At 39.9% G+C, this 72,089-nt stretch overlaps 7 protein-coding genes and 1 pseudogene across 8 annotated transcripts in view; 5 read left to right on the forward strand and 3 right to left on the reverse strand.

The window, feature by feature from the left end:
• Positions 1-6,527: 6,527 nt before the first annotated feature.
• LOC309326943 (vomeronasal type-2 receptor 26-like) lies at positions 6,528-17,816 on the forward strand (the record flags this gene model as incomplete). The annotated part of the gene is made up of 7 exons (XM_081835971.1): positions 6,528-6,670; positions 7,488-7,779; positions 9,118-9,966; positions 12,082-12,096; positions 12,192-12,413; positions 16,317-16,443; positions 16,915-17,816. 7 exons carry the CDS (start codon positions 6,528-6,530, stop codon positions 17,814-17,816), a joined length of 2,550 nt encoding a protein of 849 aa, XP_081692097.1.
• A 3,336-nt stretch (positions 17,817-21,152) lies between these two features.
• Positions 21,153-22,121, reverse strand: LOC309326944 (olfactory receptor 6M1-like; the record flags this gene model as incomplete). The annotated part of the gene is made up of 1 exon (XM_081835972.1): positions 21,153-22,121. One exon carries the CDS (start codon positions 22,119-22,121, stop codon positions 21,153-21,155), a length of 969 nt encoding a protein of 322 aa, XP_081692098.1.
• A 5,073-nt stretch (positions 22,122-27,194) lies between these two features.
• On the reverse strand, positions 27,195-28,163 carry LOC309326945 (olfactory receptor 6M1-like; the record flags this gene model as incomplete). Its single annotated transcript, XM_081835973.1, has 1 exon — positions 27,195-28,163. The coding sequence occupies one exon, from the start codon at positions 28,161-28,163 to the stop codon at positions 27,195-27,197; it is 969 nt and encodes a 322-aa protein (XP_081692099.1).
• Positions 28,164-34,093: 5,930 nt separating this feature from the next.
• LOC309327510 (olfactory receptor 14J1-like) lies at positions 34,094-35,032 on the forward strand (the record flags this gene model as incomplete). Its single annotated transcript, XM_081836811.1, has 1 exon — positions 34,094-35,032. One exon carries the CDS (start codon positions 34,094-34,096, stop codon positions 35,030-35,032), a length of 939 nt encoding a protein of 312 aa, XP_081692937.1.
• Positions 35,033-40,618: 5,586 nt separating this feature from the next.
• On the forward strand, positions 40,619-41,560 carry LOC309326946 (olfactory receptor 14A16-like; the record flags this gene model as incomplete). The annotated part of the gene is made up of 1 exon (XM_081835974.1): positions 40,619-41,560. The coding sequence occupies one exon, from the start codon at positions 40,619-40,621 to the stop codon at positions 41,558-41,560; it is 942 nt and encodes a 313-aa protein (XP_081692100.1).
• A 4,508-nt stretch (positions 41,561-46,068) lies between these two features.
• Positions 46,069-72,089, forward strand: part of LOC309326947 (olfactory receptor 14A16-like) — a gene marked incomplete at both ends in the record, with an annotated part of 47,340 nt that continues 21,319 nt past the window's right edge. The window contains one exon of the mRNA XM_081835975.1: positions 46,069-46,159. Coding sequence (XP_081692101.1) covers positions 46,069-46,159 — 91 coding nt within the window. The remainder of the gene's footprint in view (positions 46,160-72,089) is intronic.
• Positions 61,583-62,518, forward strand: LOC309328450 (olfactory receptor 14I1-like; the record flags this gene model as incomplete). The annotated part of the gene is made up of 1 exon (XM_081838446.1): positions 61,583-62,518. The coding sequence occupies one exon, from the start codon at positions 61,583-61,585 to the stop codon at positions 62,516-62,518; it is 936 nt and encodes a 311-aa protein (XP_081694572.1).
• Positions 65,351-70,370, reverse strand: LOC309328451 (vomeronasal type-2 receptor 26-like; annotated as a pseudogene). Its single transcript has 6 exons — positions 70,225-70,370; positions 69,021-69,312; positions 67,562-68,423; positions 66,822-67,049; positions 66,550-66,676; positions 65,351-66,252 (listed from the first exon to the last, which is right to left on the reverse strand). The product of its transcript is annotated as a vomeronasal type-2 receptor 26-like (transcript).

Consider the following 72,089-nt stretch of genomic DNA (forward strand, 5'->3'; position numbering starts at 1 on the left):
GCTTGAATATGTTCTATCTTTTTTAACGTTACTGTTAGGCTAACTCTTAGATAGAAAATGTCAGATAGCAGTATTTTATATGATAATGAACAAAGAAAATTGAGTGAAGCATGAATTATTATTATTATTATTATTATTATTATTATTATTATTATTATTATTATTATTCCTCTTTGATTATAGCTTCATCCCTTCTTGAGGAGAATCACTTTCAACAACAGTGCTGGGGATCAGGTTTCTCTGGACGAGCGAGGTGAATTAGAAAGCAGATTTGATATTATAAACTGGGTTACTTTCCCAAATAGGTCTTTCTCGAGGGTGAAAATAGGAAGGATTGATTCATGGGCCTTACCAGAAAAAAAGTTTTCTCTTCATGAGGAGATCATCACATGGCACAAGATGTTTAACCAGGTAGTGTCTGACTTGTGGTTCTTTTGGTTCTTTTGGAAAAAACAAACAAACTTGTGAGTAATGACTGACCCAGGAGCAATCCTGGATTACTCATTTATTTATCCAATGTTTAGGTCTTTAAAGCTATTTACAAACATATTTGAATAGAGCTGCTACTGCTCTTGGAAGGGACAAGCATGCATATACTTCTCCAATGTAGAGCAAAGGAACATCCTCCCTCACAGTTCCTCCAACAAATATATGTGTGTGTGTGTGTGTGTGTGTGTGTGTGTGTGTGTGAGAGAGAGAGAGAGAGAGAGAGAGAGAGAGATTAATTGTATTGACACAATTAACATCACACCCAATTAGGACTTTTGGTTCTTTGAAGAAAAGGGAAAATCATTGATTCAAGCTATCATTGCTTTCAACAAAAATTATCTGATTACAAAAGGAACAAAGCATTTTCAATAATATAGTTTTAGTATATATTAATAGCTCATAATGGCCTCTATGCACAGATATTGATTTCTGTGGCTCTATACATTCCAAGGACATTCACTCGAATTGTTAAAGTGATTAACAGATAGAAAATGATTTGTAAACCTATTTTCTCTTAAAATGTACAGTTCTAAAGACTGTTTTGTTTTGTTTTGTTTTGAGCTGAGAGTGCATCAAAATATTCAGGGAGTGCAAAAGCTGTAGTTAAGTAAGTCCCCCTTCAAGTCTATTTGTCCATGTGCTAAGACGGAATTTCATGCCTCCCTAGTGCCACAGGGTGTTTCATTTCCAGTGCAAATAGTGTATTGGGAAGGGGTGACATTATGACCACATAGAGAAAAAAAATATGATTTTTCTCACCTCACTCAGCTCATACTCACTTGTGCCCATTTTTTTTTTTTACATTTATTAAGATATGCACATCAATCACATTCACCCAATTAATATACTTAGCTTGAGCTGTCATAAATTGTAAATCTTTTGCCTTTACAAGGCACCAATGGACACAGCACCAGACTAGTGGGTGTTTTCACTTTTGTGCACTTTCTGAGGCATGTATGAGAGCATGAAAATATGAACGTGCTTTCCTGATTCCATTAGATGTACATTATCCTGTCTTGCATTTATTGATAGATGCCTCCCTCTTCAGTGTGTAATGACAACTGTCGTCCAGGTTCTGTTAGAAAAAAGAAAGAGGGGGAGCAGTTCTGTTGCTATGATTGTGACCCATGTCCAGAAGGGAAGATTTCTCACAAAAATGGTAAGTGTCCACCATATTATCATATTAAAATGAGTATTCTTAGACTTTCCTTACCTTCTGTAAATATTAAATTAGGTTTGTGTGCATATATTAGCAACTTTACAATATACTCAGCAATGTTAACTATTGTATTAAAGGGTGGGTATGTTAACAGCACACATCATAATGAACTATTTCATTAGACACTGAACAATTAATTCTTTGTATGGGGGGGGTAAGTTGAGAGTGAAGTTGCACATACTGTCCTTCCTGTGTATGAATTTAGTTTAACAAAGGCCAAAGGGAGGAGTACTGTCTAGATCTTGAGACTCTTATCAGTTTGTGCTCTCTCCCCAAGCCATATTCCTCACCCCATATAATCACTGTCATCTGCTTACCTTCATGTCCTCCATGATTGCTTTGCCTGGCTAGAATGTGTCCTTCAATTGTGAAAATGCCTCTTGCTTGTCTAGATGGAGGATGGAGATGTGTGTATGTGTAGAAACCTTTGAACTTGGCACAGCTGGAATAAATATAAATGTAAGGGTTACATCTGTTTCTCCAGCTATTCTGACCTCCTAATGCAACTATGTTTGTCTCTGGCCTCACCTACCACTGGAATGGAGGCCAAAAAGATTACTCATGAGGGACCACGGCCCCCATACTGACAATACTGAAAATGTGTAAGAACCATTCTATAGAATTGTAAATATTGCTTTTCAATAGTACTTCAGAGAAACTTATGTACTTGTTTCAGAGATGGATGTATCATCATCTCCACAACATAATGCATTCTCTCTTTTCTAGTAATGGACAATTGTATTGAATGCCCAGAAGATCAGTATCCAAATGGAGACCAAGATGGATGTCTACCAAAGGCTTTAAATTTTTTAGCTTACAATGATGTTTTGAGCATCACTTTAGCTTTCATTGTATTTTCATTTTCTGTGATCTCAGCTTTGGTGCTAGTGATGTTCATTAAATACCACAACACTCCCATTGTCAAAGCCAACAACCGAGGGCTCAGCTACACTCTACTTATTGCCCTCCTGCTCTGCTTCCTCTGTTCTTTCCTGTTTATTGGGAAACCTCAAACAGTGACCTGCCTCCTAAGGCAAACAGCTTTTGGCATCATTTCCACTGTGGCTGTTTCTTCAGTGCTGGCAAAAACTATTACTGTAGTTTTAGCATTCATGGCTACAAGGCCAGGATCCAGGATAAGGAACTGGGTGGGGAAAAGACTGGCAGCTTCTATTGTTTTCTCCTGTTCCTTCATTCAAGGAGCTCTTTGTACTGTGTGGCTCTGTATTGACCCCCCATTCCCACATTTGAACATGGAATCTTTGCCTAAAGAAATTGTGGTTGAATGTAATGAAGGGTCTGCTCTTATGTTTTATTTTGTTCTTGGTTACATGGGACTTCTGGCTCTTGTTAGCTTTGTTGTGGCTTTTCTTGCTAGGGCATTGCCCAACACTTTTAATGAAGCCAAGTTCATCACTTTCAGCATGTTGGTGTTTTGCAGTGTGTGGCTCTCTTTTGTTCCTACTTATCTGAGCACAAAGGGGAAACACATGGTGGCTGTGGAGATCTTCTCCATCTTAGCTTCTAGTGCTGGATTATTAGCTTGCATCTTTTTCCCAAAATGCTATATAATTGTCATGAAGCCTGAGCTGAACAACAAGGAACACTTAACAAGAAGATGGAAGTAGAAGGAAGTAGTTTATGTCATACATTTCTTCTGAGATATTGATGAGTCCCTCATTACTGATTTTGAATTCTGAGGAAAAGATAAGTAAAAGTTAGAAACTAGGATATTGTTCTTCACTTCCTTGATATTTATTATACGATTGAATTGGTCACAACTGTTCCTGAGATATTTTCTTTTCCTTTCAGGATCATTGTGCTATGGAACTGTAACCAAAATACCCCACAAAAGTGTGATGTTACTAAGAATTGTATGTATGAGATTGAGGACAAGAAAACGAGTGTGTCAAGTATGAGAGTTCCCTTTTCCCTTCTGGTAGCTCAATGACAAGAATTAACGAGCATATGGTAGATTTATAGTCCTTTTATTACAGCATTGTGTTAGAAGCACAAACAGGAACCCTCTGCACGGATATCAGTTGCCTATTCTGACTCCTCCCCACTTTTGCAGCAAGAAGTGTGCCAACGGGAAGTTCCTCCTTTGTTCTCTGACATGCTCAGATCTCTGAGTTCAGGGGGGGAGGGGGTTCTCCCCCACTCTCTATTGATGTATCGCTCAGCTGATCCCTCCCTACTGGTTGCTTAGCTACTGTCTTGTAACTGGGTAGCTCTTCTCTCAACTGAGCATTATCTGTTCCTGCATGTCTCTCTGCTTCTGGAAATGCTGGAAGCAGGGTGGTGGCGGCGAATATTTCCCCTCCTCTTCTGTTGGGAGCTGATCTTCCTGCGATTGCATCCCCCAATCTTTCAATTCATATCAGCCCCTGACAGAGGATGGAGCAAGAAATTTGGGTCATGCATTTGTGATAGATTTTTTGGTAAAGTTTTGCTTTCAGAAAATGGAACATCTGAAAAGGAATCCTGCTTCAGTTTTTTTATATGTGAGAGCCACTGCACCCACCCACCAACTGACCAAAGACCTAGTATGTAGAGGCTGTTTTTTGTTTCTGTTTCCTAAGTGTGTTCAGGATCTTAGGAAAGCTTTTAATTGCAATTCAACAAAGAAATTAAAATTGAAGTACACACAAAATAATAATAATAAATATATTTTTATTTATATCCCGCCCTCCCCAGCTGAAGCAGGGCTCAGGGCGGCTAACAACAATAAAATAATACAACATTCTAAAGTACATATCTAAATATGTACTTTACATATCTAAATATGTACTTTACATACAAAATTCATATAATTTGAATTTAAACTTTTGTGGACACTTTCATAAAATGGAACAGGGCATACCTATGATTAAGTGCTAGCAAAACTTCAAAACCATAAACCTGAAGCTTTAAACTATGATGAGGTTTCCCACCATCACAATTTCCCTTGCAGAGTCTCAACTCTGTGATAAGAAAAAAACAACGAATTAATAAGTGAGAATTACAACATTATATACAGCAAAAGGAGGAAATATCCACATACCTGGTCTGAAACAGTAAACTGTCCATTAGTCATTCATTAGAGCAGCTTTTCAACTTAACTTACTGCTTACTGTAGCCTATTTTATTCTCAATGTGGATCATTAAAGCTAGGGTGATCACATGGGGATTTCTCTTACATCTCTTAAGATTCAGCTGTGTGAAAACTGTGATATTTGATTTCACTGCCATGACCAAGGATAGACTTGGCTTCCTGGAGCTTCAGGGCACCAGTGCTGTCCACTCACCAGCACAGAGGCAAATGTCTAAAGAGCATGTGGGCAACTCACAGCCCTGGTGGGTCTGGTGAATGTTACCCACAGCTGCTGATCTTCCTGCCTCTGCAAAATTTTGTGTTGTGATTCTAGTGGGGAGAACAGACACAGGAAGTGCCATCCTGCTCATTTATATCACACTAGCCCAAAAGCTGCTGGGGGGAAGTGGGAAGCATAATTTACATAAGCAGGAGGGGGTGCACGGAAGGGTCTAGTCACATGCTGCCTTGTATGTGCAAATTGCACTCTTACTAACCAGGTGTGTGTGTGTGTTGGAATCTAGACAATAGCATGGCATATAAAAGACAAACACACAGACAACAGTGAGGTGGGGAATGCAGGTGGACAGAAGGGATTTTCATGAACAGAAGGGATTTTGAGCACTGTAGAAAGGATCTGCATATATGTTAAGATGATTACAATGAAACAACCTAGTGCTATACTAGAGCTTAGCACAAGGAGCCCAACTTCAACCAGGTAGAGGTTAGAGGAGGAGAGCTTCAGTAATGATGGGATTTCACAGAAGAACTGATTGACAGCAATAGAGCAGAAGGTTCTCCCAATATGTAACATGGAACATAAAAGACAAATAATCCACACAATCACTACCATGCATATACAGGCTCCTTTGCACATAATTGACACATATTGAAATAAGTTGCAAATAGCAACCTAGTGATCATATGCCACTAGGAGGCCAAATATGAAGTTCCAAATAACACAAAATTGAAATTGTTTCAAGTTCCACGGTGGCATTTTTTGTGTAGCTGCTTTAGGTTATAACTGGTCATGTATTCCTCTTTTTTCTTCGGGAGCTCACCCCGTCGCGGGGATTCGAACCGCTGACCTTCTGATCAGCAAGTCCTAGGCTCTGTGGTTTAACCCACAGCGCCACCCACAACCCACTGACTGGTCATGTATTCCTTGGGTCATCTGAGAGTCTTCCAAATTCACCATTGTCCATGCTATCTGGGGATAATTCCACACCACATCCTAGTGTTGTACCTGACTCCATAAACAAAAATTATGAGATTACAACTAATAAATAAGTTTTCTTCAGCTGCTCTGCTCTCTATGAGCAGAACGCACTGGGGACCTAATTATGAACCCTGCAATTATCTAAAATTATCTAAAATTATGGCAATATTCTTCCTTGCCAAAGATGGCATGTATTTTCAGTGGCCACTCTCATAAAAAGCAATCATGATGAAAACAGGTATGAAACGTGCCTTTGTTTTTCAGACTGCAGGGTGGCAGACTGCTGGGAGTTTTATAGGATGCAAAGTGTCACCATTAACCAGTAGAATGTAGAGACATTGTGACTGTGTGCTCTAAATAGCAGAACATTGTATACTAAAGAAGTAGGTTGGAGCAGTGGATTTTGTTACAGAAGAAAGAGATTCACACCTACAGTTGTAATGCTGATCTTGTTGGTGTGCCTATTGATCGTATGGTTGGTGTTTCTTCCCCTAACTGATTGCAAGGCACTTCCCTTTACTTGCAACATGAGAGATGCCCTCCAGATCCCACATGAGTATTATCAGCAAGGTCACCTCATCATTGGCAGTATATTTTCACAATTCTTCTCCTTTTTTGACACTATATCCTTCGAGCGACACCCCAATTTAATGTTTATTGAAGATGTCCTGTAAGGAAATTATCATTTTACTCCCAAAAATGTTCATGGTCACACTCTAACAATCACAGGTAGATAACAGAAAGACAGTGTTATATCTAGGTTTGGTCATACTCAGATAAGAATCACTGGAATCAATGCATTTGAGAAACTTTAGTACATTAATTCCAGTGGGTCTACTGTGAATATAGGCAGTTGTTTAGGAGTCTGCCATTTCGCTATAGATTTCTAAATATCCACCTGACCTCCTTATCAGCAATACTCTGTTATATATCATATACTCTTCACCTTTTTGTTTTTGCTTCCAGGGATATTTCAAGAATATATGAAATGGCACAAAATTATTATTAGTTCTTTCCATTTCTGGATTTCCTACAACTCTTTATTTCAGGATTTATTTCATTGCCTTCTCTACATTCTGATTTTAAAATATGAACACGGAGGCAGAACTGATTGAAGGATGCTTTGACACAATTCCACCTTCACAAAAGGTTGACAAGCTCTGTCTTGCAGGGCATTGAACTACATAACCCTCTGAGTCCCTTCCGTCTCTACAATTCTATGAGTCTAACTGTGCTCCTTTTATCAGCCAAACAAAGCATCTTGCAATACTAAAAAATAATTTAAAACAATTAACTCACCACAATATTTTTGCTTACATTTTTCATGATTTTGAAGCTGTGTGTGTAGATTGATTCTAAAGCTTTATACTCTACTGATGTGCATGCCAGAAAGCAGATGCCTGTGGAAGAACAATGTGAACATGGCAAGCAGTTCATGATATCTGGAACATTATTGTGATGTGATGTGGCCTATGCTTTCTTTACAGTGTAGTGACAAAATATTACCAGCATGTCCTAGCCTTGGTGTTTGCAGTGAAGGAGATTAATGAGGATCCCAAGATCTTACCAAATGTTACATTAGGATTACACATCTATGACAGCTACTTCAATGAAAAGATGACCTACCAGACTACACTGAACCTTCTTTTCAAATTGAAAGAAATGGTACCCAACTACCAGTGTGATACAAAGAAGAATATAATAGCTGTCATTGGGGGACTTGACTCTGACACCTCCCTTTGCATGGCTACCATCTTAAGCCCCTATAAGATTCCTCAGGTATGTTTGTGAGGCATGGAGATGCTTGTAAAGGAACGCTGAGTGTGTGTGTGAGAGAATGTACTTATTGTTGTATATCTTGCCTGATAAGACGGTTCTTTGAATTTAAGGCCATTAAACTTGTTCCAGTGCTCTTTTTGTGGTAAACTGTAAGAGAAAGGGGCAGACACAAAGTAGGCTATATTAGAAATTTCTATCTCACCGACAAAGTCTCTCCTGAATCACTATTTAGAAGTTAGAAGTTAACAATCAGCATGATTTTCTCACTATGTAAGCTGCAGGAAAAATGCCGAAAGCACAGGTGCCTCTTTTACATCACCTTCATAAACCTAATGAAGGCCTTTGGCCTTGGCAGCCAAAAGGGACTCTGCACACTGCTCAACAAGATAGGCTTCCCATCTAAGCTTCACAAGAAGATTGGGTCCTTCCATCACCAGCAATTTCTTAATCGATTCTGAACTGAACAAGCATAGTGGCAAGTTAGCCACGACTCACCTCCCCAAAAGGGTATGGGAGAATGTGATTCTAACTACCAATATCAAGATGAAGGTCTACCAGGATTGTGTGTTGTTTTATAAAAGTGAGTTGTGGGCAATTTACAACTACCAGGAGCAATGCTTCAATGCCTTCTACATGTGCTGCATCAGGGACACTTTGGGCATCACATGGCAGGACAGAGTCTCAAACAAACAAACCAATGAAAACAGCTCTCCCAAACCTTGCAGAAGGAGTTGTTGTAAAGGTTTGACATGTTCTCAAGCCCTATCTGGGTAGGAACAGGCTTACTGTTCTAATTGATTTTAATACTGTATTTTCACAATGTTGTAATTTACCCGGGACCTTACAGTGAAGAGAGGATAAGAATACCAATCAGTGAATGATTGTCCTGTGTGCCTACCCACAAGGAGTCGCGAATCCTATATGTTTTTCACAGTGGTGTATTGACTTAGCTCAAGAAACGCCTTCTCATCATTTCTACTTTTCACATCCTAGAATTCGGACAGAGACATTGCTGCCTTTACAAAATACTTTGGGGACTGCTTGAAGGATGAGTTAGAGTGTCATGTCCAGTGTTTGCCCTAGAACTATGGAATGGAATGGAACCAATCATTTTCAGGATCCTCAGCACTGCAAGATGCAGAGTCTGCTATTAATAGTCATAATATTTTAGAATACCATGAAGCAATGTAGACAAATCAGTTTCAAAACCCTTAAAAATGAGAGAAATTGATGTGGGAGAGAAAAACAATAATATTTCTCCAGAAAGCAGCCTCTCAGAAAGCACACTACACTTCTAATCTGTTTTCAGCAATATGTTTTTCTTTTCTTTTCTTGTAGGTCTCTTATTTCTTATTTGGTCCTTCTCAGAGTATGAAAACCCAGTTCCCTTTCATCTACCGTGTGGTTCCCAATGAGGAGTATCAGTACCATTTGATTATCCAATTACTTCTGCATTTCCAGTGGACATGGGTTGGGATTGTTACATCGGACAATGATAAAGGAGAGAATTTTGTGCAGACCTTGGTTCCAAAGCTTTCCCAGAATGGCCTTTGTTTGGCTTTCACCGACATAATGCCATCTCCGACAGACTTTTCCAACTTGCTTAATGAGTACCATACATCAGGGGATATAGCCGGCTTTGTTAAAGATCACAAAGCAAAAGCAGTTATTGTATTTGCAGAAACTGCAGCTATATTTCGTTTTATATTCTTGCTGTATCAAATACAAACAGTAAATATGGTAGAGACATCTTTAGGAAGAGTATGGATCTTGACAGCTGAGTGGGACTTCCCAGCACTACAGTTTAACAGAAACTGGAGTATAGAAGTCTTTCAAGGAGCCTTGTCTTTTGCTGTTCACACCAATCAGATAGAGAAATTTCAATATTTCCTTCAGCCTTTAAATCCTTACTCACTCAGTGGAGACAGTTTTATCAAGGACTTTTGGCAGCAGGCTTTTGACTGCTTACTTCCAGATTCCCAGGAGTCTGAAGAGAGCAATGGAACTTGCACCGGTCAGGAAAAGCTGGAGAGCCTTCCAGGACCATTTTTTCAAATGAGCATGACTCCCCAAAGCTACAGTATATACAACGCTGCCTACGTGTTAGCCCATGCTTTACATGCAATGTATGTATTAAATCTCAAGCACAAAGCAGTGGCAGCACTTCCAAACTCACAACCATGGCAGGTAATTTTTAATTAAGCAAAGCATTTTGACAATCATGAGAAAATGTGTAATACATGGCTGGCCTGAGGCAGACAACTCTGGTGGTTGAATCCTATGGGGCCGCAGTTCTGCGAGCTCCACACCCACTTTTACCACTGCTGCAAGACCCCAGTAAGTGAGGCTTTGTTGGGCAATGGGGTTGGGTGCCACATGCTTGTTTTGCGTCAGATGGCAAAATGAGATGGGCTGACCCTAGCTAATATATATTTATTTCATCCAAAACACCATTACCTTGTGGCTTAGAGGGGGAAGTAGATTGCTGGGTTTCAATCTCTTCCATAGCAATACATTTATTTGAATTTTATATACCGCCCCTCAGTGTGCTTCTCAGAATAAAACACAAGATAAAAACAGAAGTAAATAAATAATACAAAAATAATGAAACAATAACCGCAGTCCTTCCCACAAATATATTTAAAAGCCTTTGGAGTATCCATCAGCCCAATGCCTAGTTGAATGGGAACGTTTTCGCCTGGCGTCTATATATAGAGAGAGAGAGAGAGAAAGAGAAGTCATTAGATGAACCTCCCTGGGAAGAGCATTTCACAAATAGGAAGCCACTACAGAAAAGGCCCATTTTCATGTTGTCTCCCTCCGGATCTCTCGTGGTGGAGAAGGCACATGAATAAGTGCCTCATATTATGAATGCATGTCCCAGGGTGGTTTATATGGGGAGAGGCAGTCCTCGAGGTAGTACAGTCCTGAGCCATTTAAGTCTTTATAAGTCAGCACTTTGACTTGGGCCTAGAAGACAAGTGGCAGCCAGCGAAGTCAGGTCAGGATTGGTGTCATATGCTCAAAGAGTCTTGCCCCTGTGAGCAAGCTGGTTGCTGAATTCTGCACCAGTGGAAGCTTCCACACCATCTTCAGAGGCAGCCCTATATTTAATGTGTTGCAGTAATCTAGCCTAGAGGTTACCAGAGCATAGACAACAAAAGTTAGGCTGGGCCACAAGCTGAAGCTGATGGAAGGCACTCTGCACCACCGAGGCCACCTGAGCCTCACTCAAGTGACAGCAGAGGATACAGAAATACCTCCAAGCTATGTACCTGATCCTTCAGAAGGAATATAACCCCATCAAGAGCAGGCAGCCTCCCAGCCAGCTGCCTTTATGTTTAAATACTGTGTTAACCACAGCACCAAACACCTAGCTTTTATTTCCCAGTTTTCCCCCAGATAGATATGTGGTTGGAATGGCTAAGTGTCAGAATTCCTTGTTGTGAAGCTGATCCCTACAGAAAGCAGGGTTAAGTTGCTACCTAGCCGCTACCTATCAGCTAAGTTGCTACCTATCAGCTTTGAGCATGTTGGATTGGTTGTGTGACTGAGTTCCTTGTGGGGAACTCAAACATACAGCCAATCTCTGCAGAAAGCAGGTTCAACATCACAGCTGATCAGCTGATAGACAATAACTGTAAACCTCAACTGATCAGCAGTGTTTTAAAGTACCACACGAGGCTCTTTGGAAGCCCTGAATGGTGCTTTGTAGTCCTAACAATCAATACCTGCTGTCAGTGTGATGTCGGCTGATTGACAGGTGTTCATTCCCAGCAACCTGCTAAAATTGGCCCACAACTGACAAAGGAGATAAGGATGAGGCTTTCTAATCAGATTCAGTTTCCTTCCTGCTCCAAGCTTACCTGATACCAGGGTGGGATGGTGGGGGAAGAAAGAGCAGATGGCAGAGTGGGGTTTCTCACTGGCAGGTCAAGCTTATAGTTAGACAGAACAATCTTACCCAGGAAAGTATGTCCCCTTTCTGTTCCTTCTACCCCAAAATCAGTGTAAGAGGTGCCTAGCACAAAGGTTGTGGATAAATTCATGTGCTGTTCAAATTACATCTATTTTTGTTAAAAGGAAAATAAATTCTATGTAGTGTTTTTTTTTATTTCCAAGAAGTGAATGGAGGACAGAAAAATGAGGCAGCTGCCCCCATTTCCTGAGTTAATGGAGAAGCCTCCAAATCAGTTCAGACTGAATCAAACTACATTGCAAAGCACTGATTCACGTCTCAACTAAATCTTCTCATTGGCACATACTTTTGATTGTAACTATTGTTAATTTGTCTTGTATTAGAAAAGTGGACTACAGGTATGACCCCCCAAAAATTGAATGATGTAAAAATATTTTTATGGTTGTCTCTTATTTATTTAGTTTTTTAAATGATTTTACCTCTTCAAATTTAGCTTCATCATTTCTTGAGGAGCATCTCTTTTAATAACAGCATTGGAGATCAGATGTCTCTGAATGAAAAAGGTGAATTAGAAAGTGGATTTGATATTATAAACTGGATTACTTTCCCAAATCGATCTTTCATGAAGGTGAAAGTAGGGAGGATGGGTCCATGGGGAGGCAGACAGTTCACCATTAACGAAGAGATCATCACATGGCACAAAGTGTTTAACCAGGTATGGTCTGACATTTGGTTTCAGGTACAAAATATCAGTGAATATTCTAGTATGAATCCTCAATGTATTTATTTATTTGCCAGATTTATATCCAATCATCTAGGTCTTTAAGGTGGTTTACAAATATATTTGAAAATACTAACTTATGGGAAATTTTCACTTTAAAACATATGGAAACACTCATTCACAGTTCATTCACCTGAGAGATTTCCAAATAATTAATTTTAACAATTTAAAGTAGATCTCTGTGGAGAGTACAGAGCACCTGTCTTCAACCCAGCATAGGAAATGTTGTGAACTATTGGTATGTAATAAAGTAATATTTTGCAAACTGTTATGTCCTTTATTCAAACACTGTGTTGAAGCCTAGTGGAGTAATGTAGGACATGGAATCAATGAAGTTTTGGCTTGTTCCTCTTAGAGAACATGCTTACCATATGAGGTTAGTGGGCCAAACTGAGTATGATGTTAATGGTTAGAATGCAATTAATGCACATATTCTTTAAAATGTAAATAGAGAACATACATGTCCTGAAGAGCAATGGGGCAGGAGGTTCAGCACAGAGTGAGGGTCATTATCAGTCCAGAGCACCACTCCTAGTTTGATCTGGCTATTTCTGATTAATTTGCAATGTTAAAAAGCCCAAGGAACACATTTAAACACATTTTCTCTTAAAATGAAAAAAAAGGAAAATGTATTTCTTTAAGCTATTCATTTATAACACATATTTTAGTCTTTAGGGATTTTTAAAGATGTGAACTGCATTGAAATATTTATTAAGCTAGAAATAACTAGAAGGGGAATATATAGAATAGTTCGTGTTTCATTTGTCCCTTGTCATATAAGTCACTAGCCTTCTATACGGCCTCAATGGAGCAAACATTAGGACAGTGAAACTTTGTGTAATGTGCAGAAGGACTTCCGGGTTGGCGCCTCTGGCAAAGGTGGAATTCCTCTGATCGGGAGGAATTTGCTCCGTGGAAATCAGGGTCTGGCTGCCACGGCGAAGGCGGAGACCCACTAAAAATCACAGGCGGGAGAAGCCTGTGAACGTGGGATTTGGCTGGCACCTTTTGCGCCTCCCCTACTCGCGGGGAGACCCAGTTTCGGGGATCCGGAGCGACGTGGGGTGAGCGGTGCGGTGCTTTGAATTGACTGCTTCTTTCACGGAGTGAAGCCGCACTGCTGTTGCCGGAGAGCACTGACTTTTTCCTGTGGACAATTTGATCCTAAACAACTACCCGTGAGTAGAAAGGAAAATTGGATTTTTAAACATCTTAATTTGGCACCGAAATGGGGAGGTTTCAAACAGGAAGTCCGCCTTCCCCTTTTGTAAATAGATTGAAGCAAAGAGCTTGCAAGCTAAAGTCTTGGAAAGTCCTCTGTAAAGGATTAAACTTCCATCGGCTAAAATCATTAAACCCCCCTTGGAAGCAGGAGAAGAGGGGGGGGGAATTTTGGATCGCGTAAGCCTGCAGGAGAGAGTGAAGAAAGTTAAATTACCACCGCTCTGAACCTGGAAATGGGCTGCTAGTAAGACTGACTGTGAATAAAACGTTTGTTGACAGCTAGTTAAATAAGAGAAATACATTGTTTCCATTGTCTCCTTCTGCGTTTAAAAAGGAGTAAAAGTAACTGAAAATTGAAACTAATTTTATTGCTTGAACTGTGCTTAAAAGGATTGATACAAATAGAAATTGTTTCCCTCTAGAGGGAGCCTTTGAAATTGTTACAAGTGATGAGCTGGTGGAATCTCCAGCTGCAAGATAAAAAACCGTGAGAACCAGGGATTGACCTTGGATCGGTTAAGAATGTCGACAGAAGAAGCCTTAGTGATTGCATTATGTAAGATAAGTGATTCATTGGAACAGCTCCACAAGAAGACGGATCTGATGACTATCAAAATTGATAACTTAGGACAAAAAGTGACTAATTTGGGACAAAAAGTGAACATCTATACAGAAACTATTCAGGAATCGATACAGGAATCTACTTTGACATGGCAAACTGGGGAGAAGACGAGGGAGAAAGTTGTTGTTGTTGAACCTAAAGTAATACAAGTGGAGAGGGAGAGAGCCCCAGCCTTACAGAGGCAATCTGATGACTATAAGTTGTTGCCTTCTATGATTGAATTCAGAGAAAGTCAGATTTTGAGGATTGGAGCCCTGCTTGGACTGGAGAAGGAAAGTTGGATAGATCACCTCATGCAGGCATTTACTGACCTTTGGGACCTGGACCTGGGTCAGGAGGAGATTGGAGCTGTGGGGACTTTCAGATTTGGAGGGATTTTGAAACACGTCCTGAAATATCTTTTGGATTTTAGTTTTAACTACGGAGATTTGGCTGACCTGTCAAGAAGGAATAAAAACATTGCTAGGTCGGAGCTTCCCCAAGATCTACTCTTCAGTATCAAAGGAATGAAATTAAGAACAAGATCAGCAGAAGACAAAGTAAAGTGCGTGTATAAACATAAAGAAGATCTGCAGAAGGGACTTGGAAAAGAGTTAAGCGCCTCGGACAGAAGATCACCAGGTTGATGGACTATATGGAATTGACGGAAATGACTGGCAGAATCCGAGACCAGGGAGAAGAGATGGTGGAAGAAGATTGGAAAAAAATTAAACTTTATTTATAGAAGTACTGTAAAATTAATGAGTGTCAGAAAAATGTTGGAATGAAATTATATGGCTTTAGTAGAAATGTTATAAGGAGTTAAGCATAAATAAGTATTATAGTATTAATGGAAAATAAGGCTAAAATAAGTTAAGATAATTATATGACAGAAAATAGAGAAAGATGGAAAGGAATTGCTGAAACAATTAATAGAAGTGGAATACAAAAAGGGAGGTGAGAGGAGGTCGATGAAACAAGGGAATGGAAGATAAGGCATTGAAATGGTATGATGTATGTTTTTAAATTGTTTTTGCTCTGTTTTGTTTAGTCTAATGTGTTAATGTTGCGTTGTGTATTGTTTATATATTGTATTGTATTGTTTTTTCTTTCTTTTGCTTCTTTTTTTCTTTTCTCTTTCTTCTTTTTTGTAAGGTTTAAAAGTAATAAATAATGTTTTTTTAAAAAAAGAAACTTTGTGTAATGTGCATTGTAGAAGAGCACATCTCTTGACCCAGAAATGATGAACTTATTTTGCATCGAACCTGTATCCTCTCTTATGCCATTACTTTCAATGTGATTGATCCATGGAGATAAGAATATACAACAGGTGTGCACCAGTCACAAGATTATCTAGTATCTGTATTTTGCAGATACAGCCTCTTCACCATGGAAAAAAGTTATTGCTTCACTGAATCCCATAGGGGAAGGGGTGGTGGTCAAAAGAGGTCATTGATCCTCATGAAAGAGTTGGGTGGTGAAAATGTCATGGCCCAGTAAAAACCCTGCTATTCCAAGAATCATTGGTGTGGGTGGGCTTCTTCCTACCCCCAAGGAGTTTTGGGAATACAGCTACTTTTTGCTGGGATAGATCTCTCTATGAGGAAGAGCCATAGCTTATCGGTAGATCATCTGTTTTGTACGCAGGCAGAAGACAAGACTGAACTAGATGGATCAAAGTATCTATCAGTAAATGGCAGATTCCTATGATTCTTTCCTATGTTCCCCCTTGCAAAGAGATAATGATGGTGGTTGAAAACAAATACAAAATACAGTATATCCATGTGAAAAACAACGCAGCCCTTGCTTTAGAAATGTGGCAATTTTTATGCAACCTAGTACCAGAGTGACTCAGACCATTAGAGCATTCATGATCCAGCTCAATACACCCTCAATTTGGGCATGAGAAAAACTCAGACCAATCCTATTTGCCTTGTAATCTAGATAGCACACAACCAATTGATGCACACCCTCAGTATACTAGCCCTTTCCTTCATTGCATTTCTGAATAGACACCACCTTCTTCTGTGTGTAATAACGTGTGTCATCCAGGGTTTGTGAGAAAAAAGAAGGAGGGGGAGCCATTCTGTTGCTACGATTGTGACCCATGTGCAGAAGGGAAGATTTCTAATCCAAAAGGCAAGCGTCAACCATGTTATCCCCCCTCATCACCAGTGGGTCAGTTACGTTTGTGTGGATTTATTTTATTTTTTAATCATTTTTATTGAGTTTTTTCTCTTACAACAATATCTGCAATCATTACATTACATTCAAGTTTCACTTTCCCCCTTTCCCTACTGACATCCCTCAACTTCCATCCCTGGTTTATTACCTCTCATATTACAATCTGCTGTTTGTGTGGATTTAGATGATAAAGCTTGCAGTGTTAAACCTTATATTTAGATATGGGAATTTTGTAGGCATATGTACACGTAGAAGTCTCTTTCTGTATGATTGTGAACATTGCTTTTCCAGTATTCTGTATAGTTCAGATATCTACCCATGTGCTAGTTTCATTGACTGAGTTGTGATCATGCCTTTTCCTCTACATATATGGGCAATTGTGCTAGTTTCATTGAATTGATTTGTGATTGTATGTTTTGTCCCCAGAGATGGACAAATGTATAAAATGCCCAGAAGATCAGTATCCAAATGAAGAACAAGATGGATGTCTCCCCAAGATGTCACACTTTCTGTCCTATGATGAAAATTTGAGCATCACTTTAGCTTTCATGGCATTTTCATTTTCTGTGATTACTGCTTTGGTGCTTAAAATATTCATTAAATACAAGGAAACTCCCCTTGTTAAAGCCAACAATCGTGGTCTCACATACACTCTGCTCATTGCCCTTTTGCTTTGCTTCCTCTGCTCCTTGTTGTTCTTTGGAAGGCCGCAGAAAGTAACCTGCCTCCTAAGGCAAACAGCTTTTGGCATCATTTTCACTGTGGCTGTTTCTTCTGTGCTGGCAAAAACCATCACAGTGGTTTTAGCATTCATCGCCACAAAACCAGGATCCAGGATAAGGAACTGGGTGGGGAAAAGACTGGCAGCTTCTATTGTTTTCTCCTGTTCCTTCATTCAAGGAGCTCTTTGTACTGTGTGGCTCTGTACTGCTCCCCCATTCCCACATTTGGACATGGACACTTTGACTAAAGAAATTGTGGTTGAATGTAATGAAGGGTCTGTCCCTATGTTTTATTCTGTTCTTGGGTACCTGGGGTTTCTGGCTCTTGTCAGCTTTGTTGTGGCTTTTCTTGCTAGGGCATTGCCCAGCACTTTCAATGAAGCCAAGTTCATCACTTTCAGCATGTTGATGTTTTGCAGTGTGTGGATCTCCTTTGTGCCAACTTACCTGAGCACAAAGGGAAAATACATGGTGGCTGTGGAGATCTTCTCCATTTTAGCATCTAGTGCTGGATTATTGGGCTGTATCTTTTTTCCTAAATGTTATATAATTGTCATGAAGCCTGAACTGAACAGCAAGAAGTACTTAGGAAGGAGAATGAAGTAGAAGTTAGTAGCTTGGGTCATATATTTCTTCTGAGATACTCATGTGAGTTCTTTACTGGTTTGGAATTCTAAGCTGAAATCTTTCCTTCATTGAGCTTTAAAAACAGATGATCAGTGCTCAAGGATTTAGGAATTCATTTACAGATGTTGTTTGGTCTCCACTTTTGGAGTGTAGAAATAAATAGACGCTCTCAGAGGTACAGCTATCTTACATCAGCCCATAGTACACCACAACTTTCTTTTTCTTTTGGAATGGATTTTTGTTTGTTTCCTCCCTGACTAGACAAAGGTAATGGCCAGTTCAGTAATTCAATAACTTCTGTTTCCAAAATGCAAAATGCAAATTCCAAAAATTCATACATGTAATTGGCTCATTCATTCTGTTAGCCACATATGAGAGACTACTTGGGCCAACCTGGATCCGACATTAAATAATATGAATGCTGCGGAAAATTATAGGCTTTATTTTCACTTATGAAATGTCAATATTTATATGTTTAAATTAGGGTTGGTGGAATATTCTTATTGTTACTATCAGCTGAATTGGTTTTGGTCATTTTCTATTGATGATCAGCAGGTTTCAAAATAACCTTTTTTTGTTAGGAGAGTTATGGAGGATCTTAATACAACACATTTTAATGAACTAACTGTCCTTATAGAATAGTAATGAAGTTGGGGTATATTAATTAATCCCACAGGGACTAAAACAAATAATTCAGTGCTTTGAATGAATGCAGAACATATTTGAGGTTGTAGAAAATAATGTTGGAGCCTCACCACTCTTGAGGGAGCTAGGAGACCAAATACAGTGGTACCTCGGATTAAGAACTTCATTCGTTCTGGAGGTCTGTTCTTAACCTGAAACTGTTCTTAACCTGAGGTACCACTTTAGCTAATGTGGCCTCCCACTGCTGCCGCACTGCCGCGCAATTTCTGTTCTCATCCTGAAGCAAAGTTCTTAACCCGAGGTACTTTTTATGGGTTTGTGGCATCTGTAACCTGAAGCGTCTGTAACCCGAGATACCACTGTATCATCAAAATGAACTAAAATAGCCTAATAATACATTAATGTTTGACTCTATTAAGGAAATCTGAAGTGGTCCATGTGTGTTTGTCCTCATTCTTCCTTCATGCATATAAAGGTGACATGGAATGGATTTAGAAATATTTTTTAAAGTTATTGATTTTAAATAGGTTTCCATTTTCCTTCCCCTATGTTTGCATACACATTATAAGAAAGAAATTTGATGAGAGTCAATGTAATTTAAATGAAATTTAAATGAATAAATTTAAATGAAAAAGTATTAAACCCCTGATGAAATCTGTGAATGTCAGCTGTTAGTGGATTTGATATCCCGCTTTATCACTACCCAAAGGAGTCTCAAAGCGGCTAACATTCTCCTTTCCCTTCCTCCCCCACAACAAACACTCTGTGAGGTGAGTGGGGCTGAGAGACTTCAAAGAAGTGTGACTAGCCCAAGGTCACCCAGCAGCTGCATGTGGAGGAGAGGGAAGGGGAACCCGGTTCACCAGATTACGAGACTACCGCTCTTAAGCACTATACCACACTGGGTCATGTTACGATGTCAATCACATGTTTTGTGACAGAAGCATTCCTGACATTTACTGGAATATCGTCCCTTTAGTTAGTGACTATAACTCATCATACCCAGAAATTACATAACATTTTACAAAGAAGCAGAGATACAAATAATGAAAAGATTTTCACACTTTTTTGCATATATTATGTCATCATTTAACAGAATTTGAATAAAATATATCGCATTGTCTTATATGAATATAAGAATATTTAAAAGCATAGTTCTGACTTCAGGAGGGGAGATGGAGTGAGATGGTACATAAAGGAGAAAGAAACCAGAACAAAGGAGGGAGGGAACTGAAGCAGAATAAATCCCCACCAGCATTCAACCCATGGAATTGAATGAACTTTTAAACTAGTCATACAAATAATTGAAAACAACAGCAATTTAGTGCTTATACCCCACCCATCTAACTGGATTGCCTCAGCCACTCTGGGTGGCTTCCAACATAATAAAAACACAACAAAATGAATATATTGGCGTATGTCTGCACATCATATAGTGTATCCATTTTTTTACATTATTGTCTTCCTAATCAATTCATGGTTCTTAAATGGGTTATTATGGGAGAAGGCTCCTATCTCACCTTGGGAGAAAATGAGGTTGGTGTTTTATCAATCTATGTGACAGTAAGTTATACAGAAGTCAGACTAGAACACCCTATTCTGAGATTTGCAGCTGTCTAGAATAAAAAAACTGAGAGGTGAAGTATTAAAGTTGATGCTGTATGCTATTGGGAGACCTGATATTGTGTTATAACCTTATGCTATCTGATTAAGGTAGGCAAATAGATAAATTACACAGCTTCACAGATGAAAGCTATGAGCTAATGGCACCATAAACCTAGGTTATGGGCACAACAGAATGTCTAGGCACACTTTTTTATAAGAAGAATACAAAGCTGAAAATGAATGAACTGCAGCTAAAATATTATGTTCATTTTTCCCATGATCTAGTCCTTCCCCTAATATTCTTAAGAGGGTCTCTTCTCCAGCCTACAGAGAGTAGCTGGAAGTGGGAAGGCAGAAAAAGGTTCTCCTTTCCTCCCACTCTGCAGTTTTAATCTGAAATCTTAGGCACAGCACTGCATACAGAGATCAGAAACTGCTCAATCTAATGAAATTCCCTGTAGCAAAATACACCTAGAACAATGGGAATTTCAAACACTGACCATAAACACCTAGCTGAATGAAAGAATGAATGAATGAAAGCTTGTTCTCTTATAATGGCAATGGCGGGCACTTGAGAGATACCAAAACAGAGTTCTCGCAAGTTGCAGCTGAAAAAAAGACATGAATATCTCTTTTGTGGTGCTGAATTCTGGCCTTGTGCAGGGTGCCATTTTATGAAAGATTACAGAAGTCTGCCCTGGGGTACAGTTTGTTCATCCCCTCCATCAATATTCCTTCAAAACATTCCTGTTTCCTCTATCCTGTTGACCCTGCCTGCTCAGTTTACAAATGAATTACTCATACACATTTAAGTTCCTACACTGCAGCCTTCTCATTTTGCTGGTGCAGAATCTCTGTCTGTAGAGAAAAAGAAGAGAGAACTGAAGAAAGCAGCCACTGAACATATGATATTTATTGTCCAAAGGCCTTATCAGTCTCTTCTAGCTGAATGAATACTTGGGAAGGCATGACAATGGAGAAGGCAGATCAGAAAGGTTACTATATTAAGATCAAGGGTACTAAGGGGTCACGAGTTCAATCCATGATGTTTGGGAAAGCAAGTGCTTAATCAACTGTTTTCCTAAATATTGCACCAATTTTCTTCACTGCATCTTTTAGCACATCCTTGACTACTTTATTTCTAAAGCTATAGATAATTGGATTAAGTAAAGGAGTAACCACAGTGTTAAGAATAGTGGCTACCTTATTAAAATCCATAGAAGAGTTTCCAGCTGGCCTGACATAGATGAATATGGAGCTGCCATAATAGAGAGAGGCCACAGTGATATGAGAACTGCAGGTGCTGAAGGCTTTCTTCCTACCTTGGGCTGAGGGCATCCTGATGACAGTAACAATGATGCAGAGGTAGGAGATGGCTGTCACAGAGACGGAGCTCAGGAGTGTGAAACAAGATGAGGCAAATTCAATATTTTCAACCAGGGTGGTGTCTGCACAGAGTAACTGTGTCAACGGGGCTGTGTCGCAGAAGAAATGATCGATGACATTGGGGCCACAATAAGGTAGTCCCGACTTGAAGATGATACCAAGAGCTACACAAATGAAGCCTCCAAACCAACAGAAGAGCATCATCAGCATGCAGACCTGGCTACTCATTATGGCCGTGTAGCGCAGTGGGTTACAGATGGCTAAGTAACGATCCACAGACATGGCCCCAAGCAGGAGAACTTCTGTGGTCCCACAAAGGAAGTACAGTGTTATCTGGATAGCACATCCAAAAAAGGAGATGGTTTTTTTCTTTGTGATGAGGAGGCTTAGCATCTTAGGTGTGACTGTGGTGGTGATGATAATCTCCAGCCAGGAGAGTTTGCTCAGAAAATAGTACATGGGCATGTGAAGGCGGCAGTCAAGGCGGATTATGAGGATGACCAGAGCATTGCCAATTAATGATAATGTATACATGACCAGGAAGATGCAGAACAGTGGCAGCTGCATCTTCTGCAAACTAGAGAAGCCAAGCAACACAAACTCTGTCACGACTGTTCCCGAGATATTTTCTTTTCCATTCAGGATCATTGTGCCATGGAACTGTAACCAGAACCCCTCCACAAAAGTTTGATGTCACTAAGGATTGTGGATATGAGGCTGGACACAATATAAAGAGTGAAAGAACAAGAATTATATAAGAAATCTGGGCCAAACATTTCTGATAAAGTAGTTTTGGTACAATTCCTCTTTCAGAAAACAGAACACTGAATCTTACTTCAATGCACACAATCACCAACTAACTAAAGACTTGGTACATGGAGGCTGTCTTTTGTTTCATTTTCTTAGAGTGTTCAAGATCTTAGGACAGCTTTTAGTTAAAATGGAAAATGCAACAAATAAATTGCATATAAAATCCATACAATTTATATTCAAACATTTTTGTTTAAATTTTGGTTCCTCTGTTTTGTTTTTGTTGGATTGGGGTTGATTAAATTTGTTGGAGTTGGTGGTTATTTTAATTCAGATATAACTGTAAACTGATTGTTGTTGTTTTCGATTTATTGGATTTTATAGTCTGTATATTCTGTCTTTTAAAGACAGAAGTGTCTGGGGAAACCCAGTCAGATGGGTGGGATATAAATATTATTATTATTTCAGAATTTTTATGTGAATGTCATGACAGATATGGAAGTTTCTTTTCACTTCCCTCTTCCCCCCCCCCCCAAAGCCATGCAATAAACTTCAAGGAACCCAACATTTGTGGCTACTATCATCGTGCCCATCAATCATTTGCCATAATTTTTTGTCTAATGCACAAATCAAATTAAATATGAGGATTCGTATAGAAATTTGAAATAAGACCAAAGATCAATGAAATGCATCTTAGCATTGGTTATGAACAACCCCATAGCCAACTAACCCACAGACTGCTTTTACAGTGGCTGAGTTGAAATCAGGGAGATCCAGCAGACATGGAATCCATGGATCAAACATGCTATAAACCAGATATGGGGAATATTTGGTCCTCCAAATATTGCTGAACTACAACTCCCAGCAGCCCCAGCATGCATGGTCAATGGCCAGTAATGATCCAAGTTGTATTTCAGTAACATCTGGAGGGTGAAAGGTTCCCAAAACCTGCTTTAAACACATTTATCCCCCAAAGAAACATCTTACTAAAATATTGTTGATCATGGAAACCATTGCTCACCCCCCCCATATTTTTTCCTTTCATTCATTGTTGCTAACTGCATCCAAAACAGAGAAGAGGCAGGGAATTAGCCTCATGTTCTGAATGAATTCTAAAATGGATGACAATATGAAACCATCAATACTTACAGCACTACAGTGACACAAGGCGTTGGAGTGGGGCAACAGCTGAAGGCAAAAAAATATGTTCCAGATTTTCTAGATGAGAAACTCAAAAGCTGATCAAATCAAAAACAGTTTAGTTTATCTTTGTTGTTTAGCGGCTCTCGCCATGTCCCTTTCTGTATGGCTCCAACTTCAAAACCATAAACTGAAAGCTATTAAACTATGTTGAGGTATCTCATCATCACCATTTGCCTTTCAAGTCATAGTCTGACAAACAAAATCCTAGATTCAGGTAGGTAGCTGTGTTGGTCTGACGCAGTCGAAATACAGGATGAGTCCTTTAAAAGAGGCCCTGTGAATACACAGTACACATGTTCCACGGGTCCTCTTTTAAAAGATTCACCCTGTATATTAAAAAAATAAGAAAATAATATAAATAAATAAAATAAAATAAAATCCTGATTTAACTAGTGAAAATTACAAAATTATATGCAGCAAAAAAAGGAAATATCCATATACACCCTGAACTGTTAATTAATTGCCGACCAGAGCAGCTTTTAAACACAACATACCAGTACTTGATTACAGTAGCCTATTTCATTCTCTTTGTGGATCATTAAAGCGAGGACAATCACATGGGGATTCCTATCACAACCCTTGAGATTCAGCTGTGTGAAACCTTGATGTCTGATCTCACTGCCATGACCAGAGATAGACTGGGCTCCCCAGATCCTCCAGGTGCCAGGGTTTTCCATTCACCATCACAGAGGCAAAAGTCTAAAGAACATTTGGGCTACTCACAACCCTGGTGGGTCTTCCTTGTAGCTGCCCTGAAGGTTACCCACAGCTGCTGAATCCCCCACCATTGCAAAATTTTGCATTGTGATTGCAGGGGGGACAACACACACAGAAAGTACCATCTTGCTCATTCATATCACACTAGCCCCAGTATGCCCCAAAGTTGCAGAGGGAAGCATAATTTACATGAACAGGAGGGAGTGCAGGTAAGGGGATATCAACATGTTGCCCCTGCCTATGTAAATTACACTCTTGCTAGCCAGGTGTGTGTGTGTCTGTCTTTGTGCGCGCGTGCTTGTAAATGCCCCCCTCAGTCCAGGCACCAGCCACCCCCATTGGCAGGTAGGTGCTTATTATTGACCCACTACCACATGAGGCAAAAACCTCGGAACAGATAGCATTTTCCCTTTCCTGGAGAAGGCATTGGGAGGGCCTGCGCCCTTCTGCTTCCCTTCCAATCATTAGTTCCTATGGCAACCAAGCAACCAAGTCACTCTGTAGTTATGTAAAGAGATGCTTAACATATTTTTCTTCACAAATAAAGTGGAAACAGGTGTGACTATTGTAGTAGTCCCCTTTTTCTGTATTTACCACATTATGTGGTTCTTACTAGTGTATAAAATGGGGGTGCAGAGGTGCAATTGTTTGTAAATGATGGGATTTATGAGCACTTTTTCTTATATAGAAAAACAGTGTTCAGAGTCAAAATATTCTGAAAAAATCATAGAATCACAGAATTGTAGATTTGGATGAGACCCTGAGGGTCATCTAGTCCAATCACTTGCAATGCATCCATGTTTGATGGCCATCAAACCTCTGCTTAAAACCTCCCAATGAGGAAATGGAATCCATTCCACGGTCTGCAATGGCAAGTTTGAAGGTCAATTAAGTGCCTTGACTAGTGATACAATTTATTTTTCAAGTCCATCAGGTGTTTATACAGGAGAACATTAATTATGTCCAGGAGGAAAACACTGTTGTCATGAATGCAAGGAGTAGGTGCACCTTATACAAAAATCCTGAAGCAAAATGGGTTAAAAATATGTTTTAAGGTGCAAGAAATTCAAATCCACTATTATTTCAGTGATTGCACATTTTGCTTGGCAAACTTATGTTTGATGATGAAACACATAAACTGCTTTTAGAAAACCAAAGAATTTTATTTTACCTTCTGAAATTGTCAGCTAATGCTGAATAATAATAAAAAAAAAACTGCAAGTACTTGACAATCTTTTTAATGATTTCTATTTTTTATTAATTTTATTAATTTTACTAATTTTATATTTTACTCACCAAGCAAAACTAAATTATATCAATTTAATAAAAATACCATTTGAATTCCCAAGTCATGTTACAACCTTTTAGCACCCCTAATTTTTGGATTATGAAAGTTGAAAAATTCAGCATGCACGACTGCTGCATCATGTCCCTTTAAACCCCTTGAAGACAATTACTCCAATTGTCTTTACCTACATTTCTCAAAAGAACTTGCAGTCAAGAGGGTTGTGAAAAATCTTAATGAATGTATAAAGAAATGCATTTTAATGAAAAGGAGCAATAGAATTGAAATGAAGTTGTAGTAAGTTAATTATTCTCATGGGGGGTGGGAGCAAATAAGTTGGAATGAATACAGAATGCAGAAACTATTAGAGATTCTAGACAATAACACTGAAATTTCAAGGTTCCCAAGAGTGTTAGGAGACCATATGTCTCTGATTTAAACTAAAACAAACTGATAATATGCTGGTTATTTCTAGTTATTCTGTAACATTTATTAAACTTTTTAACAATCAACATCACTATAAAATTTTATATTCAGGATGCTATTATTGGTAGATATACATAGGTATGCAAGAACCTGCTGCTTTTAGATATTAACTGAGTAGATTTTAAATTATAGGCCCAACAATTATATAACTGGAATAATCCAGCTTCCAATTGTTTCTACTACATTTGTTCCTTGATATTTGAACTTTAATTATTGGGTGGGGGTAGGAAATCTGTAGTGGATGGCATGAGTTTGTACCCATTCTCCTTTCCTTCACAGAGAGCTGTTGTTAATGAGCAGCAATGAAGAAGGTTCACAGCTCCCCCCCCCCCCGTTGTGGGAAATGTCCAGATTTGATAAGTGTTGGTGTCAACATTTACATGCAAATTTTGTCAATTTCTATGAATGTCAAGGTTTTGGTTGCACACTTACCTACTTGTCAAATAAAGTATTTGAATGCTCATATATATTACTATAAACATTTTTAAGCAAACTAGTATGAGTAACATTCACCAAATTTTGGATAGTAATTGTTAGCATGTCAGAAACATAGTGAATATTGACATTTAACAATAATTCTGTGCGTTAAACCTCACAGCCATTGAATTCCTGTGGGAATGCCTGCCTGATTTACATCATTTACCAGATTACTGTTGCCTGGATGCAATGTCTATTGCAAGCCTTCTGATATGAGTATTTCTTATATTTATTGGGAAACCAAGTGTATTCATTAAGATATTTCACCCCATCTCCTGAACTTATAGGAATTGAAAAGAAGCTGTGAAGAAATGAACTATTTCAACATTTTTACATGGTTTGTGGCTTTATTTAAGACTAAAACACCATGCCCTGCTATTAAATAATGTTTCGGTACTCTGGATGTTAAAAAATGCAGAAGAAAGCAATTACTGAAGTATGACAATGTCCACAAAAATGATAACTCAATCATAAATATTGGGCTTTCTGATGAGGTCTTTCTTGATCACAGTTGGGACTAAAACTCCAGTCTTCTCATTTTGCAAGAGCTAGGTCTCTGTCCGATGGTGCTAGTGACCCCAGAAGTGACAGCTGGCTTATACATGATGTGCTGCCATCAAAATGGTGCTCTGCTAGCAGCAGCTAAGGAAGCAGACACAAAAAATCTGATATTTATTATCCAAAGCATTTTTGCAGTTCCTTCTCCTCTAAGAAGTACTCGAGAAAGGATGATATTTGACAAGGCATAACAGAAAGGTTCTAAGTTAAGTTAAGAACTTGAGTGACAAAGAAGCAAGAGATGCCTAATCGACTGTTTTCCTAAATATTGCACCAATTTTCTTCACTGCATCTTTTAGCACATCCTTGACCACTTTGTTTCTAAAGCTATAGATGAGTGGATTAAGGAATGGAGTTATCACAGAGTTGAACACAGTGGCCACCTTATTAAAATTCATAGAAGAACTTCCAGGTGGCCTGACATAGATGAATATGGAGCTGCCATAATAGAGGGTGGCCACAGTGATATGGGAGCTGAATGTGCTGAAGGCTTTCCTCCTGCTTTGCGCTGAAGGCATCCTGATCACAGTGAAAATGATGCTCAGGTAGGAGACAGCTGTCACAGAGACGGAACTCAGGAGTGTGAAACAGGATGAGGAAAATTCTACGGTTTCAACCAGAGTGGTGTCTGCACAGACCAACTTTAACAAGGGGCCAGTATCACAGAAGAAATGATCAATGACATTGGGGCCACAATAAGGAAGGCCTGTCTTGAAAACGGCACTAATTGCAACACAAAAGAAACTTCCAAACCAGCAGAAAAGCATCATCAGCATGCAGACCTGGTTACTCATGATGGCCGTGTAGCGCAGTGGGTTGCAGATGGCCAAGTAGCGATCCACAGACATGATTCCTAATAGGAGAACTTCTGTGGTCCCACAAAGGAAGTACAGTGTTAGCTGAACAGCACATCCAAAGAAGGAGATGGTTTTTTTCTTTGTGATGAGAAGGCTGAGCATCTTAGGTGTGACTGTGGTGGTGATGATCATCTCCAACCAGGCAAGGTTGCTGAGAAAATAGTACATAGGGGTATGGAGGCGGGCGTCGAGGCGGATTATGAGGATGATCAGACCATTGCCAATTACTGAAAACACATATATGACCAGGAAGAGGCAGAACAATGGCAGCTGCATCTTCTGCAGACTAGAGAATCCAATCAGCACGAACTCTGTCACAACTGTTCCTGAGATATTTTCTTTTTCATTCAGGATCATTGTGCCATCATTGAACTGTAACCAAAAGAGGCCGACGAAAGAAACATCAATGTGGCATTACTACTATGCATTATAAAGTTGAGACTAAACCACTGAATATATTGAATGTGTCAATTTTAGCCTTCTGGTCTGATTTATAATAATAGTCCTAGTGCTGCTTTAGCTAATTATATCCTTGTTGATGGGGAATTTTAAATTGTTTAAGTATTTTTGTTTTTGAAAATTGCCTGGAGAAATATATTTATGGCGTGACTTAGGAATGGAGCAATATAATAAAAACAAACAAACAAACAAGTAGAAAGGAGAAAAAATGATTTAAATAATCTGAGCCAAAAAGCTGTGGCTAAAATTGTTAAATAAATAAAACCTTTTAAGTAACATTCTAGTGTCAAAGTTCTGGATTATCTGAGGGAACATGCTGTCATTGGTGGGAATCCCTTCCCTAGTCAAGACTAGCATGCAAGTGCCAAAACCAGAAAAAGGATTGTGATAGGCTTCTAAAGGGAGTCTCCACACTGGCTGAATGGGCAACAAAATAGCAAATATGGTTCACTGTTAATAAGTGAGAGGTGATGCACAATGAGACAGAAAGCCCTGACTGCACACATGTACCCAATGGGGTTATAGCAGACAATGACTGACCAATAAAGATAAGGGTTAAGGACCCCTGGATGGTTAAGTCCAGTCAAAGGTGACTATGGAGTTGTGGCACTCATCTCGCTTTCAGGCCAAGGGAGCCGGCATTTGCCTACTCTTTGCCTACTCCCTACTCTTTGCTATAAAAACATAAGGTTATTGGCATTTAGTCCAGGTCATGTAGTTAGCATGACTAAACTGCTTCTGGTGCAATGGAACACCTTGATGGAAACCAGAGCACACGGAAATGCCACTTACCTTCCTACCTATTTATCTACTTGCACTGGCATGCTTTCGGACTGCTAGGTTGGCAGGAGCTGGGACAGAGCAATGGGAGCTCACTCCATCGCAGGGATTCAAACCGCCAATCTTCAGATTGGCAAGCCCAAGATAACTGGCATTCATCATGATAGCTCAATGGATATGTTGACTTAGTGAGCAGCAGCTGAGAAAAAGCTAAATCCCATATGAAGGATCAGTTAGGAAAGGGATTAAAAATAAACCCACCAATTTTGTAATGGTTCAAAAATATTTATAGTGCAACCACACCATATTTGGAATACTGTATACAGTTCTGGTTGCCACACTTCAAAAAGTATATTGTAGAGTTCAGAAAGGGGTGAGGGGAAGCAACCAAAATGAACACAGAGCTGGAACAAATTCCCTTCAAGGAAAGGTTACACTGCTTGGCTTTTTGGTTGGGAAAAGGGGTAAAAAAAGAAAATTCTTCTCCCTCCTCCATAATACTAGATCTTGAGGCCAACCAATGAATGGTGGGAGAAATGGGACAGCTAAAAAGCTTTCACACAGAAAATTGTTAGTAATCTATGGAAGTTTGCAACCACAAATTGGTCACCAATCTGGATGGCTTTAAGGTGGTTAGACAAACTTGATAAACCTCTACTGTATCCCTCCCTACTCTTTGCTATAAAAACATAAGGTTATTGGCATTTAGTCATATGTTACTCCAGTTTGAAAAAGATGAACCCTACAAAACTAAAACATCTCACACAAGATAATATTCTTCACAGATGATTGGAACAAAATGGTATTAAATTCATACCATGCAAATAGATACAATTAATGGATAACAATATTTTTTTTTTTTTTTTGCTTGTACCTGATTTAAAGATGGAGAAAACGTTGATTCCCTCATTTGACAGCACTTATCTAGGTAGCCACTTTTGTGGGGGGTGGTGTTTGAAGAAAACAAAAAGAATGGTCTGAGCTTTAGGATATTAAGCAGTTAATTAAATAGCAGGATTTTAACTCTGGGCTATCAGGCATCAGAAGATGTGATGTGGGAGTCAGTAGGAATGTTGGTATTCATTTGGAGGCTCCGTGGAAGCAGAAATCTTTGAAGATTATAAAACCAAGGGAAAAGAGAAAGCAAAGGGGGAGAGAGAAATCTAAGTATTTCAGTCCTCATGTTCTCTTCTAGAGGGATAAACTTTCTCTGTAATTGTTATTTTGTGTGTGTGTGTATGTTGGGATGTCTGCAGTGTTTAGTATTATCTATTGAGCTTGGGGATATGCACACTTGGGGCATTGCTCCTTGCAACATAAGAAAACACAAGAATTCCAAAATGGAAAGCTACATTGTCTCATCAGTATAATTTGGTTTTCACTGTGAAACAGGCATTCTCCTTATCCACACAATTTATGACTAATTAAATTAAAATAATAATAAAACTTTCCCAAGATGCATAAGTATATTCACAAAATCTTCGGAGGCTCATTCTGTGAAATAATATCTGACTTCTTATGTTGTGTGACAAATGCTTCTTTTTTGGGGGGAGGGGGGAATTCAGCTCAGCACTACTAATTACCTTTGTAGTGCATATTGTCTTTTTGCTACCTTTTCACTTTCCTTATTTGGGTGGAGGGGAGCACATTTGCCTGCCCCAGCTAACTTCTTTAACAATTTGAATTAACTTCTGTTCCTTAAAATCACTGATACATTGCAAACTGAAGGGGGCACTGTGGGATTGCTAAGCAACTTAAGTTATTTGAGTTAAGAAATAGCTACTGTGGACAATATTCTGTGAGCTGTATGTTTTAAGTGTATGGCAATGTATATTTTGCAGTCAGTGGCTTTATTTTATGGTTCCACTCTTGTCTCTTATCTTGCGGTACAGTTCAAATGTCTGATACACATTTGTGTCTCCTGTACAAGGGGAAGCAGGTGAGCTTTTTCAAAAAGTTGAGTACTACTCATACACAGTACTCTTCATCAAGAGCAAAAGAATGGAATTGTGTTGCAAGTTCCAAGCCACAAGTTCCAAGCCACACGAGCCACAAAGTTCCCAGGAGAACAATAAAGCACACAGACACAAGGTATTTTGGTTTATGGGTTCAAATAGGCCACAAATTTATTGGTTACAAATGTGAGCGGTTTGGCTTAGGCCAGCGATGGAGAGAAAGAGAGGGTGCCAGCTGTTTGTGCCACAGTTAAATGTGCCTGCGGCCACACCCACACAGAGTTCTGATTGGCTGGGGCTATCCAACAAGGGCAGAACTCCAGCAACAACAACCCAGGAAGCAAATGGACATCATAATAGCCAGTCTCTACCTGAATAAAGATGGCTGCCTACATTGATATCTGTATCTATAACTCTTTGTTATGACATGTGGTCCCTGGAAGCACTTTATATGACTTTTTTTACCCACATGACAGTCACATTACTAGCTGCTTTGAACATTTAAAAAGAAATAAGGCAGACTCTGCATCAGCTTTTAAATACATAAATATGCAAAACAGATTCATCTCCATATCTCTGTTGCAATCAGCACATGGGACCCAGAGGGACAAAATGTTTAAGCTCACTCCAAAATGTAGAGTGAACCAAAATTCTCTGCCATTGCCAATTCAGGCAAAACATGCATGTAATATTTATTTGATTATATTTCTGACTAAATCAGAAGAAGCAATAATGAGGGTGAAAATTATTGTTATGAAAGTTATTGTTTGGACACTTGGGAGCAATTGTCAAAGTACCACAGTGCACATCCAATTAACCTCCTTTCTACATGAGGATCTTTAAAAAGCCAGTTTAGAAAGGAGCTGCTACACAATATTCAGTCAAATCCGAAAAGCAGATGAAAGACTCTCGGATGACCCAAGGGATGCATGACTAGTCATAACCTAAAGCAGCTACCCCCCAAAAATGCCATTTACCCACATTGAGAGCCAACTGCTCTTAAAGGGGCTAGGTAAGTTTTATTTTAATTTTTTAAAAATGTAAATTTAATACTATCTACAGTGATAAAAGTCTGACATTCCCCCCTCTTTATTCACTGGCACACCACCTACATTTCTCTCTTACACAACAACATTCCCTTTGAAATTTCCCATTCACTGAAGTCAATGTCGTTAGAGTGGAATAACACAAGCAATATGCATTAACTGGGGGGCGGGGGCAGCAGTATGTCTGTGGGAAACATCAAAGTGAGACTTCCAAGATGTGGAAGTAACATGTAAGCATCTTTGTACACTTAACTGAGAAATCTGACCAAAAGAAAATAATGAAATTGCAAGCAATTAGGGAAAAAGTGGTCTTACAACCAATTCAGCCTCCCACCATTATGAGTAGACACTGATGTGATAAATTATTTGTTTGCATAAGCTGACTGCACCAAAACACAAATCCAGAGCAGGCTAGCAGGAGGACCAGCAGGTCAGTTGGGGCTGATCCAAGGCATTTTTCAGGCTGAGGCAACATATAAGTCGGCACTCCCTGCCCCACTCAATTCCCTACTTAAAGACCAAGAACAAGGCAGCATCTTCTGCCACACCAAAGGCTCATTTAGGGACACCAAAGGCTAGTTTACGCAGATCACATGACACACACTTGGTTTATCCTCCAATAGTGTTTGCTCACTCTCCCAAGTAGCAGCTATTTTTCTTATTTTCAAGCAAGTCACCTCCTCACCATGGGACTAACATTATTTCTTAAATACTAAGGCAGCTAAATACTAATGGGGTGCACGAGGTGTTAGGGGAGTGGCAGTACCTCTGGTGGGGCATATGTCATGCTCCTTCTGGGGCAGTTTGTTGACCTTTGGTCCCCACCCTGCACTCAGCTCTCACCTGTGGCTCCTTGGAGCTGTCAGCATGTGACAGTGGCCACAAACTGGGAACAGCTTTGCCTGGCCAGCTAAATCAGCCAAGGGTAGCCAATGGGTCTCAAACCCTTGGTGAATTAAGGACTTCTCCTGCATGCAAAGATTTAGCAGATCTCATTCTGGCTGATTGAGCAAACAAGACCAATGGTGGGTCCAGTGGTCGAGAAGGTGGTTTCTGCAGGTGCTGTAGAGAGAAGTGGGGCAGATGGGGCTTGTCAAACTGGGAAGGTAGCCCATTTAGGAGAAGGAAAACTCCGATCCTAAACCTCTGCTGCCTTGCAGGAATTCTTCAGGAGATGAAAAAGCTAAGAAGTAAACACTACAAAAATCTGGAGTGCAGTCCCTCCTATAATTGGATGGTGGCTTGTACGCTATTAATAATTGTGTGTACAGTCGTATAGTGAGCCCCTGTACTAGTCTTCAGATATGTTATGGGGCTATGATACAATGGTACTGCATTCACCTGAGAGTTCTCCATCTTCTAATGGGACCTGACAGAATATTGAGTAGCAGTTCCTTGTTTATTGCGGGGGGGGGGGGGGGGGGTGAAACCTGCTAACTGTGAAAAGGACCTGCTGTTTGGTGACCTTTCTGGGGCAGGCAGAGGAACTGGGGCAAATGTGTCAACACAGTTTGTGGGAAGAATGGGAGGAAAGGCACCTGTATCTGCATCACCAATGAAAATAGTTGATCCACCCTGCCTTCTCAGGCTGAATTGCTTCATATTTCCTTGCACGTCCACCCAAACACCCAAAAGGAAGGCTATATGTGTATATTGTGTGCAAATAATCTGGTAGTTTAATTGAGAACGCTGAATCATTGGGACCCATAGCTTGGTGGTGAACTGCCTGCATGCTGACTTCTCTTTCTGATGTCCCTCTGAATGCATAGATGTCAGGAGAAGAGATTATGGATATAGTCAAACCTTGCCCTGAACACATTTGCAACAGATATAGAGGCTCAATGAATGGACAGGGATTCTCTCATGACAGTAAAGAAGGGTCAGACAACGTATCATCATATGTCTTCATTACATATTTCAGCAAAGAAATATCAGCTTCATTTGATTATTACACAGAAGGAGTCCTGCTTAAATTAAACTGCTTACTCAGTATTTCTTCTTATCTTATTCTGGTACAGGTGATATGTGAATATGCCCAGTGAAAAAAATGCACAATCTTACCTCCATGTCTACATTTCTTCTGCTGGGATTCTCAGACATTCGAGAACTGCAGATCTTGCACTTCTTTGTATTCCTAGCATTGTACATTATAGCAATCACAGGGAATCTCCTCATTGTTGCTGCAATTGTCCTTGATCACCAGCTTCACACACCCATGTACTTCTTTCTACTGAATTTGGCTATGCTGGACATTGGAACAATTTCCGTCATGGTACCCAAATCAATAGTTCTTTCCCTTCTAAACAGCAGGTTTATTTCTTATTTTGGATGTGTTGCTCAAGTTTTCTTTTTTATGTTATTTGGAACATCAGATGTTGCTCTCCTAACTATAATGGCACATGATCGCTATGTTGCTATTTGCAACCCATTACAATATGAGTCAATAATGCACAAAGCAGCCTGTATTCGTATGGTAGTGATTGTGTGGACTATTTGTGTTTTATATTCTGTGTTACATACTGGGAGCACCTTTGCAAATACCTTCTGTTCTAATGCTGTTAATCAGTTCTTCTGTGAAATCCCACCACTACTGAAGCTCTCCTGCTCTAACTTCTACCTGGTTGAAGTTGGGCTTCTTGTGCTAAGCTCTGGTATAGCACTAGGTTGTTTTGTTTTCATCATCTTAACGTATATGCAGATCTTTTCTACAGTGTTAAAAATCCCCTCTGTTCATGGAAAGAAAAAAGCCCTCTCCACTTGCCTTCCTCACCTCACTGTTGTCTCTGTGTTTCTTATAAGTGGGGTTTTTGCCTATGCAAGGCCTCCTAGTGATTCTTCTTCTGATCTGGATATAGTTGTGTCTGTGATGTACACCATAATTCCTCCCACATTGAATCCATTCATCTACAGCATGAGAAACAAAGAAATCAAGACTGCTTTGTGGAAACTTTTAAATTTTGGGAAATCTTCTAAAGTTTTCTCCTGAGTTGTTCTGTGAAAATGGGATTCTGCGCTCTTTGGTATGTGAATGGTTTCCTTTAAATAAAGTGCCATACACATTTCAGTAACCAGCAAATAGTACTTCTATCACATACATTACCCTCTGCCTCCTCTAGCTTACATTGGATTTCTTTCATCCATCATTTTTCATATTCATAGTTTGGCTACATTCAACCTAATATCAGCAGAGTTATAATCTATGCAGAAATCAACATGGCATTCTAATACTGTCTGAACTTTATTGATTAGGTTCCTTTTCTAAACACTGGTGTAGGTCTCGTCCCTTGCTACTACCAATAACAAGGGATGATAATTTCACATCAACTCTCATTCTAAACTGAATCTATCAAATTCACACTTTCAATATATGAATTTAACCACAAATTCAGTTCTCTGAATTTTCCTACAAAGTTTGCCCATAAGCCAATGTTTTAGAAAAATCCATATATTCAGGGAATTTATGTAAATAAATGGATATATTAGTGAACCTAACACAAAAAATGCTTTAAAAATGTATGCATTAGTAAAAACTGCACATAAATATATTTATTAGAAGATATGCACACAAAAATGCTGAGGAAATGTCATGAGGATTTTTTTTTTTTAACAGTGAATTGCTCCAAAAATTGAGAATTGAATTTATGGTTAGAAAAATGTGCAACTGAGATAGGACCTTTCTCTGGGACCAAAGAGAAAATGTTTTTGGACAATGTCAAGCACTTTAAAAAGACTGAAACTTATTGCTAGTTTGCTTAGAGAAATTTGTTACTTTGCATTTTTTAACATTTTATTTTGTAACTAGTTTAAAACATTTTTGCAGTAAACCTTTTTGGAATTCATTCTTGTGGTGGAGCTTATTCACTTCTATGGTGCACAAGATCCAGAGCAGGGAATTCCATTCTAATATCTCTAACAAGAGCTGCCAAGGAAACGGGAAGGCACATTCCTTTCTGTTTGTGGAGCTTTCTGACCTGCCAGCAATGGCAGTGTGGAACAGCAAGAAGGCCGTACTTTGACTTGGGAAGCCTCATACAGATCCCATGTCAGCTTGGGGAAATCCAGAACCTACCCTGCTGCCTCCCTCAAGGCACCCTGCTTTGGCTCAGGATCAATTTGGTATTTGTCTGAATTCACTGCACATATCCTTAATATTAAGTAATTCATGCTCTCTTACAAGACAAATATCACATAAATTGCAGGTCTCCAGCAGGATGGAGGCCCCAGAGTGCTTCTACATAATACAGTGGTATTTTATTTCTTATTTCTTGGACAATAGCACAATTGGAGGTTACCAGAGTCTGAGTGATGGTAGCCAAGCTATCCCTGTCCATTAAAGATAATAGTTGTGCACCAGTTAAAGTTTGGAATAAGCACTTCAAGCCACTGACTCCTGATCCCAGGTGATTATGAACTTGCTCCTTTAAGGGGAGTGGAACACTATACAGGACAGATTGTTTTTCCATCTCCCAAACTCAGGAACCATACACCCAGAACAACTCCATCTTGCCTTGATTTCATTTCATTGTCTGGGCCCACATCAAGACTCCGGACACCAGTCAAGTACTTTACAAGCCTCTCCTAGTACCGGAGAGAGAGAGTTGTGTGTCATCACTACATATTCTCTGGGGACTATTCACGGTGGGCCAGGAGCTGGCAATACCTGTTTTGCCTCAATAACCCCCATATCAATGCAGCCTTAGTTCCCTTAACCCACCTCCAATCATAATAGTACGATGTGGGGGTGGGGGTGTTGCACCCAAGATCCACTCAGCAGGGAGGGAGGATCTTAGGAAACCTTGCTGCGTGTATGTCTGCTATCTTGCTTTGTTATCTTGTTATTAATCAACACCTGTTTGGACTTGGTTTGATTACATTAGTTGAATCTGACTAGTTAATTGGTTTTTGCAGATCCTCAAGTTGTTATATTTCATAAATAGAGTCATACCTTGGATCTCGTACACCTTGTGACTCGAACATTTTGGCTCCGGAACCTGGCAAACCCAGAAGTGAGTGTTCCAGTTTGTAATGTTCTTTGGAAGCTGGACATCTGACACGGCTTCCACGGCTTTCGATTGAGTGCAGGAAGCTCCTGCAGCCAATCGGAAGCCACACCTTGGTTGTTGAACTTTTTTGGAAGTTGAACAGACTTCCAGAATGGATTTTGTTTGACAACCAAAGTACAAAGTATAACCTATTTATTCACATTTGGTTGTGTTGATTCTTCTTCCTGGTATGTTGGCAAATACAATACAATAGCATTTTGAAATGTAATTTACATCCTGAGAGGCAACAAATGATCTTTGACACTGATAACAGACAGATGCACTTTAACCCTTTAAAATGCCAGAACACACAAAACAATGCAACCTATGAGGGTTATCTTGAAGAGCTGGGGCATATCTCTATCTCTATCTCTATCTCTATCTCTATCTCTATCTCTATCTCTATCTCTATCTCTATCTCTATCTCTATCTCTATCTCTATCTCATCTCTCTATATATTTGTAGTGTAGTGCATGCAGAATGCAGCTGTGCTGAGGGAAACACTAGGCAAAAGGACTTAACCAAAAATCTTAAGGGACAAGCAGGATGCTATGGAAGGTAGCATTTTAAAGGTAAACTCCACTGCCAGCCACTTTTAAATGGAGTAACATTACTCCACCTGGTTGAACCAGTTACAATATTCAAGGGCAGAGACTGAAATGTTATAGCCATCTTCAAATATCCAAAGAGCTGTCACATGGAAGATGGCACAAGCTTGTTTTTCACTGCTCCAAAGGGTAGGACCTGAACCAATGGATTCAATTTACAAGAAAGGTGATTTTGATTGAACGTTAGGAAGAACTTTCTGATGGTAAGAGCTGTTGGACAATGGAACTGACTACCTCAGAAGGTGGTGGACTATTATTCATTGGATGCTTTTAAATAGAGGTTGGATGGCTCCCTGTCAGGGATTATTTACTTGTTATTCCTGCATTGTAACGAGTTGGGCTATATGGCCATTGAGGTCCCTTCCAACTGTTCAATTCTAGGTATAATTCAATGCAACAATTCAAGCAAGAGGTAACCAGAACATGGATTGCTGTGAAAGACTATCTCTATACATAAATGGCAAGAGCTGAGTAATCAGTCAAAGCTGGCAGAATACATTCCATGTCACCAAGTGACAATGGTGGAGCAAAGATCTCCTTCAAATTTGTGCAGTTGCCCCTTTGGATGGGGGTATTGGACTGTAAAAAAAAATGGTTGAACCTCATGGTTTGAAGCTTCATAAGGATGATGAAGATGGTTTTACTGTACTTTTATCAGTGAGGTCAGGAAAAGCTGTGTGTGGTGGACAGTCCTTTGGTCAGCCTCCTGAAGACTCAGTAGCCAATCACAGCAAGGTGAAGTGCTAGCCAATCAGGAGGGAGTGGAAAGGTAAAAGGTAAAACCTGACAGTTAAAGTGTTAGATAGGCCTTGGATGGGAGAATAGCTGAGCAGCTAGAGGTTTGCTAGGCAGGGCAAACTAGATTATTTCATAAAACAATTATAACATATTATATTATAAAGGGGGGCTAGATGTGTTTTACTAGCATGGTGGGACGAAGAGCCATTCTAGGATGAATCAGGTGATTTAGGAACACTGTTAAAGTCATTAGTAAAATTCTTAAACACTTCTGTAAAAAAGGAATTTGACCAAAATCAAGCTTGTACTTTACCAAAGTAACCATCAATCTGTAACACTCATTGGGTGTGTATAAATAAAATACCATTTTTGTTTTAAACATGTCTAATTTAATATATTCCCACTGTAAGGAATAAGTGGTCACAGATCGTGAGTGAATGCCTGGAACCCCATGGGTTCCTGCCACCACTCAGCAAAGAGAGAGGGAGGCACCCAACTTTTGTAACAGTATGTTTTATCTGCATGGTGGACAATTTACCAGGCAATCCAATAAACTTTTTAAAAAAAACATGGAAAGAAAGAAGGCAGTCCTCAGACATCTTCCAAAGTACCATTGTGGAACCCATGTATGGATTGATTCATAGATATGCAGACAAATCCTCTTTTCATGTTCCAATGTGCACATAGGTCTGCCAGGGCCAAGATGGAAAACCTCTCTGTATACACAGTGCGATCTGGAATCCTCTATAAGCCAGTGAGCATCTATTAGTTGCTTACATTTGTGACAGAAACAGAGGAAACAATAACTGGGGAGTTCTGGTTCTGATCAACTGTTTTGGACTCATGGGAGCAATTTGCCACAATGCCAAAGCACATATCCAATTAAGCTCCTTCTAACACACACACCTTTTAAAAACTGGTTTATAAATACATCTGTTATACACTTTTCTGGCATGTGCCAGAAGAAGAAGAAATCATCTCAGATGTCTCAATGAATGTCTGACCAGTCATGGCCTATAGTAGTGAAATGAAAAACTTCACTTACCTAGGCTGAAACTGGTTTAAAAGGAATAGGTAAGTGGTTGGGGTGGTTTTTAGCTGTGAACTTAACAATACCTGTGGCAAGAAAACTGTAACTCCTTGTTTCTTCTCATCATTCTTCATCACCACACCTACATCTTTCTGCATGTTACTCTTACACTCAGTGCTTTTCTTGGGGGGGGGGGAGATGCATGAGTACGCATACCCCTAAATATTTTGTGAATCTAAGTTTGGTCTCATTGAGGGGCAGTATTTCAATATGAGTAGGAAAATGAGAGTACCCCAAACATTTTTTAAAAAGAAAAAAAGCACTGCTTACACTGCATTTTGACCTAAACAATTTCTCAGAACTGAGGTTAATTAATTGAAAGAAAAATAATACAAGCATGTTACATTAACTGGCATTCCTGTATCTGTGGAATGTATCAGAATATGACTCTGAAGATAAGGTGGTAACATCTTTGTACATTTAAACTGGAAACATAACAAATCTAAGAATACTGCAGATTGTGATTCCACATACCCACCCATCCCCAGTAGGGAAGAAGTGGTCTCAGATTAAAATCAGTCTCCCAACAGTATATTGCTCACAGGGCATAGGCAGATTTGTGATGAACTATTTGTGGATATTAGCTGGCTGAAGAAATGTTTGCCCCAGTTGTGGGTTTTTTTAAAAAAAATCCAGATTGGACTAGGACTTCTACCCAGTCAATATATATTGTGTACATTGTGTCTCTTTAGTCTGCCTGCCTTATCTGGCACCCTGCATAATTGGGGTCAGTAACTGATTGGTGAGCTCCTATGCACATATAAATGTATGCATGTAACTTCCATTTCTGATGCTTCACTGAATGCATAGATGCCAGGGGAAGGATTTCAGGGAGTATAGACTCACCACACCTTGCCTACATTTGCAAGTGGTGTTTGTGTGGGGGGGGCACAAGTGGATAGGGATTGTCTGATGAGAAAACAGAGAGGACAACAATTACAGTATTGCTGATTATGCAAAGGAATATTTGGTGAACTTGATTTCTAGATCAAAGAAGCTCAGTTTAAATTAAATTGATGAATCAATAATTGTACACTAATAGTCCTTATCCTCTTGCTTGTACAGGTAACATGTGGATAAGTGCTGTGAACATAATGCACAATCTTACCTCCATGCCTGCATTTCTGCTGCTAGGATTCTCAGATATTCGAGAACTACAGATCATGCACTTCTTTGTGTTCCTAGCCTTGTACTTGATGGCAATAATAGGGAATCTTTTAATTGTCATTGTCATTGTCCTTGATCACCACCTTCATACCCCTATGTATTTCTTTCTAATGAATTTGGCCATCATGGACCTTGGAACAGTTTCAGTTATGGTGCCCAAATCGATGGCTATTTCCCTTTACAACAACAGGTTAATTTCTTATTTTGGATGTGTTGCTCAGGTTTTCTTTTTACATTTTTTTGGAATATCAGATTTTGCTCTCCTAACTATAATGGCACATGACCGTTACGTTGCTATTTGCAGACCACTGCAATATGAGACAATTATGCACAAAGGAGCCTGTATACGGATGGTAGCCATTGGGTGGATCACAGGCTTTCTTGCTGCCATGTTACATACTGGGAGCACCTTTGGCAATACCTTCTGTGCTAATTCTGTCAATCAGTTCTTCTGTGAAATCTCAAAATTACTGAAAATCTCTTGCTCCGACTTTTACTTAGTTGAAGTTCGGGTTCTTGTGATAGCCTTTATTATATCAGTAGGATGCTTCATTTTCATCATCATAACATACATGCAGATCTTTTCTACGGTGCTCAGAATACCTTCTTTAGATGGTCAGAAAAAAGCCCTCTCCACTTGCATTCCCCACCTCACTGTTGTCTCTTTGCTTATGTTCACTGGTGCCTTTGCCTACGCAAGGCCACCCACCGATTCTTCTTCTGATCTAGATATAGTTTTTGCTGTGATATATACCATAATTCCTCCAACATTAAATCCATTTATTTACAGTATGAGAAACAAAGAAATTAATACTGCTTTGTGGAAACTGTTCTATAAAAATGGTGTTGTATACTGTTCTATATGTTAAAGGTTGGCAATGCCATTTTTAACCCAGCAGCATAACTTTGGGTAGAGTATCTGCTTTCCATGCAGGAGGTTCCTGCCTTTACCCCTGGCAAGTCCTGGCTGGGGGATAATGATTCCACGTCTGAAGTCATAGAGGGTTACTGCAAGTCAGTGCTGACAATACTGAACTAAATGGACCCAGTGAAATAAGTGTAAACCAGTTTGTTCTGTTCCTGAATCTGTGATACAAATCATTCCATAATTCCTCCACCTCATTTTTCATATAATTCATCGTCAATTGATCACGCATTTCACCATCTTCTCAAGACAGTGTATTTCACTTACAAGTAATACATGTATACGACAATCGAATGTCACCATATTAACAAATATTCCATGTAAACATTTAGTTAGAAAAAGAAAGTTGAAGAACATAAAATGTATCATTTTCCCAAAATGTTATGAACAGAACATGACATTGTGGGGCATTTTGTTCTTGATCATTCTACAATATTATAAAAATTATTTTTGCATAAAAATGTCATCTGGCAATTTTCTTTCTATTGTTTTATAATATTGATTAGTGAAGGTAAAGGGCCCCCTGACCATTAGGTCCAGTCATGACCGACTCTAGGGTTGCGGCGCTCATCTCGCTTTATTGTCCGAGGGTGCTGGCATACAGCTTCCGGGTCATGTGGCCAGCATGACTAAGCTGCTTCTGGCGAACCAGAGCAGCGCACGGAAACGCCGTTTACTTTCCTGCTGGAGCGGTACCTATTTATCTACTTGCACTTCGACATGCTTTTGAACTGCCAGGTTGGCAGGCGCTGGGACTGAATGACGGGAGCGCACCCCGCCGCGGGGATTCAAACCGCCGACCATACGATCGGCAAGTCCTAGGCGCTGAGATTTTACCCACAGTGCCACCCACGCTGTGATTAGTAGAACCATTAGTAGAACCCACAGCGCCACCCACGCTGTGATTAGTAGAACCATCTAATTTAAACTTTTGTTGTCCAGTGGGTTGTGTTCACAATAAATTATCCCTCCAAGAGCTGCATGCCAGAGCTGGGTCTCCACTCTTAGTCTATTATACTCATACTACACACACCGGCAGACATGCAGCACACAAACCTACAGATATGGACACACACTGATCATAAAAAGAAAACAAGAACACAAGCAACACCCCGCCCCCAATTGACCCAGGGAGACAGTTCCCTTCATGTGCAGATAGCACTTGTGCAGAGCAAATTTTCACACATCACAGTGCAGGACTGCTTGGAGATTGGGGTGACAATATGATAAAATTTATACATTCAGAAATTACTAAACAAAATATTAAATTATTATATGCTATTACGACAGAGATGTGCATAACATTATGCAGAACGTTAACACAACAAATCTTTAGCATCTCCACTCTTTTCAGTTCACACAACCATCATTTCTAATGTATATGAACACTCTGAATGACAGGAACCAACTGGAAACTAATAGAAAAATACAAGGAACAATTACTGACCACATACCTCATCATTCATTAATGGAGGCCATTCCACATGTACCATACTGTGAAGGCTTGAGATCAGTTTACTTGTAAGCTTGCTATACCCCATTTATGCCCATCCGACTGTTTTTGTCTGTGGAACTGGCAATGTTACAGGTGCCACATACTGGTAATTTAGGATTAAAAAAGAAAAGAAATTGTTTTTAACTGTTTTTATTAATAATTATATATTTCTTGTTAGCCATGTGGAGGCTTTATTACAATCAAGTGGTATATAAACTTTGTTAAATGAAACAAATAAACAGAGGTTATTCCCGCAGCAACTGGGTCAGATAGGTCAGTCTGGGACTGACTATCCCAAAGTCACACAATATGTTTTATGACTGATTTTAACCATGGTCTCTCACGTCCTACTCCACTTAATATTCCTCCGTTTCCCCCCACATTCTGGAAAAATGACATAGAAGTGAGTAAACTGGGGGGATGGAAGTAATCTTTTCTGATAGGTCTGGAATCTATTGCAGATAGAGGCACATGACGGCAAATAAATAAATAAATAATAAAAAATTGAATGGTAGTTAGAATTCTCTTCAGTTAGAATTATTGCAGCCAGGTTTTGCACTAAAGGAGTCATATTGAAGGGCAGCCCCATGTATATTGCAATATAGCAATTCAGCCAGGATGTTACCAGGAAATGGATAGTTTGTGAAAGCCTATCTCTATCTAGAAATGGCTACAGTATTTGGATACAGTGGTACCTCGGGTTAAGAACTTAATTCGTTCCAGAGGTCTGTTCTTAACCTGAAACTGGTCTTAACCTGAAGCACCACTTTAGCTAATGGGGCCTCCTGCTGCCGCCGCGCCAGCGGAGCATGATTTCTGTTCTCATCCTGAAGCAAAGTTCTTAATCTGAAGCACTATTTCTGGGTTAGCGGAGTCTGTAACCTGAAACGTATGTAACCTGAAGCGTATGTAACCTGAGGTACCACTGTATAACTAAATAAATAGCCATAGAGTGATCATTTTTCATGTACTGAAGCACATGTTGTATCTGTTGTTATTTGTTTGTTTCTACTACCAAAGTCGAAGCAGCAAAATTGCCTTGAGGATTCAGATCAGCTCTGCTGCGCTCTTGGGAGCAGGATCCCAAGATGCCTAAACAGAATTAACTAACACTCCCTCAAATGCCTGCTGGCACTAATAGCTGATGCTACATTTAGTGACTATTACCTTTAAATATGCTGTCTTTTTTAAAGGGAAAAAATACTTGGTTACATGTTTGGGGGTAAGTGCCCAGGGAAGGTTGCAAGTGCTTGGTTGAGAAGGTACAAGGGCTCTCGCATCTGAAGCATATCTCACCCTATGAATTTTACACTTGAAGGCATTTCAATTGCTTGCCAACTTTTTCTAACTGGATTATAATTTTGTTTGATTAAATCCAGACTTGGTGATGCTATTAGTAGACCCACTGACTGCAGAGGTTCTGTTGCAAGTATATGACTAAATGTGAGTCCAACCCAATACGTTCAATTATAGTTGTATAATTGTGAGATCTGGTACGCCACATTGAATGGGAAATTGTGACAAAAGTGGAAGTGCACAAGCCAAGTTATAAAAGATGATATAAGTATTTTATTATTCATGTGACAGTAATAACCGCAAAACCAATACTGTGTGGTGAGCTCTTATGTACATGTATGTATATGTTGGCTTCTCTTTTGAATGTTCCATCAAACGCACAGATATTAGAAGAAGGATTGAGGGGGTATAGCCTATACCCTCCAACATTCCTCATATGAAAATAGGGATATTCTGTTCTACATCAGTGTCATTCCACCCCCATGCCCATTAGACAAAGTCAAGTGACCACCTCAAGCAGCAAATGCTGGGGATTGGTGAAGTGGCAGTGAAGTTGGGAGGTTAGGGCTGCGTGTACAAGGTGCCCTGCCCTGTATTAACTCATTGTATTCTTAAAAGCTGTTTAGGACCATGCCCTCACAATGCGACATACAAACAAGAGCAAGGCAAGATATAAAGGTATAATAGCTACATGAACAAACATACAACATACTTTAAGAAGCTGTCCTGTAAAACCCAGTTATGACCTAAGTAAAAGGTAGCATTAAACATAAAGGTCTTCACCGCTTGCCTAAGTGCCTGTACACATGGGGTAGGGCACAAGTCAATAGGAAGGGAGGGTATGAGTTTATGATATAATAAGCCAGAAAATTAACAGTGAAATATTTGATTTTCCTATCCCTTATTTTTGCAGTCCCAAGCAGAAACTCACCTACCAAACCTTCAGGGAGCCTCTGTTCATACTGCATGTTCTGTCTTCAATTTACTGAGGCTACCTAATTTGTGCAGGCCTGCTGCAAATTATCCCAAATTAAAAGGATGTGTATGTGTGCATAGTGATAACAAAGTCAGTTTATACAAGCACCAATTCCAGTTCTTACCCGGGTGCTGCTGCAAGCCACTGCCAGACTCAGGAGCACATATATAAAATGGGTATAATAGTAACCTGCCATTTATTTTGGCTAAAAGAAGTAGATTGATTTTGAGCACATAACTCTGAAATTATTTGATGATATGTGTTGTACTCTTAACTGTTAATATTGTATAGGTCACATGCAAGAACATGCAGATTGTTCTGTGTAAACAAAACTGCTCTGCAAGAAGGCTCACAATGCAAGTTGCAAATCAGTGTTGCTGGGAGGAATTGGGACAATCCTGGATAAAATGAGAAGCCAAAATGGCTTCTGTAATTCCAGGAGTGTCCTGGGAAAATTGTGACACTTCAAGGTTTTGCTAGCCTCCCCACACCATGCACACATTTCAAATAGGTGCAAGGGGGGGGGGGTTCAGTGACAATTCTAGGGGGAAAGCATAGAATGCATGGTGGATTTGACTGTTTAAAGGAACTTTGTTTAAATTAAACGGGTTAATAAAGATTTATAAACAAACAATCCTATCTTCTTCCTTGTACAGGTAATGTGTGAACACGTTGTGTGAATAAAATGTCCAATCTTACCTCCATGTCTACATTTCTGCTGTTGGGATTCTCAGACATTCGAGAACTACAGATCTTGCACTTTTTTGTTTTCTTGTTGTTGTACTCGGTGGCAATAATGGGGAATTTTCTCATTATTGTAGTAGTTGTCTTCGATCACCACCTTCACACCCCCATGTACTTCTTTCTCATGAATTTGGCCATGATGGACCTTGGAACAATTTCTGTCATGGTACCCAAATCGATGGCTATTTCTCTTTTTAACAGCAGGTTCATGTCTTATTCTGGATGCGTTGCTCAAGTCTTTTTTTCATATTTTTTTGGAACATCAGATCTTGCCCTCCTAACTATAATGGCACATGACCGCAATGTTGCTATTTGCAACCCACTCCAATATGAGTTAATTATGAAAAGAGGAGCCTGTATACGGATGGTAGCCATTGTATGGATTATCAGTCTTCTTAATGCCACCCTACATGCTGGTTGCACCTTTGCAAACACCTTCTGTTCTAATGCTGTCAATCAATTCTTCTGTGAAATCCCAAGGTTACTGAAGCTTTCCTGCACTGACTTTTACTTAGTTGAAGTTGGGTTTCTTGTGCTAGGATGGAGTATAGGGCTCGGTTGTTTCATTTTCATCATCATAACATACATTCAAATCTTTTCTACAGTGCGTAGAATCCCTTCTGTTCATGGTCAGAAAAAGGCCCTTTCCACTTGCCTGCCCCACCTCATGGTTGTCTCTGTGTTTATCTTCACTGGAGTATTTGCTTATGCAAAGCCCCCCACAGATAATGTTTCTAATGTGGACATAGCTTTTGCTGTGGTTTATACCATCATTCCTCCCACATTGAATCCATTCATCTACAGTATGAGAAACAAGGAAATAAAAACTGCTATGTGGAAACTCTTAGATTATGGGCATTCTTCTAAAAATATATTTTGAGTTTAAAAAAATGGGATTGTATATTCAATGTGAATGTTTTGATATACAGTTTTTAACCTAGCACTAGAACCTTGGGGTGGACATTTGCTTTGCATGTAGGAAGTTCCTGCTGTAACCCCTGGAATCTACAGGTGGAGGAATGAATGATTCCATAACTCAAGCCATAGGGAGCCACTACCAACCAGTGTCAACAATACTGAGCTAAATGGACCAATGGGCTGATTCAGTGTAAAATAACTTCCTGTGTTCCTAACTCTACAATGCAAATAGTCTTATAATTTATTCACTTTATTCTCCATGCCATTTGTTGCCATTTGTTCATCCTCTTCACCCTTCTCCCCCCCAAATGTGTTTTACTTACTACTGATACAAGTATAGTACAATTAGATAGACTATAACTGTATCAGCAAATACTATTTCCAATGCCTTTAGTAAGAAAATAAAAGTTCAAAAGCATAAAATGTATGTCCCCAAAATAATTATTATATTTTTGCTTGCCACTCCTGTCTCTGAGTAGTGTGAGATTCCAGGGGTTCCTGGAATTTACCCAGGGTTAAACTCGTGGTGCCTTGGAACATAACCCCCACTTAATGGGCATTGCCTATATAGAACAATCAAATGTAACGAATATTCATTCTAAAAGGAAAAAGTGTTGAAAAATGTGTAATTTTCCCATCAGAATTTTCAGCTTTACTGTAGTGTAGACAGAATCAGACATTTTGATTGTGATCATTCTAAATTATAAAACTTATTTTTCGATAATATATGATGTTGCAATCTTCCTTCTCTTATTTTGATAATATTCATTGCTAGAAACATTTCCCTTGCCATATTCCATCTTCCCGTAAGTCACCCTGGAGACTGCCTCTCCCTCGGGAGTTGTTAGGATCCACCTCTAGCTCAGTCCATTGGGATTTCTTTCCACTAAAAAGTGTCATTCACCACTCTAAGAGATACTGCTGTCAAAAACCCAGCCACCCTTGCAGTTACTTCCAGGCTAACATAATTAACAGGAAACTAAAATATTATCTTAAAGATTTCAAAATAAAACATTACCAAAGGAAATCAAATGCAAAATGCACATTTAAAACAGCACAATTAGGAAGATAATATTATCATAGATACCATGCTCTCTGTATCCAGTATCCAGTAACTAGTTGTTGTGGTTTGAGGACCCGATCCTCGCATAGTGGAATGAAAACACACGGACACGTGATATAAAGTTAATGGGCAAGAAAAGGCCACAACTTTATTGATTACAGCAAGTGAAAAGGTATTGGCTTAGACATTGGATCACGTCAGTTGACCCTACCCACTCGGAGAGGGGTGAGTCAGAAAGGGGGTTTATTCACCAGTAGGTGGAGCCTGTTGATGCTAATCCAACTATAAGCTCTCCCCTGATGTCACCGAGGGTCGTGCCATCACCTCCCGCCACACAGGCATCAGACAGAATACACGACCGCCGGATTCCTTTAACGGAATACCCCAAAATTGAAGGCATAGGCGATGGCCACACCTAGCCCTTCCACACACCACAAACACATTATTCCTTCTTCTTTTTTAAATTTTTATTAAGAATTTTGTTAATATAGTATAGAAAAGACAGAATAAACAGATAATAGACAGAAAAAAGAACAAACATAAAATTTAACATCTTATAGTACCCATCTTTTCTTCATCCTTTGGACTTCCTCACATCTCCCGCTCTTGCATTCCAAATTTATAAAACTTTAGCCAGCAACTTATCACCTTGTTTCAATTCTTATTATACACATTTCCAATGTTTTATCCCTAACTTTGAATATTTTTATCTAGGTCTTAAATACCTAATTTTAACACAATATTTATTCAAAATTTATTTTCCTCATAGAATTCACTCATTCTCATAATCTTGTCAACTAACTTTATGGGCCCTGTTATTTTCAAATCTCTCATCCTTCTTAGCACTCATATAATTTACAATGTTTTTGTAGATAGTCCTTAAATTTCTTCCAACCCTCTTCCACGGTTTCCTCTCCCAGGTCTCGGATTCTGCCAGCCATTTCTGCAAGTTCCATGTAGTCCGTCAGTTGCATCTGCCATTCTTCCAGCGTGGGCAAATCTTGAGTTTTCCAATACTTAGCGACGAGTATCCTTGCTGCTGTTGTTGCATACATAAATAATGTTCGATCATTCTTTAACACCCTCTGGCCAACAATGCCCAAAAGGAAGGCCTCTGGTTTCTTGGGAAAGGTATACTTAAATACCTTTTTCAGCTCATTATATATCGTTGCCCAGAAGGCCTTAACCTTAGGGCAGGTCCACCAGAGGTGAAAGAACGTTCCTTCAGTTTCCTTACATTTCCAACACTTATTGTCTGATAGGTGATATATTTTTGCTAGCTTGACTGGGGTCATGTACCACCTATATATCATTTTCGTAATATTTTCTTTCAAGGCATTACATGCCGTAAACTTCATACCGGTGGTCCATAACTTTTCCCAGTCAGCAAACATAATATTATACCCAATGTCCTGTGCCCACTTTATCATAGCTGATTTAACGGTTTCATCCTGTGTATTCCACCTCAGCAGCAAGTTATACATTCTTGAAAGTAATTTGGTCTTAGGTTCTAACAGTTCTGTTTCCAATTTCGATTTTTCCACCTGGAATCCTAACTTTTTATCCAATTTAAAAGCCTCTTTAATCTGAGCATAGTGTAGCCAATCTCGCACTTTATCTTTTAGTCTCTCCAAACTCTGCAGTCTCCAGTTGTCTCCATCTCTTTCTAATATTTCCCAATACTTTGGCCATTTGACCTCCATATTGGGTCTTTTCACTGCTTTCGCTTCCATAGGTGATAACCACCTCGGGGTCTTGTTTTCTAATAAGTCTTTATATTTTGTCCAGACATTACACAAACACATTATTCCAATGCCTAACTGCCACCTGAGCCCAGAAAGGGGTTCGCCGCCAATACCCTCACGGCTGTAACCAATCCCTAATGCTGATGATGATGCTACCTAACCACCATATATCATTCCCATTGGCCACTCGTTCATGACATTCTATAAGCCTCACTAGGTCCAATGAGCATCAACTGCCACTGTCAGAGCCTGTTATATTCAAAACTATATTATGTACCAGGTGAGGCAGGGTCTGTGTGTCCTGAAGCTGAACAAGAAAATGTCAAACCTGCAATGCGGAAGAATGCAAATGGATCAAAGAGAGGCAGGTCCTATGTAGCTGGTTTCCACAGTAGATATAGTAAATTTGATCAATGTGTTGTTTTTCCTTATCTTATTCAAAAGTATGTTAGCAACAAACCAAAAAAACCCTTGGTGCTGTATTGATTGGGCTCACTCTCATTTGCCTTTAACTCCATTAACCAACAGTGTCTATGGCTGAGATTGGAGGACTAGTTGCATGCCCAGCCAGAAAGTCCCTGCCCCCAGGGAGCCTAGCTGACTGGTGGGAAGAATGAATAGACATGGCAACTGTAATGGGATTAAAAGGCAACAATTTTATTAATTTCAGATGTAGGTAAAACTTGGCATAGGCATTGGGCGTGTATCCCCCTCAGCCCCCAGTGGGGAACCGAGGCATGACAGGGTCTAGTTGGGAGAAAAGGTCCATAGCAAAACACTCCTCCTCCTCCTCCTCCTCCTCCTCCTCCGCCTTCTTCTTCTTCTTCCACTCTACACACAGAGATCTCAGAGCAGTTCAGAGATGGGGCAACCCAAAAATGGGGGGGCTCTATGGCCCGCTGGCCATCCGCTTCTGGCTCTATGGACAGAGACTTTCCCCTCAAGACCCCTTTAACAGGGTACCCTGTAAATGCCACTGCTGTTGGGGGGTGGGTGGATCCCCCCTCCCCCCTCCAGGTCAGAAGATAGACTAAAGGATTAGTTGATTAGTTGATTCTTCCATGAAATAATCCATCATGGAATGTGGTATTCTGCCCCCACACCCTGTTTGCACACACTCTCACCTTCGCATTTTTCCAGCACTTTTAAAACAGGTAGTCCAGTTTGCACATTATGGTCAAATATGCAAACATTATCAACTAACTAACTAACTAACTAACTAAATCATACCCTCACAGCAAGCTCATGAAGTACATTAGACTGAGAGGCAGTGACTGGCCTAAAGCCACTCAGTGAGTTTCATGGCTGGGTTTAACCTTGGTCTCTCAGGTTGTAGTCCACTTACACCTTTTTACATCCTTTGGAGAAAAGATGTAGAAGTGAATAAGCTGGGTGAAGGGGATATTTTCCTATTGGTCTGGAAATTTATTGGGTTTCTTGTTAGCAGTCCTATGTAGCACTTTTAAGATTCACCAATTCAGTTTGCTAACCTGTGCATACTTATCACAGCTCATTGGCCACTTGTTCATGACATTTTACAAGTCTCACTAGGTCCAGTGAGCACCAACTGCCACTGACAGAACTTGTTATATTCAAAACTATATTATGTATGGATCAAAGAGAGGTAGCTGGTTTCCACAGTAGATATAACACATTTGATCAATGTGTTGTTTTTCCTTATTTTATTCAAAAGTATGTTAGCAACAAACAAACAAAACCCTGGGTGCTGTATTAATTGGGCTCACTCTCATTTGCCTTTGACTCCATTAACCAACAATGTCTATGGCTGAGGTTAGAGGAATAGTTGCATGGCCATCCACAGAGGCCCTGCCCCCAGGGAGCCTAGCTGACTGGTGGGAAGAATGAATAGACATGACAAGTGTAATGGGATTAAAAGGCCACAGTTTTATTAATTTCAGATGTAGGTAAACCTTGGCATAGGCATTGGGCATCTATCCCCCGTGGGGAACCGAGGCATGACTGGGTCCTGGTTGGGAGGAAGGGTCCATAGCAAAACACTCCTCCTCCTCCTCCTCCTTCTTCAGGGCAGTTAAGAGATGGGGCAGCCCAAACATGTGGGGGGGGGGCTCTATGGCCTGCTGGCCAACCGCTTCCGGCTCTATATGGACAGAGACTTCCCCCTCAAGACCCCTTTAACAGGGTACCCTGTAAATGCCACTGCTGTTGGGGGGGGTGGATCACCCCTCCCCCCTCCAGGTCAGAAGATAGACTAAAGGATTCAACCAAAGGACTAATCCGCCAAAATTGCGACTAGTTCTACGGGGAAGGCAAAACCTGACAATCAGGGAAAATTCCTTCCCAGCTCCGAAAAACAGCAACCATTAAGGAATCATAGGAAAGCCCACTAAGCTGGATAGGAAAAGGTTAGAAGAAAAGCAGAAAAACAACAGCAATGCTAAAGGGTGGGCAGGGTTGGTGACACCACAAGGCTGACTTGGCTGCAGTGAGTTGCGTCGGCCTGATTATAAGTCCAGGGAGTGGACCTGAGTGAAGCCTGCAAAAGCTTCACCCCCCAGACCACTGTGGATTGGCAAGATGCTCTGTGGTGGCTGGGGAGGAACCCAACAGTCAGGGCAACATGGCAAGGCTCCAGGGGCTTAGGGAGGTACCATGGTGGGCCACAACTGCCACTCGCCATGGAAGAAGGGTTAAGTGGCCATTGTCACTTCACTGGATAAATCTTATACTCTACCTCTCCTCTGATCCTTGCACTAAAATTTTGCATGGACTTGTGGACTTCCTTTCAGATTCAATAGTTTTCCTAAGGGGTGTAAAACAAGATTGATTTTGTGCCCCACTCTTGTATAATTTCTACATAAATACTTTTTTTTCTACTGTGAATGTAGAAGCAGTAACTTTCAACAATGTTTTCAGATCAGCAGTGCTGGACTCTTGGGAGTAAGATCCCAAGAGGACAAATACGACTTAAAAGAATGATCCTTCCCATGTCTACTGTTGCTAATTTAGTGACTATTATCGTCACCTATGCAGTCTATTTAAAGGAGGGGGGAAGTTACACGTACTGTGGCAAGTGCTGCAAGAAGGCTGAAAGAGCTTGGTTGAGAAGATGCATGGATTCTGACATCTTTATCATATCGTACCCTAAAGTAGCTGGAGAGGAAATTGAATCTTATCATTAAAGGTATTTTAAAACAATTTAAGGTGATTTGGTAGTTTCCTTTTTCTCTGAAGTAATCTAGATGTGTCTATCAGCATTTTATTTTCTTCTCATCTTTCAATTTTAAAGGAGTCTTAAAGGTAAAGGGACCATTAGGGGTTGCGACACTTATCTCGCTTTATTGGCTGAGGGAGCCGGCATACAGCTTCCGGGTCATGTGGCCAACATGACTAAGCCACTTCTGGCGAACCAGAGCAGCACACGGAAACACCGTTTACCTTCCCGCCGGAGCGGTACCTATTTATCTATTTGCACTTTTTTTTTTTTTTTTTTTCATAAATCATATTTCTTTTACAGAATCTTTTGGGCTTCCCCACATCTTCCCGAATCTGCATTATTTATAATACCAATTTCAGCATTTTGTTATCTTATTTCATCACTTATTGTATCTTTCATTTTGTCATGTTACCCTTTTCAATATATTTATAACCCAATGTTCATAATACAAAGTCTTCAGCTATTTATTATCTTATTTCATTACTTATTGTATCTTTCAGTTCATTATTGTATCTTTCAATTTCATGTTACCAAAGTCAAAGTTATTGTGACCATGATCTTATATATTGTGATTAAAACATAATGCAATAAAGATTTTTCTTAATTTCACCTCTCTTTTCTTGTGCCTTAGTTTTAATTTCACCTAATTACCATTGCTGGGGCTAATATTTCCTAAAAAGTGCATTTTCTTAACATTCATACAGCTTATAATATTTTTGTAAATAGTCCTTAAATTTTTTCCAGTCCTCTTCCATTTTTTCTTCTCCCAAGTCTCGGATTCTGCCAGTCATTTCCGCCAGTTCCATATAGTCCATCAACTGCGTCTGCCATTCCTCCAGTGTGGGTAAATCTTGTGTCTTCCAACACTTTGCGATGAGAATTCTTGCTGCTGTTGTAGCATACATAAAAAAAGTTCTATCCTTCTTTAACACATTCTGGTCTACAATGCCCAGAAGGAAGGCCTCCGGTTTCTTAGGCAAGGTATATCTAAATACCTTTTTTAACTCATTATAGATCATTTCCCAAAAGGCCTTCACTTTCGGACATGTCCACCAGAGATGAAAGAACGTCCCTTCCGCCTCTTTACACTTCCAGCATTTATTATCAGACAGGTGATATATCTTAGCAAGCTTGACTGGGGTCATGTACCACCGGTATATCATTTTCATAATATTTTCTTTCAGGGCACTACATGCCGTGAATTTCAATCCGGTGGTCCATAACCTTTCCCAGTCCTCAAACATAATGTTATGTCCAATATCCTGTGCCCACTTTATCATGGCGGATTTGACTGTCTCATCCTGTGTATTCCATTTAAGCAGCAAGTTATACATTTTTGAAAGTAATTTGTCTTTAGGTTCTAACAATTCTGTCTCTAATTTCGATTTTTCCACCTGGAACCCAACCTTTTTGTCTGTTTTGAAAATTTCCCGAATTTGGGCATAATGCAACCAGTCTCGCACCTTACTTTTTACATTTTCAAAACTCTGCAGCTTCCAATTGTCACCATCTTTTTCTATTAATTCCCAATATTTTGGCCAGTAGGCCTCCATGTTAAGTCTCTTGCGTGCCTTGGCCTCTGCCGGTGAAAGCCACCTTGGTGTTTTACTCTCCAATAAGTCTTTATATTTTGTCCAGACCATAAAGATTGCTCTTCTAACAATATGGTTTTTGAACATTTTATGAACTTTAACCTTGTCATACCACAAATACGCATGCCACCCAAAAGCGTTATCAAACCCTTCCAGATCTAGGACATCGGTGTTCTCTAACAAAAACCAGTCTTTCAACCAGCAGAAGGCTGCAGATTCATAATATAACCTCAAGTCTGGCAGGGCAAATCCCCCCCTTTCTTTCGCATCTGTTAGTATTTTAAACTTAATTCGGGGCTTTTTGCCCTGCCAAACAAACTTAGAAATATCCCTCTGCCACTTTCCGAAGCATACCACTTTGTCCACAATCTGCAGGGACTGAAACAAAAATAACATTTTCGGCAAAACATTCATCTTTATAGCTGCTATTCGGCCTAACAAGGAAAGTTTTAGTCTTGTCCAAGTTTCCAAATCCCTTTTGATTTCTGACCAACATTTCTCATAGTTGTCCTTAAACAAATTCAAGTTTTTAGAAGTCAAGAACACCCCTAAATATTTTACCTTTTTAACCACATTTAATCCTGTCTCTTTCAAAAACTCATCTGTTTCTGTAGACGTTAGGTTCTTAGCTAAGACCTTAGTCTTTTGCTTGTTCAACTTAAATCCCGCCACCCGACCATAATCAGATATTAAATCCAAAACTCTTTTTGTGCTAGAAACTGGCTCCTGTAATGTTAGTACCAAATCATCTGCAAATGCTTTCAGTTTATATTGTTTCACTCCGACCTCAATGCCCCGAACTAACCGGTCCCTTCTAATCATATTCAAAAGCACCTCCAGGACCGAGATAAACAATAATGGGGATAGAGGGCACCCTTGTCGTGTCCCTTTTTCAATATTGAATTCCTCCGTCACCACATTGTTTACTATCAATTTAGCTTTTTGGTCTGAATATATTGCTTCTATACCATTTTCAAATCCCCGTCCCACTCCCATCCCTTCCAAATTTTTCTTCATGAACATCCAAGAAATGTTGTCAAAGGCTTTCTCCGCATCAATAAAAATTAACGCCGCTCTAGTGTTAATATTTGTTTGTAAGAGTTCCAAGATGTCAATAATGTTTCTCGTGTTGTCAAACAAATGCCTACCCGGGAGAAAGCCTGCTTGGTCCTTGTGAATCACTTCATTCAATACCTTTTAAAATCTATTTGCCAAAATGTCTGCAAAAATTTTGTAATCCACGTTTAGGAGTGAGATGGGACGGTAGTTCTTAAGTTGAGTCTTTTCAGTTTCTGTTTTAGGAATCAATGTGATGAAAGCTTCTTTCCACGTTTCTGGTGCCTTCTTACCCTCCATAATCTGGTTACATACCTCCATCAAGGGTTGTATCAAATAGTCCTTCAAAACCTTATAATATTTGGAGGTAAGTCCATCAGGGCCTGGAGATTTGCCTAATTGGAGGTTCTGTATGGCACTCTCGATTTCCTGCTGTGTAACTTTAACATTCAGGGTTGTTCTCATTTCCTGAGGAATTTTTTGTAATCCGTTAGTTTTAATAAATTGATCAATCTCAGATTCTTTCTGCGGCCCTTGTGCATAGAGATCTTTGAAATATCTCTGGAAACATTTCCTAATTTCTTCAGGCTTCTGAACCATTCTTCCTTCAATCTCTAGATTTGTAACTGTATTTAATTTTTGTCTTTTTTTCAACTGCCATGCTAGCAGTTTCCCACATTTATTTGCTGAATCGAAAGATCTTTGTCTCATTTGTTTAATTTTCCACTCCACTTCTTGGTTTATCAGTTTCATATATTGGGCCTGGAAAAATTTCACTTCTCTCAGCACTTCCTTAGACTTGGGCCTAGATCTTAATTTCCTTTCACCCTCACTTATTCTCTCCAATATCTTCTGCTTCTTTTCATTCCAGAGTCTTTTCTTTACAGTGTTTTGTTGTATTAGAAACCCTCTCATCACCGCTTTACTTGCGTCCCAGATTGTTCTTTTTTCCACCGTAGTGTTCAGATTTATCTCAAAGTAATCTTTCAAAGTTTTTTGGGCCTTCTTCACAATCTCCTGATCTCTGAATAAAGTGTCATTCATTTTCCATCTGAAGGATCCGGTTATGTTTAGTCTCAATTCCATTTTCAAAGCATTATGGTCGGAGCAAGTTTTTGGGCAGATTTCCACTTTTCTAGTTTTAGGTGCCAGTCCTTTAGTTATCCATATTTGGTCGATTCGTGTCCATGACAAATGAGCTTCAGAAAAGAAAGTTCCTTCTTTTCCTAGGGGGTTCTTGACTCTCCATATATCAATCAAATCCATATTGTCTGTCATTTCAAAAAAAGTTTTAGGTAGTCTGCCTTCTTTTGTTATATTTACACTCTGCGACTTATCCATATTTACAGAGACAACCCCATTCATATCTCCCAACATAATAATGTTGTTATAATCCAGATAGTCCAGTAAAGTCTCATGCAGCTTCGTAAAAAATTCCGATTTTCCATCATTTGGCGCATAAATTCCTAATATCAAAAATTTTTCACCATGTGTGTAAATTTCAATAGCCAAAATTCTGCCTTGTTCATCTTTAAATAGAAATTTCGGTGACAGGCTCTCCTTTGCGTAGATCACTACTCCTCTTTTCTTAACTCTGTCCGAAGAAATAAATTCTTGGCCAAGCCTTTTATTGATTAGCACTTTCCGATGAAGCCTTGTCACATGTGTTTCTTGCAGACAAATAATGTCCAATTGCTCTTTCTTCAATATATGGAATACTTTCCTTCTTTTTTCTGGGGAATTTCCGCCATTTATATTCCAACTAAGAAGTTGCAGAGACATCCTGAGTCAATTTGTAGGCCTTACAATGGGGTGTCTAGATCTCCCGTTCCCGGCGGTGGCAGTGATGGTCCAGCTCCAGGCTGTTTAGTTCCTGGTGGTGGAGGTGGCCAAGACGCAACTGCTCCTTTCTGGAGGTCTTCCCCGTTGTCGTGAAGAAACTTCTGCTGGTCCTCTGGTGTTCTGATTCTTGTTTTCCTTCCTTTATAGCTAAATAATAGTCCTTGCGGGAACTCCCACCTATAAGGGATTGTGTTGTTTCTCAACAACTTTGCCAGTTCTAAGTATGAGGCTCTAAGATCCAATAACAATTTGGGTATATCTCTGTAAATTTCAGCCTTTTTACCTTCTATCTCTAGAGATTTTTTGAAATGTAGGCCTAGTATCTTGTCTCTTTCCTCTCTTGATTTCAGAATAACCAAACAATCTCTGGACTTGTCTTTCTTCACCGATCTGCCCAGTCTAAATGCAGTCACAATTTTAAAGTCTTTATCCTCTTCTATTCCCCAAAATTTGGAGAATAAAAGTGTCAAAAATCCCTCCAAGTTGCCTTCCTCCAATTCTGGGACAGCTCTCAACCTGAGGTTATTCTCCTTGTTTCTCAATTCCACCATCGACAGGTAGGCCTGTTGTTCCCCTACCTGTCTTTGCAGAGGCTTGATTTCGCCTTTAATCTCATCAACTTTTTTACTTGCTTGCTCCGCTTTTTGATAGGCTTCCACAGCTAATTTATGATTTTCAGCTGTAGCTCCTTGTAGATTCTCAATTGCCTGTGTGTTCTGAGAGACCTTTTCAGAAAGTACGCCAATAGTAGTTGTTGCTTGGTCTATTTTTAGTGATTGACTGTCCACTTTTTGATTTAAAATTGCTAGTTGTTCTAAAATTTGTTTCAAAACTGTGTCAGATCCTCCTGTTGCCATGTCCTCTTCAGCAGGCTGTTCGGCCTCCACCTCCTGTGCTATCAGGACGGTTGGAACAGATGATCTGCGATGATGAGCTAAAGTTGTTTGGACAAGTTGCACAGGCTTCCTTTCTTTTTCTTTTTCTTTTTCTCTTTCTTTAGCTTTGGCTGCTCTTGTTTTCCCTGTGCCACTCATTCCACACCTGCCTCTTGTTCAAGGTCAAGTTATCCTTTATTCCATGAGAAAGCAAGTCCAGAGTACACACAATTAAACCACAGAAATTCCAAACAAAAAATGTTTCCCAGGCCTCTATAGCTCCACAGTCCTCTAGGGGGAGTATCTTAAAATTTCAGGGAAGGAAAAGGTTTTTCCGCCATTTAAAGTTTCTATAATCTCTTTTTTAGTTTGTAATTCCAAGACAAAAAGGAAGATTCGCAGAGTCCTTTACTTTTTAAGCTAAAGCCACTAGGAGCCAGACTGGTAATTGCAACAGTATTTCAAACGTTTAAAGTTTCAATATATGTAGCAACTTAAAATCTTGTTACTATAGTCCGCAGTTTGACAGCTCAGTTACGTACTGACAGCCCGACGACTTGCGTTCTTAAGACAAAGTCCCAAATATAAATCCCATAGGCAAAAACAAAGTCTCTCTTGGTCTTTTAAATAAGAAGACTGCAAATTCTGTAAATGCACGATAGTTCCACTTTACAAAGTTCCCATTAAGCGCCTCAGCGCTCCTCTGTACTTTTGCTTTTGATCTTGTAAGCAGTATCGGGAGACGGACTTCCTTTTACTCGTCACCCGTTTTCAAACCCGGAAAAAGGATATTTAAAGTCCAAATTGTAGTTCACTTTACTCACGGGTATGTTGCTTGCCAAATTGATGTTCACAGGAAGAAAGGTCGACGCTCATCAGCAACAGCTGCGCGGCTTCGCCTCCCGCAGAAAGAGCGATGAACTCACAGCGCCGCTCCCCCTTTCGCGCTCCGGAGCCCCTTACGGGGTCCCTTCCGCACTTCTGGGGAAGTTCCTGGCGCCCGCCGAGTCCCACGGCCACGGGCTCCCTCTGCCCGTGGTTTTTTCAAGCGGGTCGTCGCTATGCCGCAGCGAACGACCCTTTTCTGCGGAGCCCCTCTTCAGACGACGAAGAGGACCGCCATCGCTGTTTCGCGCCGCCTCCGGAAGTCCCCCTATCTATTTGCACTTTGAAGTGCTTTTGAACTGCTAGGTTGGCAGGAGTAGGGACCGAGCAACGGGAGCTCACCCCGCTGCGGGGATTCAAACCACCGACCTTCTGATCGGCAAGTCCTAGGCTCTGTGGTTTAACCCACAGCACCACCAGCATCCCAAAAGGGTGTATCATTCAACTGTGTGGTTCATTTGTGATGTGTGTATGATGGAACTGGGCTGTGTTCTGTTTCAATCAGTCTGTGTGTTGGAAGAAAGTTCCCGATCAAGGCCACAGCTTTTTCCCCAGTAACTGGATAATTTGCAGCAGGTTTTTTTCCCCATGTCAGAAAAACAAAAGTGATGACATGAAAATCCATGCAGGCAGAACTAGATTTGTGTTACATTTCATGGGGACACAAATATACCCCAGATCATTATCACCCACTGAAGTATTAGAGACATATATTGGCACAAACAGTAGCACTACCAGCCTGTGAAATTCATCAGGAGATTTTATGTCAGGGGTCAGCAAACTTTTTCAGACATTGTGGGGGGGTGGACTATATTTTGAAAATAAATAAACAATGAATGAATTCCTATGCCCCACAAATAATCCAGAGATGCATTTTAATTAAAAGGACACATTCTACTCATGTAAAACACACTGATTCTCGGACTGTCCGCAGGCCGGATTTAGAAGGCGATTGGGCCAGATCTGACCCCCAGGCCTTAGTTTGCCTACCCATGTTTTATGTCAATATAATACATTCAATTTAATATTTATGTGTAGCAGACTACATTCAAAATAGGCTGTTACACTGTTACCTTAGAATTCTGTCTTATTCGCAAACACATGTATACTCTGTTACTTAGTTCTGAAAAACCAGGAGCACCTATAACTGAGGATAGCAGTATGTTATAGTTTCCAATTTCAATACCTGACATTTCCATATATATATATATATATATATATGAGAATGAAAGATTAGGTAGTGGACTAGTCATGTAGATGTAGACAGTATTTTGCAAGATAGACATATAGAAGCACCCTAATTCAGTGGTATACAAAGTGCTTTGTATGCAAGATCTCCCCATTTGACAAATGGTTTCAGGTTTGGGAGCTGCCAGTCCAACACTATCTTCTTCAATTGATATCTAAATGCCATATAAAACATACGTTTAACATCATGATTATCTCTTCAAAGATTACTACAGTGGTACCTTGGGTTACATATGCTTCAGGTTACATACGCTTCAGGTTACAGACTCCACTAACCCTGAAATATTAACTCAGGTTAAGAACTTTGCTTCAGGATGAGAACGGAAATCGTGCAGCAGCGGTGCAGCAGCAGTAGGAGGCCCCATTAGCTAAAGTGGTGCTTCAGGTTAAGAACAATTTCAGGTTAAGAACGGACCTCCAGAACGAATTAAGTTCTTAACCCGAGCTACCACTGTATAGCAAATGAAGGTTTGAATTAGGCCACAAGAGATGGGACAGCTCTCCAAGTGACATTAATAGCAGCTTCCTTTGTGGGGCAAAGCAACTAAAGGAAGTAGTTAAAAAACCCCCAGATAGCTTCATGTTACTGCAAGATTACTTAGAGTCCCTCAAACATGCAGACTGAGCAGAAATAGAAAATATTAGTTAATATATAAAGTTTGGAGTGAAATCAGTGTTTGAGATAGTTTATATAATAACAGATATGCATGCTTCAAATTACAAATGGGCTATTTTGGCATAATCTTTAATCTCAATTGTTTTTACACTACTTGATTAGCAAAAGAATGGGGCATATATAATGAAATTTCAGGAAGCATGTTTTTTTTTGTTTTGGCTTTTTTAATGTTCTGTATTCTGATTTTAATCTGTTGGGAGCAGCCCAGAGTGGCTGGGGAAACCTAGCCCGATGGATGGGGTATAATAAATGAATGAATGAATGAATGAATGAATGAATGATATAATTAGCTCATTAATTATTATTAACACATTTTAGCTTCTTCCTCCAACAGAGAAAATGCAAATACTGAAGAAAAAATGAGCAATCTTACTTCCATATCAACGTTTCTGCTGTGGGAATTCTCAGATGTACGAGAACTACAGATCTTATATTTCTTTCTGTTCTTAGGATTGTACTTGACGACTATGGCTGGGAATCTTCTCATTATTGCTGCATTTGCGCTAGACCATCACCTCCATACACCAATGTACTTTTTCCTAACTAATTTGGCAATGATGGACATGGGCTCTGCTTCTGTTATGATGCCCAAATCATTAGCCAATTCCATCATGAACAGCAGATCTATTTCTTACTCTGGGTGTGTGGCCCAGGTTTTCTTCTATATGTTCTTTGTAGCAGCAGATTTTGCCATTCTAACAGTAATGGCACATGATCGCTATGTTGCCATCTGCAACCCATTACAGTATGAGACAATTATGCACAAAGGAGCTTGTATTCAGATGACCCTCATTGTGTTGATTGCTAGTCTTCTTCATGCCATGTTACACACTTGTAGCACTTTTGCAATCACCTTCTGTTCAAATGACGTCCATCAGTTCTTCTGTGAAGTTCCAACATTACTGAAGCTCTCCTGCTCTAATATCTACCTTGTCGAAGTAGGGGTTATTGTGGTAGGGTGTTGCCTGGGACTAGGATGCTTCATGTTCATTATCATAACATACATGCAGCTATTTGCTACAGTGCGCAGAATTCCTTCAGTACATGGTCAGAAAAAAGCCCTTTCCACTTGCCTTCCCCACCTCACTGTTGTCTCTTTGTTTATGGGCACTGCACTCTTTGCCTATGCAAAGCCTCCCACCGGTGCGTCTTCTGATCTGGATATAGCTTTTGCTGTGATCTATACCATAATTCCTCCCATGCTGAATCCATTCATCTATAGCATGAGAAACAAAGAAATCAAGACTGCTTTGTGGAAACTCTTAGATTTTGGGCATTCCTCTAAAAATAGATAAATATATATTTCTATAAAACAGCATCTGCACTTCTTCCTGTGAATGGTGGGCCCTGCAATTCCATTGTTCTGTGACCCTCTCACCTTATTATTCATGGAATTCATCCATTTGTTTTAAAATTGTATCTTTCATCTGCAACTGTTTCAATGATCAGATCTAATTTCCCATGTGTCTTCTTAGACATAATACCTAAAGGAGAGACATTAAGAGTGGGGCAGGGTGGGAAACCAGGAGGGCTCAGAACCCTCCCCTCCCCTTCCTATTTCTATTTACCAGTGTAACTGATTTTATATTATAGATCAAGTTTACTGATCAGTAACAGTGGATGAGTAGGAAAATTCCAGCCTGATGTTGACACAAGTCCTTGTTGTTATGGTGTTTTAAATTTCATGGTATATATTGTTGTACGCCATTCTATGATAATATATGAATTGGTGGTATATACCTTTGATATTAAAAACAAATAAACCAGATTTGTGAGAATATCAAGACAGTGGATGGCTCATAGACAGCAGGACAGCTGTGTGGGTATAGGCCTGAGTCGTCCAAATAAATGGTACTTAGAGAAGAATTGTTTCAAACGTGGAGCCAGTGTTCACACCTTCCCTAGGTTGATTGTATTGGCTCCTCTGTAACTCTCTCGAGGTGGTGAGGACAATGGGGTCAGGTCAATATGTGCACAGAGCAATAAGACAGGATGGCAAATCTTTCAATACTGGGGCATGACTGATGCCATGGCTGGTCATGGCTGTGGCCAATGCCCAGCCAGCCAGCAAAGGAACTCCCCAAGACCTGGGCCCTTATTTCCCCATTTGTACCTGGCTTTTGACTGGGAGGTAACACCCCCATGGTTGCAATGACCAAGGGGGAATCCCCACTGGCCAGAGACCAGGAGGGTCTGGCTGGCCAGGAAGGAGGCAGAGGGTTAGGGTCTGCAAAAGATGCCCATCAGGAAAGTGGTGAGCATCCATTATAGTAATCATATTCAGGCCAAGGAATACAATACAGCAAGTCACTATTTGCTATCAGCAATTCTTAAGAAGGCCTGGAGGTACACCAAATGGGTTTTAGATCTTTAGATCTTTTGAATTCATAGACATATCTCTTTAGTATTTCACTGTAAAACCCTCTTGTCAGACATAACACATAACTCCAATTCTAGCCAAAGTTTATTGATGGTCCAAGTTAAAGGTTATATATTGATCTACATTTTGGGGGATGTGAAAAACTTCCCTGTACACACAAAATTAAGAAACAAAGTATACAATATTATTAGTTACATGCAGCATTCTATATCATGGCAATGAGCAATAAATAATTGTAAAAGGAATACATTTGCATCCATAATTAATTATTAGCTAATTAATACAAATTGTATCTCAACCTACGTCACTAGAACAAAAACATACATCATGCCTTTCAACCATTAAACTTTCTGTGTGGGGGTAGTTGAGGTGTGCTTTGTCCAGGGCTTCTTTTCCCCAGCTGGAATTGAGTTCTGGCAACTCTCAGGTCGGTGTCTTTGCCATTATAAGAGAACAAGGTGAGTTCATGATGCATTCCAGCCCCTCGTTATCTAGAAAAATAGCACTACCTTTGCCTCTTACTTCCAGATGTGAAAAAAGAAAGAAAAAGACATGTTATGGGGTGGGGAACCTATGGACAGTCATATGTTGTTGGATTCCATGCCCCAGATAGCATGACCTATGGATAGGAATCATGAGAACTGTACTCCAGAACATCTAGAGAGCACAGGTTCATCGCTTCTGTTCTAGAGAGACAAACAACTTAGGAAAGAGAAAGAATCAGTCTCACAGGAAAACTGTAGCAAACTGTTATGGCTCTCGTCACAAATGCGAGACGACTCTGCCTGTTAATTATTTCAGATTTATTGCTAAAACAACAAACTAGGATGGAGCTCCTATACTCATCATCCTCCCCAGAAGATGGAGTTGCCCAGACTGAGCTCATCCCCCTTCCCCAGCACAGAAGCCCCCACCTTCTCTTCCAGTAACGTTTGCACGTCTTGGCCACTTTTGAGATCCTATGAGATTTGGGAGAGAATGTTTCCTGCATTCCAACTTCTGGCTCATTATTGGAACTCTCACACAGCTGCCTGTCACTTTGGCCCTGTTTTTCTCGTCCCCTTTGTTCCGAGCTTAGATTACAGCTGCTCTCCCCCTCCTCTCTGCCTTCCGCTGCTAACTGTTCTCTCCTTATGCCTGCTTCTGATCCTCCTGTCTGCACCTGAGCTTCGCTGACACAAGCTCTAGGATAGTCTATGGGATAAGCAGAAATATATCACTGCAAATGGAACACTTGAACTTTGTACGATAATATTTAATACACATAACACATTCATGTGTTCCATTGAACTAAAAATTCAGTTCCATTGAACTGAAAATTGTTGGAAAACTGGTTTAATGGCTGTGACCGAAAATATAATGCATTTAAGTTTCATTCCTGGCAGTAAGCAGAGGGGGGGAAAATCCAGAAACAACTATCACATCACAAAGCTGTTTCAGAAGAGGTTGTAAAACAATATATCCACCAGATGGTGGCCAAAGCAAGGTGTTCATATATAGTGCAGTGGCAGAGTGTATGCTTTGTAGGCAATAAATAAATAAAATGCTGAATTTCTGGAACCTTGGGTGAAAAGATCCTAAAAATCAGGTTAGTCAGTTCTGAGAAAAAAATGATTTGGAGAGCTTTAGGGAAGATCTGCAAATGTGACAATACCAAGGGTGAATTTCCCAGAGGTATACTAGTGCATATGCATCCAAAAGGTACTGCACAACAGAATATAAGTGAACACAAATACATTTGAGTGTGTCATGCTTTTCTTCTTATTATCTGTTCCCTGTTATTCAGCTCAGGCCTCAACACAATGATGTAACATTTGGGGGCAAATATGCAGCCCAGCAACCCAGCACTAGAGGCTAAAATAGAAAAGATCTCCACAGCTACCATGTACTTTCCCTTGGAGCTCAGATAGGATGGGATAAAGGATAACCAAACACTGCAAAAGACCAACATGCTGAAGGTGATGAATTTGGCTTCGTTGAAACTGTCAGGTAACTTTCTAGCAAGGAAAGCCACACTGAAGCTGATAATGGCCAGAAAGCCCATATAGCCTAAAACACAGTAGAAGAAAGTCAGAGATCCCTCATTGCACTCCAATATAAGTTCTTCTCTTACTGAATGAATGTCAACATCTGGGAATGGGGGAGAAGTTACCAACCACACAAAGCAAATGCCTGCTTGGATGAATGAGCAGGAAAGAACAATGGAGTTAGCTAATGACTTCCCCACCCAATTCCTCATGCTGGATCCTGGTCTGGTGGCCATGAAAGCCAGGACCACTGTGGTGGTTTTGGCCAACACACAAGAAACAGCTACTGAGAATATGATCCCAAAAGCAGTTTGTCGGAGAAGACATGTCACCTTCTGTGGCTGGCCAATGAATAGCAATGAACAAAGGAAGCAGAGCAAGAGGGAGACAAGGAGAGTGTAGGTGAGGCCCCGGTTGTTGGCTTTGACAATGGGAGTGCTGCGGTGCTTCAGAAATGCTGCTAGCACCAGAGCTGTGATCAAGGAAGAGAAAAGGGCAAAAAGGGCTAAAGCGACCCCCAGTGGTTCTTTGAAAGACAAGAAGGAAGCCAATCTGGGAACACAGGAATCTTGGTTCTTGCTTGGATAGCTTACGTCACTGCATTTGGAACAGTCATTCATATCTGAAAAGGGAAAGATAGGTGCTTTATGCCGCCATCTCTGCTAGTTCAAGGCAACTGGAGGAACACCAAATGGATACAATGCAAAGTAATGGTTATGTACCTTTTTATGTTCATCTGGTAACACTCTAATGTTTAAGGAGAAGGCGGGGGCAGGTGAGATTTACATCCTTTGAAGCAATAAACTTGTAGCCTGTATCTGCTGCACTGTCACTTGCTTCTGCTTTCTGGTGCTCTATCTTTGGTGTGCTCTGTAGTTTATCAAGAAGGTTTGACATCGTTTGGCAATATATTTCTTACCGTGTTGGATGGAAATCTTCCCTTCTGGACATGGGATGCAATCATAGCAGCAAAATGGATCCCACTCCTTCACTTTCTTGCTAAAACCAGGACGACAACTTTCACTACATACAGAATGAGGCTTTGCCTAATCCACAAATGAAAGAGGACCATGTAAGTACTAAAGAACAAAAGAAGAACAAAATATGGCTAAAGGTGGTGCCACCTCAGTTTTAACCCGTTCTGTTTTACTCCAGCCCTGCCAACTGAAATTACTAGCAATTGGCTCCTACCTGATTAAACCAGCTGTGCCACATTATGGCACTCTCATTGATGCTGAATACATTGTCCAGAAGACCTTGGGGGTCCACCTGTCCAACTTTCACTCTATGGAAGGATTGGTTTGAAGAAAAAATCCAGTTGAAAATGTCAAATCCAGCTACTAACTCCCCATTCTGGTCAAAGGAAACCTGGTCACCAGCACTGTTGTTAAAGGAGACTGTTCTCAGAAAGTGATGGGACTAGAATGCAAAGGGAAATGTAAGAGTGTGGGGCATGATGCATTTTAACAGTAGTGCATTGAATCTTTTAGATGGAGTTATAAAAACGCTTTCCTTTGATGAAGAGATGTCCCCCCCCCCCGCCACTCCCCTTCCCTCAAATTGCAGTATAGCAATAACCAAATGAGAAAGAGTATTCATACATTTAAAGTTTACTTATGAGAAGCTTCCTTGAAATCTTTTTATTTATTCCTGACAGGTAGCTTCCTTAAAATACACTCAGAAACAAATGAATTCTCATGTTATTATTTTTTGAAAATCAGTTTTCTGTGTATATAATTGTCTAAAAGGGTAGATAATATCTTGGTGTCGATATAGTTAGATATAGACAGCATTTTCCCTACTTCATAGAGAAATGAAGTAATAGGAAATTGGGAGCCATATGCAGCTTGGGAGTCAGTTTACTCGGCATTTTGAGCCTGGTGGAATGTGCGCATAGACACTCTAGGTGCTGTATTCCTTGGGTCCATTACCTGCCAGAACTGTAGATTCCAAAGCTTCTGTCTCCCTTCAGCCCCCATTGCTCTGTATGGGAGTCTAGATGAGAACATCGTTTGTAAAGCATAGGCCACAGCATAGACAGCATTGTAGATGCTGTAGCTGTGACCAATCATCCTTGTTTCAAAAAAGGGTCCCGGAAGACTCTCTAGTTTCTCTTCCCCAGTACAAAAATCTCCATCCAATTGCTCAGTTACTCGATTTGCAAATATACAACCAAATGCATGTTGCCAGAAGTCCAGGATAAAGCCATCTCCTTTTGCATTCAGAGGTTTCCTATTCTCAACATAATGTTGAAATCCTGAAGGATCCTTGGAGTGAATTGAGAAGGAGAGAGCACCATGGATTATGTCTATACTCCCAAGTCCTTTGATATGTAATAGATGTGAGCTCCATCTGGGCTGTCAGTATCCACACTATACCTTTTTCTTTATTTGTCACATGTTGTTGTTCTGATAGGTATGATAGCCATCGCAAAAAAACAACTGCCAATGATTCTGCATAGGCAACCACTGCATTGGCTTTACTCTCAATGAGTTTATCATGTATTTTTGCTCCCTGAGTAAACATGCTATTAATTTCACTGACAATTGTTTGTTTGTGGCTTCTTTCTATGAAGGCAAAACAGATACCACTCTGGGAGAAAAGTGGAAATACAGTTTGGACAAATCTATCTCCATATTCATCGTTGGAAGTAAGGATTCCAATCCATATCCACTTGAAATGCAGAAGCAAAGAGAGAATCCCTGCATACTGAATTGCTTCCTGGGGTGTCATCTGGTAAAAAGAAAGGCCCGGGGTTTTGTCATTCATCACTGGAGCAGGGCTATATATGAGCTAAAGGAGGTGTGAAGGAGAATAGAGAATGAGAGAAGTTTTTTCTTTTTTTTTCTATTTGAAGTCTTCAAAGAAATCTACATTCGTCAAATGAACAATTCTTATAACTCTCCTGGAACGTTAAAATTGTATCTTTCCCATGCAGCATTGTGGCTTCAGTGACAAGTTACTGAAAAGTTACACAGCTACTCTACTACTGGGGAATATTCACTTTCCAGATGTGGTGTAGAAGAGGACCCCTCTGACTCCCACTCCCCTTTCAGGACTCCTGATGACACTGCGGTAGGACCTTATCCAGACCAGCGTTCTGATGTTCCCCTTCTGCCAAATTGGAGGTTTCCTCCTTCTCCCCTTCAGAATAATCCTGCCAACCTCACTGTGTCCTGATTGTCTTCATGGGACCCATGATAAGTTTATGCTCTTAAAGTACATTCTCTCAATTCAGATTTACAGATCAATTCAGCGGGCTTTATTGCTTGGCTTAGATTTGATGTTTGTCTGTTTATAAGGAAAATCTACCTGTTTGCTCCAATTGTACCTCCTTCTGTCCCTTTCACCCTTTGTCTGCCTCTAAAAATCTGGAAGGATCTGTCCTACCTGTGGAATCTTGTAAATATCCAAGACTGTTGCCATGTGCAAGGAGGTCAGTGGGTCCAGTCCTCCAATAACAGCAATGAGGTTATCCTGGATGTCACATTTGTAGTTTGGGAGATGTTTCCATGGTGTGAATATAAGTAGCATTGTAGCATGGTAGGTCCCTTTGGCAGTGAAATAGCTGTCATAAATGCGGATACCCAAGGTGATGTTGGGTAACAGCTGAGGGTTTTCATTTATTTCCTTGATTGCAAATGCCAAGGTGAGAATGTGTTGGTAATTTTTTGTCACCACACTAGAAGGAGAGATATATTCTGTATTAGAATGTCATTCTGCAGTAAGGCTAGGACCCTGGTGGCCTATAGATAACCAGATCAAACTCATAAAGCCTTTTCAGCCATTCTCCACCCCAGCAGTGAAATAAATTGACAGGCTTAAAGCCACCATCTACTGCAGTGTGCTGTCATTACTGTGTTGCCAAAGCATGCTTGGAGCAAGGAGGTAGCTGCAAGGGCTCTTCTGATTTCAGCCAAGCAGAGAAGCACACCTGCCCTGTCGCCTGCTTTCATCTAATTCCACCCATGATTGGCAAAAGCATATATTCATTTTGTTAAAAGGCCAGTTCCATGGAAGCAACAATGCAGTGCGCCTGTTGAAATATGTTAAATGATCAAGCCACATTTCCAGTATCGGCTGAGAGGGCAGGAGACGGGAGTTTTTAAATATCTCTTTCAGGTGACATCTCTCCAATGAAGAGGGGGATGTGTATGCATGTGTATTTTGTCTGTGTATGTATGTATGTGTGTGTGTGTTTTGTGTCCAGTACATGCATATTATTTGATCATGGGATTTTGGAGATGATGGCATGTGACTCTAGACTTGCGGCAAAGGGTGAATATGGACCTTGGCTGAACATTTCCCCTCACCTGTGTACTGCATCTGTAAGATTATCACCATCTTCATTACTAGAGCATTAAATAGGCAATTTATTGAAAAGCACTTCTCCTAAATGAAGATTAAATAACCAAACCATATGAAAGTTGGAGTACTTCTGCACTGCAGTTTATTGAGTGCTTGTTGCTGCAAACAATATTAGTGGAGGTCCCACAGTGAAATCTATTAAAAGTGAGACAAACTGAGGCGGCAGCTGCCAAGACACATTACTCAAGTGACAGAAAGAATAATGCATTAAAAACAAACTCCTTACAGAAGCTCTTCATGCAGAGTCTGTGGTGGTACTTCTGTGAACGGTATTAAATTTGTGACGATGATGCTCTGGGAAACAATTCCACCAATGAAGAGGTCACCTGGCTGCTGATAGTCATGAAGTGGAGGGTGTGGATCTTTAACCATGCAGTTAAGAATGTGATCCTTGCATGCCATATGAGGAAGCTGTATCAGAAGAAATGCTACTAGAATCTCCATCCTAAATACAATATATTATTATTATTATTATTATTATTATTATTATTATTATTATTTCTATATAGCCCTTCATCTAAAGATCACAGGGCTGTTTACACTATTTTAAAAACACGCAAAATGTGTAACAAAGGAATTAAGGAATTAAAACAAAAATGGGGCAAAAATACAGATTGGTACACATAATTTTTCTTCTCATGTTCAAAATCAGAAAACAAATAACTATTCAACAGCAATACAGACTTCATTTTCAAAAGCTTGCAATTTTTCCTTGCCTTTGACATGGATGCTCCTGTTTCCTTCTATTCTCATCTTTTAAGGTTCCAACTTAAAATGCAAAACATCAGATATCAAAGTGGAAGTGTCTTGTGTGTATTTTGTCCTGGCCCCAGATTGGAATGCTATGAGGGATATATTTGTATCATCCTGCAAAAGTTGTATTTCTTTTATTTTCTGTTTTTGCTGGTGGCCACTGCAATTCTTTGGGGTTTTAGTATAAGAGAGGAAATAATTATAGTCCTTTTGATAATTAATGGGCAGGCTAATCTCCAGTTTGAAGTTGTGAATTCTCTGAGGAATTTCTCCTCCACATTTGAAGAGAAGTTTCCCATTTTGTTTAACTAAGTTGAGTCTCTGCCATGGAGAAAATGGTCAAAATTCAGGACTGCAATGTTACGTTTAAGGAATAAATTTGTATTAATATTTGTGTGAATCACACTCATAATTGTTTGCGGAAGAAACACATGAGTCAGTATGATTAAATGGTTAAGAAAACTAGGAATTATTATTATATTTAGGACTATTCATTTTTTATTTTATTACTGGTTATTTAAACATGATTTTTGAAAAAGGAAACCTATGACTACATAGATAATTTTGAGCTGTTATCTATTAAAGCAATACATATACATAAACTTCCTCCAATCTAAAGTTACAACACAATAATAATTACCGGTATACCATGTCTAATAGTAATAATAATTTATGATTTATACCCCACCCATCTGACTGGGTTTTCCCAGCCACTCTGGGCGGCTTCCAACAAAGTATTAAAATATAGTGGTCTGTTAAACATTAAAAGCTTTCCTAAACAGGGCTGCCTTCAGATGTCTTCTAAAAGTATGGTAGTTGTTGTTCTCTTTGACATCTGTTGGGAGGGCGTTCCACAGGGTGGTTGCCACTACCGAGAAGGCCCTCTGCCTGGTTCCCTGTAATCTGGCTTCTCCCAGTGAGGGACCACCAGAAGGCCCTGGGTGCTTCTGTATGGTCTTTCCTTCATTACCTATTCATTGAGCAAGCGAACAAAAAACTCTCTCTCTAAGCAGCTCCCACTGCACGTGATCTCTTTGCATTCCTTTCTACCTGAGGGGGTTAGGACATTTGAGCAGAGCATGTCTCATTGTCAAATGTAGACACTTAGGGATGTGTTTACAACCTTGGGAGTAAAGCTGCTCCTAGCACAATATAAGGCAGTATAAAGAAACAATAGGCCGAAGGCTTCTAGGCTGGCTAGTTAGTTGAGCTTATATTGTACATCTCCACGTGCATCAGTTTTACTTTTAAGAAAATCTGAGTATATTCAAAATACTTAAAAGGAAACAACTAGAAGTGATTTTTAAAGCTTTTCGGCAGCTGCCAAGACAGAATGCC

Source organism: Podarcis erhardii, assembly GCF_964252035.2.
Source record: "Podarcis erhardii genome assembly, chromosome: 13".
Classification (NCBI taxonomy): domain Eukaryota; kingdom Metazoa; phylum Chordata; class Lepidosauria; order Squamata; family Lacertidae; genus Podarcis; species Podarcis erhardii.